This window comes from Aquarana catesbeiana, linkage group LG07 (assembly GCF_042186555.1).
Source record: "Aquarana catesbeiana isolate 2022-GZ linkage group LG07, ASM4218655v1, whole genome shotgun sequence".
In the NCBI taxonomy this organism is placed as follows: Eukaryota; Metazoa; Chordata; class Amphibia; order Anura; family Ranidae; genus Aquarana; species Aquarana catesbeiana.
The window spans coordinates 94,816,988-94,889,076 of NC_133330.1; the positions used below are offsets into that span (position 1 = coordinate 94,816,988).

The following is a 72,089-nucleotide window of genomic DNA, read 5'->3' on the forward strand; positions in this document are numbered from 1 at the left end:
GTAAGGACTAGTGAATATCCAAAAAGTCTACTACTAGCTTATTGACACAATTTTGTAGGTTTCATTGTTTATTCCCCCTGGTATCTCACTGTGGTTTTGATTCTGAGGAAATGACCATGTGGATTCACCTTCTGGGAACATTGGCTCCTGATGGTTTAAACAAATAAATTCATTTTAAAGTGTTCTTAAGATTTGTCTTCTGTAATTTGTCTCCTTAGCGATTATATGCCTGCCTGGCCTAGCTAATTGTTAAAGTTATACGTTTCGCATTTTAAAAACATTTGTGAGTTGCAGCTGATAGAAACATATAAAGGCCTTATGCACACTAAGCATTAAAAATGCTGCTTTTAGGGGCATCTGTTTTTTTTTTTCCCTGTCTCTAAACACCCCTTCATGTTAATGTGTCAATGCACACATAGGCATTTAGACAGAAAAAACAAAACAAAAAAACACTGCCAGCGCGTCCAGCAGCAGCAACTTTTTGGCAGAAAAAATGTTTGATGCCTGTAAACGCTAGGCGTGCGTAGCGCTTGAGCATTAATTTATTTCAATAGGCAGAATACATTATTATTCTGCCCAATGAAATTAAATAACGTCTACACGTGTCAAGATGCGTGTCAAGTGTTTTTTCTGCCAAAACACTGCTGCCAGGAAGAAAGGTGTTTAGGAGAACTGGGCAAATGTCCTGTGTGCATGGGGCCAAACAGTTGTGTTTTAGGTATAGCCCTTGAAGATTAGGGTAGGAAAGGCTTAGGCTATACTATCCACTTGCCGACCGCCACACGCCGATGTACATCCAAAGTTTGCCAGTGTATATCGTTGTTATGGCAGCAGCTAGCTGCCATAACCCCAGTATCAAAGTTTTCGTGCGGCGGCCGGCTTTCAGATAAAAGTGGTCTCTGCGGCGGATTCGCCGCGAGATCGCTTTTATCGGTGGCGGGAGAGGGGGCCCCCTCCCGCTGCGATCCGGTGCCCTCCGCCGCTTACCGGAGCCGTCGGTAGCGGCGGAGGCGATCGCGTCTGTCTCCTTGCTTTGCCTGGAGACGAGTGAGGCTAAGATGGCGCCCACTCGTCTCCATGACACTGCAGGGCGGAAGCGACGTCAAAACGTCACTTCCGCCCATACGTCGTAAAGGCACATTTTTTTCATGTCATTTTTTAAAATTACTTTTTTTTATTGCATTTTAGTGTAAATATGAGATCTGATGTCTTTTTGACCCCAGATCTCATATTTAAGAGGTCCTGTCATGCTTTTTTCTATTACAAGGGATGTTTACATTCCTTGTAATAGGAATAAAAGTGACACAATTTTTTTTTTTAAACAGTGTAAAAATAAATAAAATCATGTAAAATAAAAAAAAAAAAAAAAAAAAAAATTTAACCCCCCCCCCCCCCCCCCCCGTCCCGACGAGTTAGCACGCAGAAGCGAACGCATATGTGAATAGCGCCTGCATATGAAAACGGTGGTCAAACCACACATGTGAGGTATTGCCGCAATCGTTAGAGTGAGGGCAATAATTCTAGCCCTAGACCTCCTCTGTAATGCAAAACATGCAGGTAAAAGTTTGATGCCATTCCACGAGCAAACACAATTTTGAAGCGTGACATGTTGGGTATCAATTTACTCTGCGTAACATTATCTTTCACATTATAAAAAAATTGGTTTTTCTTTTCTGTTTTTTTTTTTTTTTATTCAAAAAAATTTTTTTTTTTTCCGAAAAAAGCTCGCTTGTAAGACCGCTGCGCAAATACGGTGTGAAAAAAAGTATTGCAATGACCACCATTTTATTCTCTAGGGTGTTAGAAAAAAAAACAATATATAATGTTTGGGGTTCTAAGTAATTTTCTAGCAAAAAAACATGTACATACCTAATTTCAAAACGAGGCTGGTCCTTAAGTGGCTCTAGTATGAGAATGTGTTCTTTTTTTGTGTGACTCAGGGCTAGAACACATGGGCTTCAGTTTGTGTGAGAGAAGCGTGAACAGCAAGCTTTCAGCAAGGGTTTGCAATGCACTTGTGAAGTTTTCAGCACGTTTTGTTAAAGCTTTTAAAGCACCAATCAGCTCCAGTTTGTGAATGTTAAACAAGTAGCGTGTCCGTACAGCTGCTGCTGCAATATACATAAATAGAACTGCCTGCACATGGGCAAACATGGCCCTATGCACAGATGCTACGCTTAGATATGCCCATGTGAAGGAGGCCTAATCGTGAACTATGGTATTGTTACGAGAACATTTCAGGGGATATGTGTGTGTATGTATAACATATATATTACACACACTTGTAATCTTGTAGCCCTGATAAGCCAAATGTGTTGCATTGTTTTGGAACATTTAACATATGTTGATGGCATAAAGTCCTTGAAATATTTAAAAGTCTATGACCGTATGATTTACATTTACAAATACATGCAAAAATTGGGTTAAAGTTGTTTTTCAGAACTGTGCCAAGAGTTCCCCAGTGTATTCTCTAAAGCATTTTATTTTGGTATTATGTAATTATGCAGAGCATGCTGAGCAGAAATTGGCTGGCCTGAGAAATATTCCACCTGAGGTTTCCCACATATCCAAGCCTGCTTCTCCAGCTGTGTATTCCCATCTACATTCCATCCAATGATCACATGGTCCCCTAAGAGACCTTTTTTTCCCTTGGAACTGATTGGAATGTCTGTTAGGCTAGAAAACACATTTGAAATAAATAGCTATATATGGTCTTGATCATTGGAATAAATAAAATGTTTAGGACCCTAAACCAAAACAAAAGTCATATAAAAGTAACATTAAAAACATTTGGGATGTCTGAAAACAGGAAATTAAAAAATTAACTGCAGAACAAGTGATCATACTAATTTTACTATCATCTTGACAAATGAAAATCAATTACATAATCAAACCTGGATCAGGAATCGTAGAGAGATGCCAGGGAGATGGTCCTGTAGAAGTTTATGGGACTTGTAAGGAGTTGGGACCGTGGCCATGGAATGAAGCATGCAATCTGGGATGGGTGTGCTACTTTACATTGGCAGAGGGCAAAAAACATAGAGATACCGTGAAAGTGTACTTGTTCTTTAGGTCTATTGTAAAATGATGTTGCTGTTTCACACTGAAATATATTGTGGGTACCAATCTGTATAGGAATATTAAGGTAGGGCATAAAAAGGACATAGATGTTATATCAACTTATATATTGAAAACTAAAAAGAAAAATGGTTTGACATTTGTAAAGATAGAGCGATGCCATACTTTCACAACAAACCAAAAATGTATTTATTGTCATATGTATAAAAACCCACTTAGAAAGTAAACACACATTAATGAATGCATTTAATTGGGCAAGTACATTTTATATAAAGTGTATTTCCATGTTTGCAGCCAGATTGGGATAACACTTACTTTATATTTGTTAAATGTTCCCATTCACATAGTATAACATAAAAATACAAAAAAGTTGCAGTTTACCTTTTTTTTGGTCTGAGGATTCCAGCACTGAAGTATCATACTTGGTTTTCTTTTGTTTATGAAAAAGCTGGGGAGCGGTACTTGCCATCATTAACACTGTCTGTACTCTGCAGGCCTATCTCATTATAATTTGTAAGCTGAATTTGAACACTGTCTGTCTTTCTTTACTGTATGTTACCTAAAGCCCCATAGACATGATCAAAATAGCGTACAAAATTTCGCTTTCGAATCGATCGTACGATAATCTGATCGTTAGTACACATTCGTTTGAAATTTTCCGAAGGGACAAACACAAAATTTTTTCTCGTTCGACACCAAATCGTATGCTTATCGTTTAATCTGTACAGTTTTTGTCCAAAAATATAATCCAAATACATTACATCAATTTCAAATTTTTATTCTGTCGTATGAGAATTTTTGTATTTTAGCAACCTATTCATTTTCAATATAGAGACTAGAATGCAAAAAAACTAACAAGAAACAAAACAAAAAACTGACGATTATTTGTCCGATTAATCTTATCGTGTGTACTAGGCTTAAGCTTTTCTTTTGGCACAGTCTCATTCCAAACTTCAGAAATGCTTGTACTCTGACACCTTCTCATTAGAAACCTCTAAATCAGGGATTTGCAATTAGCGGACCTTCAGCTGTTGCAGAACTACAAGTCCCATGAGGCATAGCAAAACTCTGACAGCCACAAGCATGACACCCAGAGGCAGAGGCATGATGGGACTGGTAGTTTTGCAACAGCTGGAGGTCCGCTAATTGCATATTCCTGCTCTAAATAGTAAGAAACAATTTTTTTTTTTTTTTAAAGGTATGTTGTGTGTATGAGAACACACAAATATATAGTGGGGTATTCTCAAATTTGACTGCAAAAGTGGAAATACACTTTAAATTCTTGCAATAATGAACAGTGAGCTAAAGTCTGGATATGGATTTCCAAGCTTGTAGCTGTGACCTAACCAAAAACCAATAAGGACTTCACTAATCACTATGAATTCTGTTGAACATTGGCATGAGCGATTGCTTGGTAAATTTACCTTAACCTCCACTTTTCATCACTAAATCACTAACCTGAGACTTTATCTATAATCCTGCATCTATAGTACTGCAAATTTAAAAAAAAATAAATAAAAATTATTGGCATTTCCCTACCTAAATTCATGGTTATAGGTCAACAACTTCTCCCCATGCTCTAAATGAGTAATGACTGGTACCATATCAAACTATGCGGTGCAAAATGCATTTTAAACAAAAAGTAGAAAATATTATTTTAAGACTCGATAAATGTCCATTTCAATTTCAAGAAGCTTTTCATTTATTTAATGTCCATCAGCCAAATACGCTCTTCGCTGGTCCTTCTTTTTGAGGCTTGTCGAAGGCGGTTTCATCTCCTGTCCTAACTTGACTAAACACAGATGGAGCTGCACATCCAGCTTGCTCTGGAAATAAGAGATGCTATTAGAAAACATATTTGCTCTTCGCTTTTTGCTGCTGTTTTTAGCCAACCGTTTAAAAAATATATATAAGTAAATGACAGCTTTAGCAAAGTATCCCAACTTCTAAGAATTGTGATTCTAGAAATCCACATGACCACCTCGATAAAGATTGTGCAAGGTAAAACAAGAATAATCTGCGCCAGGGTTGCCAACCGCCAGTAAATTTACTGAAAGTTTGTAAAAAACAGTGATTTTTTTTTACAACTGCCAGTAAATATCAGGGGTTGATAATCTGATGATGTGTTGACTTTTTAAGTATAAATCAAGCAAATTACTTTGTTATAGGTTTCGTCAGTGTTTCCATATCATGTTTATACTGTTCAAATATTCACTGTGTTAGTTTTCAATAGGAATCCTGTAATTTCTCAGGTTGCCAGTAAAAAAATGTGCTCCGCCAGTAAATTTCCCATGTTTTGTCAGTAAAAAATGCTGCAGGAGGTTGGAAACCCTGATCCGCGCTACTCCCACACCAAAATAACCCAAATGATGAAATTAAATACCTTGCATATTAAAAATGCCGTAAAGAAGTGCTGCAACCTAAAAAAAAAAACCCTGAATATAAGGTTTATCAAATAGGGCAAAAAGGATTAAGTGCGCTACTTCAAAAATCGTGTGAAAAAATGGACCCAAATCTTATCTGCGAACCTACAGGTGATGTCACATGAATGAAAAATAAATGAAAAATAAATGGAAAAAATAATAAACACAATAAAAATTGATAAAATCAACAAAAGTCCATATGTGATTAAACAAAGGTGAAGTGAGTTCAATAAATGTGAAACCAAAGGAGAGCCTATTCCTGAGGTTAGATAGAAGGACACTATCTAACCTCAGGAATAGGCTCTCCTTTGGTTTCACATTTATTGAACTCACTCCACCTTTGTTTAATCACATATTGACTTTTGTTGATTTTATCAATTTTTATTGTGTTTATTATTTTTTCTATTTATTTTTCATTCATGTTTCATCACCTGTAGCTTCACAGATAAGATTTGGGTCCGTTTTTTCACACGTTTTTTAAAGATTCGTCTATCTATCTATCCATCTACACATTTCTTTGTAAGTGGCAAACTTATAAAATATGCAGGGGTTCAAATAGTTATTTTCCCCACTATACAGTGGGGCAAAAAAGTATTTAGTCAGCCACCAATTGTGCAAGTTCTCCCACTTAAACAGATGAGAGAGGCCTGTAGTTGTCATCATAGGTATAACTCAACTATGAGAGACAAAATATGGAAACAAATCCAGACAATCACATTGTCTGATTTTTGAAAGAATTTATTTGTAAATTATGGTGGAAAATGAGTCTTTGGTCACCTACAAACAAGCAAGATTTCTGGCTCTCACAGACCTGTATCTTCTTCTTTAAGAGGCTCCTATGTCCTCCACTCATTACCTGTATTAATGGCACCTGTTTGAATTTGTTATCAGTATAAAAGACACCTGTCCACAACTTCAAACAGTCACACTCCAAACTGCACTATGGTAAAGACCAAAGAGCTGTCGAAGGACACCAGAAACAAAATTGTAGACCTGCACCAGGCTGGGAAGACTGAATCTGCAATAGGCAAGCAGCTTGGTGTGAAGAAATCAACTGTGGGAGCAATAATTAGAAAATGGAAGACATACAAGACCAGTGATAATCTCCCTCGATCTGGGGCTCCAAGCAAGATCTCACCCTGTGGGGGCAAAATGATCACAAGAACGGTGAGCAAAAATCCCAGAACCACACAGGGGGACCTAGTGAATGACCTGCAGAGAGCTGGGACCAACGTAACAAAGGCTACCATCAGTAACACACTACGCCACCAGTGACTCAGATCTTGCAGTGCCAGACGTGTCCCCCTGCTTAAGCTAGTACATGTCCGGGCCCGTCTGAGGTTTGCTAGAGAGCATTTGGATGATCCAGAAGAGGATTGGGAGAATGTCATATGGTCACCTTGTCGTGTTTGGAGGAGAGAGAACGCTGAGTTGCAACCAAAGAACATCATACCTACTGTGAAGCATGGGGGTGGCAACATCATGCTTTGGGGCTGTTTCTCTGCAAAGGGAACAGGACGACTGATCCGTGTTCATGAAAGAATGAATGGGGCCATGTATCATGAGATTTTGAATGCAAACCTCCTCCCATCAGCAAGGGCATTGAAGATGAAACCTGGCTGGGTCTTTCAGCATGACAATGATCCCAAACACACTGCCCGGGCAACGAAGGAGTGGCTTCATAAGAAGCATTTCAAGGTCCTGGAGTGGCCTAGCCAGTCTCCAAATCTCAACCCCAAAAAAAAACCTTTGGAGGGATTTGTAAGTCCATATTGCCCAGCGACAGCCCCAAAACACTGCTCTAGAGGAGATCTGCATGGAGGAATGGGCCAACATACCAGCAACAGTGTGTGACAACCTTGTGAAGACTTACAGAAAACGTTTGACCTCTGTCATTGCCAACAAAGGGTATATAACAAAGTATTGAGATGAACTTTTGATATTGACCAAATACTTATTTTCCAACCATAATTTGTAAATAAATTCTTTCAAAAATCAGACAATGTGATTGTCTGGATTTGTTTCCATATTTTGTCTCTCATAGTTGAAGTATACCTATGATGACAATTACAGGCCTCCCTCATCTTTTTGAGTGGGAGAACTTGCACAATTGGTAGCTGACTAAATACTTTTTTGCCCCACTGTATATATAGTGGGGAAAATAACTATTTGATCCCCTGCATTTTTTGTACATTTGCCACTTACAAAGAAATGAAGGGTCTATCATTTTTACCATATGTTTACTTTAAATGATAGAGACAGAATATAAACCAAAATTCCAGAAAAAGCACGGTACCAATGTTAGAAATTAAGTTGCAGTTTATTGAGAAAAATAAGTATTTGATCCCCATGCAAAATATGACTTAGTACTTGGTGGAGAAACCCTTGTTGGCAAGCACAGAGGTAAGACGCTTCTTGTAGTTGGTGACCAGGCTTGCACACATCTCAGGAGGGATTTTGGTCTACTCTTTTTTACAGATCTTCTCTAAATCCTTAAGGTTTCTTGGCTGTCGCTTGGCAACTTGAAGTTTCAGCTCCCGCCATAAATTTTCTATAGAATTAAGGTCTGGAGACTGGCTAGGCCACTCCATGATCTTAATGTACTGCTTCTTGAGCCACTCCTTTGTTGCCTTAGTGGTATGTTTTGGTTCATTGTCATGCTGAAAGACCCATCCATGATCCATCTTCAGTGTTCTGCCTGAGGGAAAAAGGTTCTCATCCAAGATTTTACAATACATGGCCCTATCCATTGGCCCCTCAATGCGGCAAAGTCGGCTTGTACCTTTAGCAGAGAAACAGCCCAAAAGCATATTGTTTCTCTGTGCTTGACTGTAGGGATGCTGTTCTTAGGGTCATAGTCAGCATTTTTCCTCCTCCAAACACGGCGAGTCCCCCTCCTCAAAAAGGCACATGTACAGTCATGTCAATGAACATCTAAGTGATTCAGAGAAGGATTGGGGGAAAGTGCTGTGGTCAGATGAGGCCAAAATTGAGCTCTTTGGCATTAACTCTCCAGACCCTACTTCTATAAAAAAAAATTATAAAGAGAACTGAAACTTCGGGTTTTTTCGTTTTGGACAGAGTGGAGATGGATTAGAATACCTGCCAGGTTTTTATTGCTCAAGATAGTGTAAAAACGTTATAGTGCTAATACAGGAAAATAATTTCACGTCTATTCTACCATTATTAATATAAGGAAAGATGGGTCTGGTGTTTTTTAAAATTTAAATTGGATCTCAAATTTCTAATTCTTAATGATAATTGTATGTCTCAAATGCTCATCCTTATTTAAGTTTAAAATTGTAAGGTATAGGTTCCATTTGTTTAGTATCATTCACAGGATGGTTACGAGCATGCACACACTACACATATGTGTCTGTGCATATGTGTGTGTATGTATATGTTCACACTTTTTTTTTATATATATGTTTATTCTTATATACATATACCGTATTTATCGGCGTATAACACGCACAGGCGTATAACACGCACATTCATTTTAAGAGGGAAGTTTCAGGAAAAAAACTTAAATTTTAAATAAGGAACTTTGAAGCAAAATAAGGGTCAGTGCCCATCTGCAGCCTCACCATTGCCATCAATGCAGCCTGATCAATGCCCATCTGCAGCCTCACAAGTGCCATCAATGCAGCAGCCTCACCATTGCCATCAATGCAGCAGCCTCACCATTACCTTCAGTGCAGACTGATCGATGCCCATCTGCAGCCTAAAGGGGACAGGGAGGGGGGCGGGACGAGCGCCGACAGATTATATACAGTGAGAATCTCCTATGATAGACAGAACAGTAGTCCAATGGCGGCCCAGGAGATGGGACTTAATACAGAGGCGCCAAGTAAACAGAGGATTCTCACTGTATGTAACCTGACGGCGCTCATCCCACCCCCTCCCTGTCCCCTTCGAGGCAGCTAAAATTGAAGTATTGGCATATAACACGCACACGCAATTTGCACCCGATTTTCATGGTGAAAAAGTGAGTGTTATACGCCAATAAATACAGTATATCTCTCTTTCAGGATGCACACGTATATATGTGTGTATATATGTGCATTTGCATACATGTGTATACCCCTATGGTTAATTTTAATCTAATTTAATATTTATTTTTTTTATTGTTTAAGAAGAATCTAACCATTTTAAATTATATATATATATAGATATATATATATATATAGATATATATATATATCTATATATATATATATATATCTATATATATATATATATATATATCTTTTTATCTTGATTTTAATCCTTTTACTACAGATTTAAATTAATGCACGATAGCATTGTCCGTTTGCACATGGTCTTGTCTTGATATCATACAATTACCTGAGCTTGTGCACCTTTCTGTGTATATGTATATATGTATATATATATATATATATATATATATATATATATATATATATATATATATATATATATATATGTATATATGGACAACCTTTGCGATTCTCTTGCACATGCTCTTATACATGTGTACACTAGTCATTAAAATTTTTAAAATGTATTATATAGCATAGAATAATAGTTATAATAATTATATTAACACTCCTTTAGATACTCTATGCCAATTTATTTCTGCTATTACATATGTGTGTACATACTCTGAGCATATGTGCATATATGGGAGTTTAGGATTACTGTCTTAGCGGTATAATATATCGCTATTCTCGATCACAAAGACATGTGTAAATATATGGATGTGCGTGTGTCCACACACACATCTATTTTATATAATTGGTTATTTTTATTTTTACAATTTACTATGACTCTGTATAGTCACTTCTGGTTTACTAAATCTGGCCGTTTGATATCCTCTTTAGTGCCAGACTTGATGTCTGAATGGAGAGGCGATTGCACTGGCGCACCTGTCCATGTTAGCCCTCTATATTCCATCTCCAACAATATGGCGGTTAGTGTTTACCATCGTAAACACATCAGTCCCGTGCGACAGCGGACGCATGGGAAGTGACGTCAGAACTGCACTTCTGCCCTGTGGACCGCAACAGGAAGGAGACAGTGTGGCGTGCGTTTCAACCGCCGCTACACCGCACCTCAGCCTGTATTCCTATAGAGGTTATGCCTGTGATAGACACCGGGACCTATACAGCAACAAGATAGAAGACAACTTCACCCCCGGACTAATGGTAGCCCCCATCACAATGGATGTCCCTGATAGAGGTAAAGTTGTCATTACTGTAATGCCCTGTACACACGATCGGACATTCCGACAACAAAATCCATGGATTTTTTCCGACGGATGTTGGCTCGAACTTGTCTTGCATACATACGGTCACACGAAGTTGTCGGAAAATCCGATCGTTCTGAACGTGGTGACGTAAAACGCATACATCGGGACTATAAACGGGGCAGTAGCCAATAGCTTTCGTTTCTTAATTTATTCTGAGCATGTGTGGCACTTTGTGTGTCGGATTTGTGTACACACGATCAGAATTTCCGACAACGGATTTTGTTGTCGGAAAATTTTATAGCAAGCTCTCAAACTTTGTGTGTCGGAAATGCCTATGGAAAATGTGTGATGGAGCCTACACAGGGTCGGAACTTCCGACAACAAGGTCCTATCACACATTTTCCATCGGAAAATCCTATCGTGTGTACAGGGCAATAAAGTCACTATTACCATGTTTGCCCTATGCATAGCCCTCTGAGCTTTCCCATCCGCAGCTTGTGATTAGAGACACACGCAGCTGTATGATGCAGGCTTATTCCCAGTGCGGTGTATGCACTGCCCATGTACACACACGCATATGTATGTGTGTGTGTGCATGTGTGCCTATGTGTATATGCATGTGTGTGGATGCTTGGGGGTGTATGTATATACATATGTATATCTAAACTTAATCCATATTGAAATTTAATCACAGACTATAGTCCGCCTCCCTTCTAGGACCATCCATCTTTTTTGGGGGAGCAGTTTTGAGGTAGACCTGGGATGTGCCTTCCAGAAGTACACATGTAAAAGTAGCTGTGAGAGAGCAACATTGCTAGGCTCTGATGAAGAAGGAATCCCTTCGAAACGCGTCAGCCAGCAGCGGTTCATATGTCCACTCCCCAGGACCCTGAGACTGCAATTAGTAGACAGACTGCCATATGTCAAAGACCTTTCTAAGCGTTAATGTCTCCCACTTTTGTAAGTAGTTTTCTTTATGTTTTCTGAATAAATGTACCTTAAGATAATGCACTAGGCTGGTGCGCCTCTTTTCTTTGTGTTTTTGTCTACTACTAGGATATCCCTATCCTGGAGGGCAGCAAGGCCAAAAGCTAATATCCAATTTGATCGTTTGATCATCTAGCCAACACACCTGTGCGCAGGAGTATTTGTTTCTTTTGTAGGTTGTTTTTGCTGTCTGTTTCCCTGTTGGGGAGATTCACCCTCTCAATTTCTCCTGTTTACCATGGTTATTGAAAGTACAAGAAAATCACAAACTTTGGGTTGTCCCCAGAAAAGTAATAGAGGGGAAATCTTCCAGTGGGTAAACTGATTCTGCTGACCAGGGGATCCCCAAGGGATTCCTTTAATTTGGAGAGATTTCCTCTCACTTCCTGTATTGGCTATGGGACAGGAAGTGAAGGTATATCTCCCCAATGGGACACAGATGGGAATAAAATTGACAAGGGATATAATCCTCCCCTCTATCCAAAATGAAAAAAAAAAAAAAAGTTTTGCTTGTAAATTTACTTTAAAGTACTGTATATTTAAATACATTTTTTTTCTTGATTTTGCATAACGTTTTTGTTTTTGCTGTGTCTGTCTCATTAGGATGATTTACTTTCACTTCTTCACTTCCTGTTTTGTAGACTCGTCAGGAATTGGGAGGCTATCTTTCCAGTGTAAGGGATATCCCCTCTTAGGAAGTTGTTATAGAAACAAATGTCTCCACTGGATGATTTCTCCTATATTTCTATTCTGGTGGCAGCTCATTCTCATTTCAAGTGACATTGGTGATCGAACAATTAGAGAGAGCAAATTGTCCTAACCGGTACACAGAGCTATAAGAACCTGACACCGGATCTAAAGTCTCACCACTTTATCCCAATCTAAAAAAGTTTGGCCTTTAATTTAAAGTGCAGCTAAAGCAAAACTTTTTTTTATTAATTTTAAATAGAGTAGGGGTGGTTGTAACCCTTGTTGAGTTTTATTTTTGCTGTGTTCACTTTGGAGAAATTTTTCTTTACTTTCTATTCTAAACACACTACAGGAAGTGAAAGGAAAAATTTCCAAAATGAAGGGAAATGTCCTTTTGAAGTTGTCACCAGAACAGGTGTCCCTGATCCTTACTGGGATATTTTCCCTCAGTTCAACCATAAAATTTAGCTTTTTCCATTACTTTTGGATAACTCTTCCCCACCATATCTAAACCCAAAAAAATAGGATTTTTACAACAGCTTATCTGTAGAATTATTTTCTTTGAAGTACATCACGGGACATAGACCCATAGTAGTTACTATGTGGGTCAGGTGATGGACACTGGCACGCCCTAAGACAAAAAGTGCACTCCCTATATAACCCCTCCCACTACTGGGAGTACCTCAGTTTTGTAGCAAAGCAATACAAGTGTATACCAAGAAGGGAGGGACCTCTGTGTCCCGTAATGTACTTCAAAGAAAAGGATTTTACAGGTAAGCTGTTATAAAAATCCTATTTTCTTATCGTACATCACAGGACACAGAGCCATAGTAGTTACTATGTGGGATGTCCCATAGCAATGCCAACTGAAGGGAGGGAGGCACAACAAAAGTAGGGCACCAAGAGACTAGAGGACTGCAGCCTGCAGTACACTACGCCCAAAGGCGATATCCTCATGACCTTTTACAATCTGGTAAATGTATGGACTGAAGACCAAGTTGCGGCCTTGCAGATCTGAGCCATGGAGGCTTGGTGATGCACTGCCCAAGAAGCACTAACAGCCCAGGTGGAGTGCGCTATAATATGAAAAGGAGGAATATTCCCTTTTAAACCATAAGCTTGAACAATCACTTGACAAATCCATTTAGAAATAGTAGATTTTGACGCTGCCTGTCCTCTTTTAGGACCATCTGGCAATACAAACAAAACATCTGTTTTACGAATCTGAGCAGTTATTTTCAAATAGACCTTGACCGTTCTCACCACATCAAGAGAATGTAGTGACTTTTCTTCCACAGAACGAGGTTCTGGAAAAAATGAAGGCAGAACAATATCCTGGTTTAAATGAAAACCTGACACCACCTTCGGTAAGAAATTAGGATGAGGCCACAATACAACCTTATCCTTATGAATAATAAAAAATATAGCTCTTTACAAGAAAGAGTAGCTAACTCTGATACTCTTCTTGCAGAAGATATGGCAACCAAGAAAATTATTTATCTCGTCAAGAGGACCAAGGGAATATCTCGAATTGGCTCAAAAGGCTGTTTTTGTAACGCCGACAGGACTAAATTTAAGTCCCAAGGGTTCAGGGGTGATTTAACTGGGGGATTAATCCACGTTACCCCCTGAATAAAGTTATGAACCAGAGAGTGTGAAGCAAGTGGTCATTGAAACAATACCGATAAGGCTGACACCTGGCCCTTGATAGTACTCAAGGCCAGCTTCATTTCTAATCCCATCTGTAGGAATTCAAGGATCCTACCTATGACATACTTTCTGAGGTGCCAACCCCTGGATTCACACCAGGAGACATATGCCTTCCAGACTCTATAGTATATGACTTTGGAGGCCGGCTTCCTAGCATTAACCAAAGTAGAAACTACTGAAGCTGGCAGCCCATGGTCTTTTAGAATGTGGGTCTCAATTGCCAAACTATTAAATTTTGTGTTTGTAAGGTAGGATGGAATAGCGGACCTTGCGAGAGAAGGTATGGCCACAGTGGTAGGGTCAAAAGGTCCCCTACCGCCATCTTTATGATCTCGGCAAACCAAGATCTCCTGGGCCACGCTGGGACCACCAGAATCACCTCCTTCCCTTCTTGCTTGATCCTGCGAAGAAGACGCGGAAGCAACAGAACAGGAGGGAACGCATAGATCAGTGAAAAGTGATCCCACGGAAGGACCAAGGCATCTGTTCCATATGCCATCGGATCCCTTGTCCTTGACACAAAGTTGTCAATCTTGTTGTTGAACCTGGACGCAAACAGATCCACGTCCGGAACTCCCCATTTCTGACATATTGAGAGAAATATGTAGGTATGAAGGGACCATCCTCCCGGGAACAATTGTTGGAGACTTAAGTAGTCCGCCTGCCAATTCTCTACCCCTGAAATGAAGATTGATGATAGGCAAGGAATGTCGTTTTCTGCCCAAGAAAGAATATGATTCACCTCTTTCTGGGCAGCACAACTCCTCGTGCCCCCTTGGTGATTGATATAGGCCACCGCTGTGGCATTGTCGGATTGGATTCTGACAGGACAATTCCATAGTCTGGACGTCCAGGCCTCCAGGGCCAGGTGCACTGTCCGAATCTCTAGAATATTAATGGGCAAGGTCATCTCTGATTTGGACCATTTCCCTTGGACAGACTTCTTCCAGGACTGCTCCCCAGGACAGAAGGCTGGCATCTGTTGTCACCACCTTCCAGGTAACCGGTATAAAGGATTTTCCTTTTTGAAGATTCTTGGATATCAACCACCAATTGAGGCTCTGACGCACATTTGGGGATAAACGCATTGGGAAGTCCAGAGCTTGGACCTTCTTGTTCCAAGTTGACAGGATACTGTTTTGCAGCAGTCTTGAATGAAAGTGCGCATAAGGATTGGCCTCGAAAGAAGCCACCATCTTTCCCAACAATTTCATGCAAAGTCGAATAGAAGAATTCTTGTTTGTCTTGACCAACTGAATCAGTTGCTTTATGGAATTAATCCTTTCCTGAGGCAAGAACACCCTCTTCTGAGCTGTATCTATGATCAGCCCCAAGTACAGCAATCTCCTTGAAGGTTTTAAGGAGGATTTCTCTAGGTTGAGAATCCAACCTAGGTCTTCCAGGTAGCTGACTGCGGTAACCAAAGTTTGGTATAGACGGGCTACCGATTGATCTATCAAGAGTAGATCGTCTAAGTAGGCTAGTATTGTTATACCCTGAGACCTTAGCCTGGCTAAAGGAGGAGCCGGGACCTTTGTAAATACTCGAGGTGCAGTAGCTAGACCAAAAGGCAGAGCTACAAACTGGAAATGAAGATCTTCTACCTCGAAGCGTAGAAATTTCTGGTGAGTGGGGAAAATCGGCACATGGAGATAAGCATCCTTTATGTCGATTTACGCCAGAAGTTCTCCCCCTTGTAGGTGTCCGGGCTGGCTCAGCCCTTCCTTCTCTGAGCTGGCCGCTCAGCTGTCGGCTAAGTACCAGCTCTCATCTCTCTCCACAGTTAACCAGCTGTTGTGGATCTGCTCGTCAGTCCCGCCTACTTAAAGATCTCCAGCTCACTTCATTCCTGCCTTCGCCTTGGTCACATCACAAGAAACCATCTCCTGCGTTCCTGTTTAAAGACTGGCTTTGCTGACATCCCTTCTGGTTCCTTATCCTGCTTGCTGTTTCTCTACTTGGATCCCTGACTACTGGCCTGGCTGATTACCCGATCTGGTTACTGAACTCTGGCTTAGCTGATTACCCGATCTGGTTACTGAACTCTGGCTTGGCTGACTACCCGATCCGGTTACTGGACTCTGGCTATGCTTTGACTACGCTTACTCTATTTACCTTATTATTTTTATCAATAATCAAGTGTGATTTTACTGTACTTCTGTCTTGGTCTTGTTCATGGTTTTTGACAGTAGCATGGAGACTACTGATCGGATTGACTCCATGAGAAAAGAACGGATATTCAAAAACCGGTTTAGATCTTTGAGATCCAAAATGGGTCTGACATCCCCGCTTGGTTTTGGAACCGTGAACAGGTTTGAATAAAACCCCAAACCTTGCTCTTCCAGTGGGACCACCGATTTTACTCTTTGAGACAAGAGATGATCCAAGGCTAGAAAGAGAGACTTCTTTTTTACTGGATCTCTGGGAACGCTTGATCTAACATTGTTTCTGCCAGCTCTTTGAAAACTGTAGAAGCCTTCCCCTCACTCAAGCGAGCGGGAGCGCACCTTCATAAGGAGGCTTTAGTATTCTGTTTTGTGGGTTTCTTCTCCCAGGTCCTTTTTTGGTCCCGGGACTGACCCTGAGGTTTACCTCTTGAACCTGACGGTGGAGCCCGTCTAGACTATCTGGAGGCTGATGCCCCTGGCACTGGAGAAGAAGCACGTTTAAAAGAAAAATGCTTAAACTTCTTTTTAACCAGTAAAAGGGAACTTTTCCCGTTAGAAACTTTTTGGATATACTTATCCAGATCTTCTCCAAACAACCATTCACAATGAAAAGGGAAACTGGCCAACAGCTTTTTGCATGGCGCTTCGGCTGACCAATTTTTCAAACATAGGATTCTACGCACATGTACCAGCCCTAGCATGAGCCGTGAGGCCTGGAGAATAGAATTTTTCATAGTGTCTACTGTGAAACACAACGCTTCTGATATCCTGGACAACTTCTGGGCCTGCTGATCAGGAATAACTTTGAGTACCTCTATAAACTGGTCCTTTAAGGACTGAGATACTCCAATCGCTGCCAGTGCAGGTTGAACGACTGAACCTGCCAGCGCAATATAGTTTTTAGAAAGGAACTCCAACTTTTTATCCATTGGATCCTTTAGCATATGAGCATTGTCTATTGGACAAGTCAGATTTTTATTTACAGGTGATATAGCAGCATCAATTGCTGGAATTCCCCATTTCTTATAAAACTCTTCCTCCATAGGATAAAGTACTGAAAACTTTTTCGGGGGAAAAAACTGTCTATCTGGGTGCTCCCACTCAGAATACATTAGCTTCCCTAGCCATGAATGGATAGGAAAAGAATGAACAGATTGGGGAGGCTTTAGTGAGCCCAAACCAGAAGTGGGCTCATCGACTGACTGCGTTATTGGCAGTAAAAATGTGGAGCGGACCAATTCAGTGAGAGACTGTACCAACAATCTTTCCTGCGAACCTGACACTTCCGTAGCAGGTTCTTCAGAAGAGGAGACTTCAGCCTCTTCCTGGTCCTTTAAAAGGAATTCATCAACTCTTGCTCCTTGTTCCTCAGCAAGAGGGTCCTGAGCAATGGACAGGGACCTGCTGAACTTAGTCCCACTTTGGGAAGCAATTAAAGCATCAATTTCTTGCTCCAAGCTTAAAATGGTTGAAGAAAAAAACCTCCTTAGTAATATACATAGGGGCTGCAGTGTTAAGAGCAGCTGCAACACTTGCCCCTCCTGATGGCTCACTCTGACCAGCCATATTACTCTCAGGGGAGGATGCCATCTTTTTTGTGATGGTTCTAGGCTTCCGTGTGACTGTAGTAGCCCTTTTAGAGCCCTTTTTTAGGTTTTTTTTTTGCACCCCCCCTTCCGACCATAGCCCGATGCACAAAGCAGAAGTACTACCAGAAGGAATGCATCTACTGCTTGAGCAATAGTCCAGCCCTGTCACCGCTATTAATACTCAGCCTGATGCAGTAGTAAATGTGTCAAAAGGAATGCCTGTCACCAAACCTCTTATATGCCACCTTTGCTCTTGTTTCCCTCCTGCAGCATGTAACAGCACAAATGGTGCCTTTTAAAACATACCTTCCCGCGCAGGACGTTGAAGGACGCCAACGCTGCGCTAAGCCCGCCCCCCATCACTTACGACCCTTCCCCTCTTTTATTAAAAGAGCTCTTTCCCGTGTGGGCTCCTGATCCTATGGGATCCACAGTGAGAAAGGAGGAATGGCGAGGGGGGGTCTGGAAGCTGCCGGCGTGCCGTGCCGTGTTTTGTTTTTTTTTTAAAAACTTGTGGCGCTCTTTCCCCGAGCAGAGGGGAAGAAAAAACGTCATGGGGGATGTCTGGTGAGGAGAGGGAACCCCCCAGACTTATCGGAGGTCTGCTGCTTGGCTGGAGGAAGAAGACTGCTGCTTCCTAGACACAACGTGGGCTGAGAAGCATGAGACGTTAAGTGCTCAATACAGCCCCCAGTGGTGACAAATAGGCATGACAACACTTACTAAATTTAAAGGAGACATTTCATAAGAAAAATTTTAAAAATGTCTTAGAAGACTCCACTTACCTTTACCTTTTCTGTGGTAAACCAACAGACCCAATTCTTACCCTTCACGGTGGGTTCTGTTACACCTTCAGGAGCTGGGAATCCTCGAGGAACCCACAATCCTGGACCTGTAATAGCACCACTGCCAGTAAAAACTTTATGGCCTTAATATCAAAAAGTACTGGATCCCAGAGTCCAGCTCTCTAAAAAGAGAAGCGTTACAGGCAAGACCTCGTTTCTTTGGATACGGGGCCCGGGTACCATTCAATTCGGCCAAAAGACACTGAATGGATCCGGCTGCATGGCTGGCCCCAGCAAGGATTGCTCCAGAGGAGCTCAGCACAGCACAGCACATCTTTACTTGTGACCAACATCTTAGACACTGGCGAAAAAACTGAGGTACTCCCAGTAGTGGGAGGGGTTATATAGGGAGTGCACTTTTTGTCTTAGGGCGTGCCAGTGTCCATCACCTGAAGGTGGCCTATAACCCACATAGTAACTACTATGGGTCTGTGTCCCGTGATGTACGATAAGAAAACACAAGTTTTAGGTTTACATATACTAAAATCGCCTTAGAAGATTTTGCTATGCCACAGAAAGAAGCAAATTCGTCCCATGGTTAGAGCAGAAACACACTGGTATTACTCATTCTACCCAAATGTAATGAATTTGTTTTTACTTCTGTAGCTCAATAACTGAAGACCCATGAGCACGATGGTCTCTACCATTCTAATTTCAGCACACGAGTACATTAGTAATGTGCTGGTGCCTTTTTAAAGCAACTCTGTTTTAAGCATAAAACATGCAATTTTGGCCACTAGATGGAGCTGATGGTCATAGGAACTAATTCTTTTTTGCCACTAATTGTCCCCCAGGTCAAATTTTGCCCTCAATTGACCTGTAGAACAATATATAGGTGCAGGGGAGTAATGGACCCACCCCCTGTGGGCATCACATGGCACCCTGCATTCTTAAGCAGTCAATCGAAAAATGAAAATGGCGCATACTGTTGTGCCATCATTTGTTTCATTTTTCGAAACAAAATCCAGCATGTTGGATCAGGCACTTTCGATTGCAACACGAAAATCACATGTCGCAGCTGGCACACTATTGATGCGAAAAATGAACGACCTTTAACTCGTCTTTGGCCAGCACTTTTTTTTTTTACATTTTTTTTTATATCTTTCCTCTTTGATTTTGTACATTGCTATTCTGTCTGAATAGTAAACACTCATATGGGCTTAGACTCACCACATTGTTTCATAACTTGGTATGTTTTGGACTTGATAGGAGTTTGTTGGCTAAGCTTATTCCTCGCCCCTTTCAGATCTTCTTCCTTCACTGCAGGCCTCTTCTTTTTAACAGGCTCATTCTTGGAGAAAACAGAATACAAAATCATTATTCGACTAGTGACACGGGTATGCTAATCCATACCTAAACATAGCACATAGTCTGGTTGACAAAAAAGACACAAGTCCATCCATTTCAAAAATAGAAGGGGAAAAAAAATGTACACAATCCTATACCCCCAGTTGATCCAGAGGAAGGCAAAAAACCCCAGCAAAGCATGATCCAATTTGCTCCAGCAGGGGAAAAATGTCCTTCCTGATCCCCAAGAGGTAATCGGAATATTCCCTGGATGAACTTTACCTATAAATATTGGTATTTAATTATATTATGTTATTGGTGGTTGTAAAGTGTTTTATGTGTAATTGTGTTGTAAAAAAAAAAAAAGGAAACATAATGTCTGATAAAAGAGTATTAGAAAAAAAATAAATTTGTATCCAGTTATATTATGTGCATCTAGAAAATAATCTAGGCCTTTTTTAGTAGCCTACTGTATAAACAGCTTACATCTTCTTACTGTCCATTTATAAATAATATAAATATGTATAAACTATGGCAGAAGAGTCTAGAAGCAAATGACTCCAGAATGCCCTAGGCTGGGTTCACAATGATGCAATACATCGTACCACATTCCTGTGCAAATCACATGTGATTCTGTACAGTGAGATTTGAGTCCACCATTTTGTATGGCTCAAATCCCACTGCATCCACACGTAAAAGATGCAGGCACCTTTTTTTTTTGCTGCACTGGGATCGGATCGCATGGAACAACTGCACTTACAAAGTACGCAGTGTATTTGCTTTTAGTAAATCAACCCCAAAGTCCACACCTGCGTGGTGTTAGGAATGCAGGAAAATTGAATGAATGAATGAATGATTTGTAAAGTGCTGCAAATGCGAACTGAATCGCCTCAAGGCGCTAGATTCGTTCTGTGTTGTCAGCTTCTTAGAAGAGATAGGTCTTGAGTTTTTTCCTTAAGGCCTGATGGTTTTCTTCCATGTGGATGTAAGTCGGAAGAGCATTCCATAGCCCTGGTCCTTGGACTGCGAATCTTCGTTCTCCCTTTGATTTGTAGCGGTATTTGGGAATGAGGAGGAGGTTTTGGTTAGATGATCGAAGACTGCGATTGGGTGTGTAGTGCTTTATTTTCTCTTGAAGGTATTGAGGAGCGTTTCCTTGTATGCATTTGTGGGTGAGGCAGAGGGTCTTGAATGTGATCCAAAAATTGATTTAACCACTTCCCTGCCACCGTCAAATGACGGCGGAGTGGCGCGGCTCTCGTTCTGGGATGACGTCATATGACAGTGGCCGTACCGTGTTCCTAGGACACAGCGTGAACCCGAACTTGGTAAAGAGCCGATGCCAAACGTCTTTACCCATGTGATCGGCTGTGTCCAATCACAGCCAGTGACATGTAAACAAGGAAGAGCTGTTTACCAGCACTCCTTGCCTCACACTGACGGAGTGTGTGGCAAGGATAGCCAATCAGAAGCATCTCCTCACAGGGGAGACTGTACAGGTAATCGGGACTGATGATCAGTGTCCTGATTACAGTAAAGCTCCAGCAGTGCCCATCAGTGACACCAATCAGTGCCCATTAGTGATGCCAGTCAGTGCTGCCTATCAGTGCTGCCTATCTGTGCCGCCTATCAGTGCCCATCAGTGCGGCATATTAGTGCCTCCTCATCAGTGCCACCTAATCAGTGCCGACTCATCAGCGAAGGATAAAAATTGCTCATTTACAAAATTTACTGACAGAAACTAAGAAAAACTTATTTTTTTCAAAATGTTCAGACTTTTTTTTTTTTTTTTTTTACACAAAAAAAAAAACAGCGGTGATTAAATGCCACCAAAAGGAAGCTCTTTTTGTGTAAAAAAAAAAGTGATAAAAAATTAATTTGTACAGTTTTGCATGACCGCACAATTGTCATTCAAAGTGTGAGAGCCGAAAGCTGAAAATTGGCCTGGGCAGGAAGGGAGTGAAAGTGCCCCGTAGGCAAGTGGTTAACATGGTTTCCTATGGGTCCCATCTATGCACATACATCTATGCAGTTTCCTGCCGTTCATTTTTGAAAGAGATGCAGGGATTTTTTTCATGCAGGAAGGCGCATTTTTGGGTCCATAGACCTTAATAGAAGCACACCAAAAATGCATGACAAACATGTATATGCACTTTTGTTGTGTTTTTTGCCAGGATTTTGTGTCCAATATCCAGTCTCCTCCTACAAAAAAAAAATGCATGAAGCAGAAAGATGCATCAAAAACGCATTGCAAAAAAAAAAAAAAAACACACACACAACCTTACAGCAGTGCTTATTACAGAATTAAAATACACCATGCTTTAAATAATACCCAAATGACAGAAATGACAGCGTTTACTTATGGAAAATGCAAAATGTTTCCTGACTGGTACCCATGTCGTGCGGGCAACCTTCTGTATTCAGAATGCAGCAGGGCAGATGCTCAGCATGGGACATAGAAACTAGTGGCGATCACTGTAATAGCGGTGCCTACTATAGTGATTTCCAGCTTCCATGTTCAAGCTTTAGGGCATAAAGAACCAACTCCAGATATGGTATATACATACTTACATTGGTCCAAGCTAGAACATTACCATACCTAAACATCAGCTTTGATGTCTTTATAAATGGAATAGGTTTTGTAGTTTTTGTATGTGGTCTTTTTATTTAAAATAAATCTGCTGTGTTTACCCATATGGTGCCACACTCTTTTTCACAACATTTGGGGTTTAATTTGGAATAATGTTTTATTTAGTAACCTGCCTGTTTTTATCATAAGCAAATTAACCCAAATGTTTTTAAAATGCACTTTTAGCTTGTTTTTTTTTAAAGATTTTTATTTTCCAGGCAATAAAAGGTAACATCCAGTGTCAAATCCAAAACAAAAAATGTGCCCATAATATTTCAGTACACAAGGGTGGGAATACAGAAAGTCTTCAAGAGAAAAAAAAACAAAAAACAAAACATTGCATATACAACCGAAATGTACAACCTTTGTACATAGTACAAGCCACCTGTAAGCTTCACAACCTGGCATTAACGTTTTAAGTTTTTTCCCTTTCCCTGAATGGATAAAGGTAATGTCACTAAAACAAAACAACAAAAAAGACCCCCCTACATATTAGAGTTGCCACCTCATCCCTTTAAACCTGAACACCTCTGAATTACACAGATTCTGAGGCTAATTAAATGCAGATAAGGCACCTTAATCATACTCCGAACATGTGTAATTAATATGTGTTTGGGTTTAAAGGGATAAGGTGGCAACCATACTACATATCCCCCACAAAACGAAAACAATAGGTACCTGAAACGTGTATGACAACTCATGCAATCACAAGATTATAGTTCCCTCCCTTTCTTATGTAATCAAATAGTTACCCCCCCTCAAAAGTGTCAGGAGAATCAATCCAGCGGAAGCAAACCTTTCTAAATTTTTGGGGGGATCCCCAAGCCTCGTATGTCATTCGATATAGCAGTATATCCGCATTAACTAACCTTCTCCACATCCCCAAAGTGAGTTTCAGGAAGTATCAACCTCCTTGCTATAAGCTTGCGGACATAGAAAAAAAGAAAAGCCTAAGAAACAGTTTTGTGGCCGCATCCATCTCAATAACTCAGATGAGACATAACAGGGGATTACACGTTTGGGAAACGAAAGGTATCAGTAATGAATTTCGTTACCAAGGACCACAAGGACCGTGCCTTCGGGCACTCCCATGCCATATGAATAAATGTATCCTCACTCACTTTTAGTTTGTTTAATGAATACCAAAGATGTTCACTAAAATATATTCACCTACTTATCCTGGTTACAAGGAGTCTGCATCTGGATAAGGTTTGATATAGAGGATACTGGTATATGGTTAAAAAGGAGTGTGTACATGGCTCTCATGCCATGTGCTAAGTTCAATGGCTTTACTTTTCTGAGCATTGAAAAAAATCTATAGAGAAGATGTAGGACCTTTGTTAGCTTATAATAGTAATTGTAAGAGCTGTGTTCCCAATCCGTGTTCTCTCACACTGAGCGCAGTGTTACTGAAAACAGAACATGTGAAACAGTAGCAAACGTTCCTTGTTTGTCTTTCAATGTTTTTTAATTAGACAATTGTCTGTTTGAACAATTTCAAGTAGAACTGAAGGCAAAACCTTCTCTTTAATTTAAGATAGAGTAGGGGAGGGTCATAACCCTTGTCAGTTTGTATTGCCATCTGTGTCCCATTGCAGAGATTTCCTTTCACTTAATGGACCTATAGGCACAACAGGAAGTGAGAGAAATCCTTGGTGGAATCGTGTCACCATTAGAAAATTTCCCCTCTATTGCTTTTCTGGTGACTGGTCAAAATGTGGGGTGTTCTTTCACTGATAGTGGTCAGCAGGACAAATAGAAAGGGTAAATCTCCTTCACGGAGACACAGACAGCAATAAAAACCTGCCAGGTGTTCTAAGGGAGAAATATTAGGGGCTATACAGTAACAGGTTAGTATGATCAAAGCATTGGGTTTTCAAAACCTGATTAATGTACAATGATACAAATAGGTGAATAATCTAAGTGTACAGGCATGAGTACTGTATATAGGTACTTACCCATTGAAAATCAGAGCAATTATTACCAAACCAATTGCTACAACAAAAATTATCTCAAAGTGATCACATAAATACAGTAAACATATCGCGTGCTGCCAGCTAAAACACTAATTTTCATAGCTTTATAATAAAATAGTGTAGCACAACACCTATTTGCCAATTATTGCACTCAATTCATTAGGAACAATAACAATATATTAACAAAAAGAATCCAACAAATGCCAGTCCAAATAATATAGAATAAAAAAAGTCCAGTTACCATATTTTCCGGTTTATAAGATGACCTTTTACACCTAAATTACACAGCCAAAAAGCGGGGGTCATCTTATACGCGGGTATGAAGCGGCCGTGATGGATTTCAGCCCGCCGTGTGCTCGGTAATACTGTATACATACGGTCTGCACCGCTCAGCCAATCCCGGCGGGCAGGGCCAGACTGGCCTACCGGGATACCGGGAAATATCCCGGTAGGCTGGCTGCACTGTAGTACCGCTGGGGCCACTCACTGCCTGTGTCAGCATCAGCACTCTAAAGAGCAGCAGCGGCAGCCGACGCTGCTGCACTATGCCAGCTGTGTGTCACTCTCACTCACTCTCTGTGTGTGTCTCCGGGGCCGCTCACTGCCTGTGTCCTGACCTAAAGATCAGCAGCGGTGGCCGCCGCTGCTGCACTATGCCATGGCTGCCTGTGTCTGTCACTCACTGTCTCCTCCGTTCGGCCGGCGCGCCGCCCACCACACTCATCACCATGCCTCGCTCTCTGTGTGCCTGAGGGGGAGGAGCAGGAGAACGCCGTGCTGCTCCATTTTGCCTCGTCCCGTGCGGCGCCAGCCAGCACCGCCCACTAACTGCACGAGGAGAGAATATCAGTGAATGGCCGGCAGTGCAGCTGCTACAGCACAAGAATCAAGGCATTTATTCTCTCTCTCTCTCTCTTATGTTTTGTTCAAGTGCCAGATAACTTTGAAAACTGTGCCCATAGATTGCCAACACTGTGCCCTGCCCATCAAACGCAGCCACTGTACCCATCAATTGCCACCACTGTGCCCATTAAACGCAGCCACTGTACCATCAAACGCAGCCACTGTACCCATCAATTGCCACCACTGTGCCCATTAAACACAGCCACTGTTCCCATCAAACACAGCCACTGTACCCATAAATTGCCACCACTGTGCCCATTAAACGCTGCCACTGTACCATCAAACGCAGCCACTGTACCATCAAACGCAGCCACTGTACCCATAAATTGCCACCACTGTGCCCATTAAACACAGCCACTGTGCCCATCAAACGCAGCCACTGTGCCCATCAAACGCAGCCACTGTGCCCATAAATTGCCACCACTGTGCCCATTAAACGCTGCCACTGTGCCCATCAAATGCAGCCACTGTACCATCAAACGCAGCCACTGTACCCATAAATTGCCACCACTGTGCCCATTAAACACAGCCACTGTGCCCATCAAACGCAGCCACTGTACCCATAAATTGCCGCCACTGTGCTTATTAAGCGCTACCACTGTGCCCATCAAACGAAGCCACTGTACCCATAAATTGCCACCACTGTGCTCATTAAGCGCTACCACTGTGCCCATCAAACGCAGCCACTGTGCCCATCAAACGCAGCCACTGTGCCCATAAATTGCCACCACTGTGCCCATTAAACGCTGCCACTGTGCCCATCAAATGCAGCCACTATACTATCAATCACAGCCACTGTTCCCATAAATTGCCACCACTGTGCCCATTAAACGCAGCCACTGTACCATCAAACGCAGCCACTGTACCATCAAACGCAGCCACTGTACCAAACGCAGCCACTGTACCCATCAATTGCAGCCACTGTGCCATCAAACACAGCCACTGTACCCATAAATTGCCACCACTGTGCCCATTAAACACAGCCACTGTGCCCATCAAACGCAGCCACTGTGCCCATCAAACGCAGCCACTGTGCCCATCAAACGCAGCCACTGTGCCCATTAAACGCTGCCACTGTGCCCATCAAATGCAGCCACTGTACCATCAAACGCAGCCACTGTACCCATAAATTGCCACCACTGTGCCCATTAAACACAGCCACTGTGCCCATCAAACGCAGCCACTGTACCCATAAATTACCGCCACTGTGCTTATTAAGCGCTACCACTGTGCCCATCAAACGAAGCCACTGTACCCATAAATTGCCACCACTGTGCTCATTAAGCGCTACCACTGTGCCCATCAAACGCAGCCACTGTGCCCATAAATTGCCACCACTGTGCCCATTAAACGCTGCCACTGTGCCCATCAAATGCAGCCACTATACTATCAATCACAGCCACTGTTCCCATAAATTGCCACCACTGTGCCCATTAAACGCAGCCACTGTACCATCAAACGCAGCCACTGTACCATCAAACGCAGCCACTGTACCAAACGCAGCCACTGTACCCATCAATTGCAGCCACTGTGCCATCAAACACAGCCACTGTACCCATAAATTGCCACCACTGTGCCCATTAAACGCTGCCACTGTACCATCAAACGCAGCCACTGTACCCATCAATTGCAGCCACTGTACCCATCAATTGCAGCCACTGTGCCCATCAAACGCAGCCACTGTACCATCAAACCCAGCCACTGTACCCATAAATTGCCACCACTGTGCCCATCAAACACAGCCACTGTGCCCATCAAACACAGCCATTGTACCCATAAATTGCCACCACTGTGCCCATTAAATGCTGCCACTGTACCATCAAACACAGCCACTGTACCATCAAACGCAGCCACTGTACCCATAAATTGCCACCACTGTGCCCATTAAACGCAGCCACTGTGCCCATAAATTGCCACCACTGTGCCCATTAAACGCTGCCACTGTGCCATCAAACGCAGCCACTGTACCCATAAATTGCCACCACTGTGCCCATTAAACACAGCCACTGTGCCCATCAAACGCAGCCACTGTACCCATAAATTGCCGCCACTGTGCTTATTAAGTGCTACCACTGTGCCCATCAAACGAAGCCACTGTACCCATAAATTGCCACCACTGTGCTCATTAAGCGCTACCACTGTGCTCATCAAACGCAGCCACTGTGCCCATCAAACGCAGCCACTGTACCCATAAATTGCCACCACTGTGCCCATTAAACGCAGCCACTGTGCCCATCAAATGCAGCCACTGTACCATCAAACGCAGCCACTGTACCCATAAATTGCCACCACTGTGCCCATTAAACACAGCCACTGTGCCCATCAAACGCAGCCACTGTGCCCATAAATTGCCACCACTGTGCCCATTAAACGCTGCCACTGTGCCCATCAAATGCAGCCACTGTACCATCAAACACAGCCACTGTACCCATAAATTGCCACCACTGTGCCTATTAAACACAGCCACTGTGCCCATCAAACGCAGCCACTGTACCCATAAATTGCCGCCTCTGTGCTCATCAAACGCAGCCACTGTACTCATAAATTGCCACCACTGTGCTCATTAATCACTACCACTGTGCCCATCAAACGCAGCCACTGTGCCCATCAAACGCAGCCACTGTACCATCAAACGCAGCCACTGTACCCATAAATTGCCACCACTGTGTCTTATCTATATATAATGCACTCTTTAAATGTGCTTTAAAATGCATGGTTTTCCATTGTATGAACAAGAAAATAATGACATTATGCTGTTGGGCTGGTATAATAATGCTATGGGGCTGGTATGACATTTTTTCCAGGGCTAGTTTTCATTCCCAGTCTGGCCCTGCCGGCGGGCAATGCACTCTGTTGATGAATACAGAGCCTGCTAAGCCTGCTCGGATTGGAGCAACAACCTCTGCCAATTCGAGCAGGATACATTACAATGAGTCAGAGCGGCGCGGGCTGATAATGTCACAGCCTCTGCCAATCTGTCAATCCGAGCAGGCTTTGTATCCATCAACAGATTAGTAAAATACATTGCCTGCCGTGATTGGCTCAGCGTATTCTGCAGTGTACCTGGGGCTACTGTACTAACACAGCATCATATACGGTGTGTAACTGGCGCTCCGCATATTAACAAAGCATCCTGTACTGCACATCCAGCTCCAGATCTCCCCTAAAATACAGGTATGATTTATGGTGCTTTGGAGGAGAGGATTCATTGTTGTTGCCTACCAATTGTGGGATTTCTGGGACTTGTAGTTCACCAGTTTCTTTTTTCTGATGTTAAGTCTGATGGGTTTTTTTTTAAGTTTCTGATGGTTTTTTTCTAAATGGCGTTGCCTCGGAAGAGGGGGTAGTCTTATACGGCGAGTATAGCCCAAAAGTCTTCACTGGAAAAATAGGGGTCGTCTTATATGCCGGCAAATACGGTAGTAAAGTGTTGAAAAACAACAACACCCAAGTGTCTTCACTATTTCTTCACACTTCTTTGCACATCCATAACCAGGTGAAAAACCTGCTCACCTTAATTAGATGAGAAACACACATGCTGTATGCCCTGTATTCTCCAGTCCAGTGAACCCTTCAGAGAAAACCTCCTTAATCCTCCTCAGTATACTTGGGATGGCCGTCTCCTCTTGTCTCCAGTATGCCCAAACATCCCACACACATGGTTCATATAAAACACAAGGCATGAACATAGTGTACTCCATTTCACAAGTTTTATTAATCACCTGCAAACAAATACACTTACTAAAAACACGGTATCAGAGCGCTAAATGTTAGACCTCTTTCACACTGGTGTACATATTCGCCAGCACACCATGGATCCAACGTCCAAAGTTTTCTTTTATTGTAGAGAAGATCACAGAGAAAAGTGCAACGTTTCACACTGGGGCAGTGCGGACATCAGCGGTAAAGCAGCGCTAGTTTTAGCAGCACTTTTCGGCCGCTAGCGGGGTGCTTTTAACCCCTGATAGCGGCCAAAGAAAGGGTTAATAGCGCCTGTGTTGCGGCTCTGCCGAAGCACATTCATTTCAATGGGCAGGGGCAGTGTAGGTGCGGTGTATACGCCGCTCCCGCACCACCCCAAAGATGCTGCTTGCAGGACTTTTTTTTTTCCCATCCTGCAAGCGCACCGCCCCAGTGTGAAAGCACTCTGGCTTTCACACTGGGGTGGCTTGAGAGGCGCTTTACAGGCGCTATTTTTAGTGCTAAAATGCCTGAAAATCTCCCCATTGTGAAAGGGGTCTTTCTGTCATCAGCCCACTCACCAACTCAGCAGGAGAGTGGCGTAATGTCTCCCTCCTAGACGCGTTGTGCCCCGTGATTCCCCTGTAGACCTAGAGTGTCTGTAGGAACATTCCATTTTTCAAAGTAATCCCTATGATTGGCCAATTGTCTCACTCTCAATGGGCCACCCAGTTGGCAGTTTTATTTCCCGACACAATTCCCTAACCAGGAGGCCATTCATTTTCTACAGTTCAGGTCAGAGGGGGCTAAATAGAAAACTCCCAGTCTTACTATTTATAAATAGTAGTAGGCAGATTGCAAAATATTGGGGCCTTTCATGGAGCTCTGGACCACAATTTGGAGTTTAACAATTCTTAAAGTGAATGTAAACCCGATTCATGAAATTTGAGCTGGGCACATATATCTGCACTGTTTTGTTAGCTCTCTTCAAAGCAGTTAGTCTAGTAGCTCTGTCCTGCTCCATTCCTCTGTTATCCGCCTGATAACTTTTGACAAGCTCTCCAAGGCTCGGAGATAGAAGTGTGTGTCGGAGGAGGTTACTATAAATAGATTAGCAGCCAGCTAAACTATACACAGGCAACCTCTGCATGTGTGGGGAGGGGGGTGTGTGCCTTTCCTCCAATCAGCTTTCTCACAGTCTTTCACAGTGTCTAGCAATGATCTCCTCCTACAGAGGAATTAGGAAGTGAAAATTCTAACAGAACGAGCATTTTCTAAACAGTGTATCAGGGTGAAAACAGAAGATATACATGTAAAACTTATATAGGGAGATTTGTTTCATCTCTGTGTATCATCTGGGGCTGTTCACTTCATTGGGTACAGAAGAGGGTTTACATCCACTTTAAGCTGGCCATAGATGGAGCAATTTTCGGCCCTTCCTGGCCCTGGTTCAGAAAATAAGACTGCCAGCCCCCTCCCACACACCGCCCCCCCCCGCCGCGTCACCCCCAATGCCTGTACCTGTAAACAAGAGCCTAAGCAATGCCGCTCGTTTTGGCCGCTCTCCTCCTCCCGCTCCGTCTCCTCCTCGATTGTAGATTTTAATTGGAGGAGGCGGCTTCTGTGTGCCTCAATTGAGCTCTCTCGTGGACGCGGTCATGTGACTCTCCTCTGCTCATTGATGGTCACATGACCGCTCTCCTCCCGCTCCGCCTCCTCCTCGATTGTAGCTTTTGATTGGAGGAGGAAAGCGGTCATGTGACCATCAATGAAACAGAAGTTGAGAGTCACATGACCGGCTCCACGAGAGAGCGGCGTTAATTGAGGCACACAGAAGCCCCGATCCACAATGAGCGTGACACAGGAGGAGCTTCTCAACCCCTAAAGGTATGCTGGCAGCGCTGTCCCAGGAGGCTTATACTGTGCAGGGATGCTGTGTGCTGTGCAGGGGGTCCATGTGCTGTGCAAAGTTTTTTTTCCTGAAACTTCCCTCTTAAAATCAGGGTGCGTGTTATACGCCGGTGCGTGTTATACGCAGATAAATACGGTAGCTTGGATTCCCCCATCAACACAATTATTGTTGATGGAGGAATCCCTCCCGTGGAGCCATTGTGTTCTCTCCGTAGAGAACACAGTCCTTGGTGAACCAGCTGAGATTTTAACCGCCTATGCTTTAGTAAAGAGGAAAGCAAACATGACAAAAGTTTTCTTTTAATTTGCCATTACTGGTGCAGATATCTATTAACCATGATAATAGCAAAATGCTAGCATCTGGTCATGACATTGAACAGTACAATTATTTAAAAACACCTAACATTAGGGCTAAAGCTGCAAAGGCAATTCTAATCGCTTACCACTAAGACTACTGGCAGTTGCCCTATAAGCCTAGACATAGGCATACAGGATCTTTTGGTAGATCAGTCACAGTACTAAAGTTGGTAGTGATTGATCTTTAGTAACAGCAATACATCACTAAATATATGGATCAATTAGCTCTGTATTGAGCAAGTTACACAAATACTATGTAGTAGCATTTTATAGTGATCAATTGCACATGACTGGAGCATTGTTTTAACACGGAGGATAGATCACCATTTCACGTTTCACACTGTAATTGAGGTATATCTAAAGCCAAAACGTTTTTTTCAGTTTTGGATAGAGTAGGTTGGTACCATTCTTCCAAGTAGGAACACAAACAGCAATAATCCGACAGGGGTTCCAATCCCTCAACACTTTGCCTAAAACAAAAAAAATTGTTTGGGCTTTACATGTACTTTAAGAAAAGAATGATTGTAATTTGGGTGGAAGTTGGAAGAAGAATTTAAGAATTCTATACTAAACCATTCTGTGCTCCATCTCTGGCCATGTGGGCTTCATCTGTATTTGCTTCTTTATTGACACTGTCACTGTCTAAAGAAAATCCTTGTTAATGTCTAACAAGGATTTCTTTAAAAGAACAGTAGAGCAGTAGAGTCAGGCTGTTTGACTAGTCAAATATACACAAAAAAAAAAAAAAATAGCGACATGGCATAATATTCATCTGTGGACTCTTCACACACTTATATTTGCAGGGGAATAGTAAAAAAGCAACAACTTAAACCAAAACAACCTTCACAGCAGAAGTATAAGTGCTAGAAATAATTAAAAAAAGACTGTGCAGACGTGTAAATGATGGATAGCATGCATTTCAAATTACACAATGAGTTTATGCAGCATGAGTGACTACTTTATAAACACAGGCATAGAAATGTGCAAGTGCTCAGATAACAGACTCCCTTTACATAGGCATTATGGCATGCTGCAGTCATTCAGAAGGGGAGGGGAGGTCAAAGCTTAATCCTGGAGCTGGCACAATACTGGTCATGAACCTGCCAGCAGCTCTTGCATATAAAGATCAACATTTTGTTGTCATATAACTGAAGAGCAGGAGTGACAAAGATGACAGTGCCTTCTAATTTAGACTTGGTGAGTCACAAAGTCACCTTGAGCGAGTCTGCACCAACTCAGAATCTGTATGTGACCAGTGCCTTGGAATACCAAGGACTAAGCTTTGTGGATCAGAAGGGATTTACAATAGGCTTCTCAATGAAATTCCTAGAACTGGGCAATATACTTTCTTTTGTTTTAATGGATTACCAGGATCTGAGAAGTTAGACTTATGTGGCATAGAAGAGTCCCAGAAATTCAATCCGGCAAACTCAGCATTCAAAATTTAAAAAGTGCGCAACCTCATCAAAGTTATCAAAAAAGCTGCCCATCGCATAATTGCTCTAACTGAACCGATGTTGCTGTTATTTTCACTGGAATTTAAAATCTCACAGTTTCTTATATCACACTCCTGTGATCTCCATATGTAGTTGTGGTGCCATTTATGGACAAAGTGGTACTCTCCCTGGTGGACTTGGAGCATACAGTAAACAGTAGAACTAACCATAGGCTGGTGGCAGATCTCACCCCTGGAGAATCCAGCGGAAGATTTAGCCTACTAAACTTGGCTTGTAATTAAAATCAGTTTGTACTGGCCCTTTAAGGAATATGTATTGCTTGTCATAACTTATTCACTAGGACTTGGCACAATTCAGCACCTTATAGTACATAAGTTAACAGTTAGTACCAAAATATTTTAAACAAATATTATTGTGAACAAATATATAGCCAATGGCAAAGCAGACTTACAAGGCCATACAAATGTATCTATATATGAAATCAGTTGGAAGTTTAGGTATATAGTAGATTTATAAAAAGAAAATAGTATGTAAATTTCTAGATTGTAAGCTCTAATGAGCAGGGCCTTCTGATCCCTCCTGTTTTGATTTGTATTGTAAGTGTACTGTCTTCCCTCATGTTGTAAAGCGCTGCGCAAACTGTTGGTGCTATATAAATCCTGTAGAATAATAATAATAATAATAATAATAAATGAAAAAAAAACATGTTACAAAACTGTTATAGTGGAGGAGAGAGAAAAAAAGTAATTACTATTGTTTGCATATAATAAAAAGAACATTTGTACAAAAGTAATGAGATTTAAAACAAACACCTAAAATACTGGACAAAAAAGTAAATATGAAAAGCTTACCTGTGGCTGGGACATCGTTGCTTGTTATCTTCCTAACACACAGACAGACGTGCTTTCTGTTCCCAGCCTGGACAAATGTGTCTATATATAAGAAGGGGCTGACGTGTGGGGTGGGTGTCACATTCGTATACACATACAGCCTTTTCCAGAGAAGCTAGACACAGGATTTTAATCTGAAAGATGACTCCAGTTCAAAGAATTTAAGCAACTGTTTCTTTACTTTGGGTACAAGCTAGAGCAGTAACTACATTTATAAATATATATACATCACTGTTTTCTGTATATTATACAGACAAGGCGCCTGGAGGCATTAAGGCATTTAGAAGCCTTATTTTTATATCAGGATAAAAGATGTTTATACCAGGGCTCCTCATACTTGTTAAACAAACGGCCAGTTCACTGACCATCTGGCTGTCTGTGGGCTGGACTGTTGCCAGTACTAGTAATAAAATGCCACCTCATCAGTGGTCAGTAAAATTAATAAATGTCCCTGCGTCAGTGGGAGTAATAAAATGCTCCCACATCAGTGGTCAGTAGAAGTAATAAATGCAGCCGCATCAGTGGTCAGTAGGAATAAAATGCCCCTGCATCAGTGGTCAGTAGGAATAAAATGCCCCTGCATCAGTGGTCAGTAGGTGTAATCAATGCCCCTCCATTGGTGGTCAGTGGGAGTAAAAAATGCCTTGGTGTCAGTGGTCATTAGGAGTATGGGAATGGCAATGGCAATAGGGATACCAAAATGCCCCAGCACCAGTGGTCAGTAAAAATACCACTCTTACATTGTGGACAATAAAAGTAATGCCTCTGCATCAGTTGAAGTATTTTATCCCCCTGCTTTAATGGTCAGGAAGAGTAATAAATGCACTTGTGTCAGTGGTAGTAATTTATGCAGATATAAGAATGGCGCAAGAAGTATGATATATGCAGTGCAATACATAGGATATATAGATTTAAAACGAGAGTGTATAAAAGTCCATTAAAGTACACCAAGAGTTAACTTTGTTCCAGCTATTACATTAGCTGTAGCTTCTCAAGAGAGTGAAAGAATCTTTAAATCAATATATAAAAGGAACCCCAGAGGGCACAATTGAAATTTTGTATACAATTGTATTTATTTGTTATGATCCTGTGAGTTTCCATTTGTCTGTAAAAAGGGCAGGTCATAAACCCTCTGAGCCGGCACTGCTGTCATCTCCAAAGTCTCTGTGTGGATTGCCTGGCAACAGGGGATGACGTCACACGCTGGGAGGCATAAAGGCTACGCGTTTCAAAGCATGGGACTGCAAGGCTCAGCATTACTAAGTAGTTATAGGCATCATAGAAATAATAAAAACAAGCTGAAAAATATATATAGGTGTGATATAGATGTAGTATACGGATAATAAAACGTATAAAAATAATAATATAATAAAATGTATAAGAACATATGAAATATAAATAATGGTACCTTATGAAATTCATTACATTAAAACATATGAAACCATTAAAATAAAAAATGATAATAAATATGAAAAAAAGAATTATGACATACATTTTATATATACAGTTGTGCTCATAAGTTTACATACCCTGGCAGAATTTATGATGTCTTGGCCATTTTTCAGAGAATATGAATGATAACACAAACATTTCTTTCACTCATGGTTGGTGTTTGGCTGAAGCCATTTATTATCAATCAACTGTGTTTACTCTTTTTAAATCATAATGGCAACAGAAACTATCCAAATGACCGCGATCAAAAGTTTACATACCCTGGTGATTTTGGCCTGATAACATGCACACAAGTTGACACAAAGGGGTTTGAATGGCTATTAAAGGTAACCATCCTCACCTGTGATCTGTTTGCCTGTAATTAGTGTGTGTGTGTGTGCATATATAAAAGGTCAAAGCATTTCTGGACTCCTGACAGACCCTTGCATCTTTCATCAAGTGCTGCACTGACGTTTCTGGATTCTGAGTCATGGGGAAAGCAAAAGAATTGTCAAAGGATCTGCGGGAAAAGGTAGTTGAACTGTATAAAACCGGAAAGGGATATAAAAAGATATCCAAGAAATTGAGAATGACAATCAGCAGTCTTCAAACTCTAATTAAGAAGTGGAAAATGAGGGATTTTGTTGAAACCAAACCACGGTCAGGTAGACCAACTAAAATTTCAGCCACAATTGCCAGGAAAATTGTTCAGAATGCAAAAAAAAAAAAACACAAATACCTTCAGGTGAAATACAGGACTCTCTGAAAACATGTGGTGTGGCTGTTTCAAGATGCACGATAAAGAGGCACTTGAAGAAAGATGGGCTGCATGGGTCGAGTCACCAGAAGAAAGCCATTACTACGCAAATGCCACAAAGTATCCCGCTTACAATATGCCAAACAGCACAGAGACAAGCCTCAAACCTTCTGGCACAAAGTCATTTAGAGTGATGAGACCAAAATTGAGCTTTTTAGCCACAACCATAAATGCTACATTTGGAGAGGAGTCAACAAGGCCTATGATGAAAGGTACAGAGGAGGATCGCTGATGTTTTGGGGATGTGTGAGTTACAAAGGCACAGGAAATTTGGTCAAAATTGTTGGGAAGATGAATGCAGTATGTTATCAAAAAATACTGGAGGAACATTTGCAGCTTTACCATCTGAGAAGATAAAGAGCCTCATCTACAAATATCACAAAAGACTTCAAGCTGTCATTGATGTAAAAGGGGGCAACACAGGTATTAAGAACTGGGGTATGTAAACTTTAGATCCGGGTCATTTGGGTAGTTTCTGTTGCCATTATGATTTAAAAAGAGTAAACACGGTTGATTGATAATAAATGGCTTCAGCCAAACACTAACCATGAGTGAAAGAAATGTTTTTGTATGATCATTCATATTCTCTGAAAAATGGCCAAGAAATTAAATTCTGCCAGGGTATGTAAATTTATGAGCATAACTATATAAAAAAAAAAAAATTATATATATATATATATATATATATATATATATATATATATATATATATATATATATATATATATATATATATACCAAATGGGTGGCGCCTTACAATTGAACTTCCTCTTTATCGGCTCGTAATACGTCATTACGTTTGTGTTTGTTGGCCGACAATTGTATGCCATTTGTATTCAAGACAAGTTTTTGGCCAATGCCCTTCGGACAAAAGACTGAGGCTTTGTCTGTGGAAAATCCGATTGTGTGTACAAGGCTTTAGTCCGTAGGGTTCAATATTGAGTTGGCCCACCCTTTGCAGCTATAATAGCTTCAACTCTTCTGAGAAGGCTGTCCATGAGGTTTAGGAGGGTGTCTACAGGAACGTTTGACCATTCTTCCAGAAGCTCATTTGTGAGGTCAGGCACTGATGTTGGCGAGAAGACCTGGCACGCAGTCTCCACTCTAATTGATCTTAAAGGTGTTCCATCGGGTTGAGGTCAGGACTCAATGATGTGCAGGCCAGTCAAGTTCATCCACCCCAAACTCACTCTTTCATGTCTTTATGGACATTGCTTTGTGCACTGGTCCAAATCATTTGGTGGAGGGGGGATTATGATGTGGGGTTGTTTTTCAGGGGTTGGGCTTGGCCCCTTAGTTCCAGTGAAGGAAACTCTTAAGGCATCAGCATACCAAGACATTTTGGACCATTTCATAATCCCAACTTTGTGGGAACAGTTTGGGGATGGGCCCTTCCTGTTCCAACGTGACTGCGCAGCAGTGCACAAAGCAAGATCCATAAAGACATGGATGAGTGAGTTTGGGGTGGAGGAACATGACTGGCCTGCACAGAGTCCTGACCTCAACCCGATAGAATACCTTTGGGATGAATTAGAGGGGAGACTGCGAGCCAGGCCTTCTCGTCCAACATCAGTGCCTGACCTCACAAATGCGCTTCTGGAAGAATGGTCAAACATTCCCATAGAATGATGATATGTCCTTGTCAAACATGATAGGGGTAGGCAGTAATGTTTACCACTAGATATGGAAAGGTGGTAGAGTGAGGGTCAGGAATCTAGAGGTTGGGTAGGAGGGATAGGTTCCCCAAGTGGTTCTGGGAAATAGAAGAAGAGAGGGAGAGAGATACAAAAGGTAGTGCTCACTAAAACGCAAAAGTGGAATTGAAAGTAAAAAAAGGGGGGGGGGGGGGGTCAAAAAAAAGACACACACAGAAAACTAGGGGAATGAAGTAGCTACTAGAGGTAAAATGGTAAAACTCCTCAAACAGTCCTGTGGGTTGGGAAGAACCACAGGAATGTGGTAGTAATGGTGGAGATGGATGGGTCCAAAGGCTAAGGTCATGAAGTAGATGAACCACTTAAGCCCCGGAAGGATTTGCCCCCTAATGACCAGGTCATTTTTTGCAATACGACACTGCGTCGCTTTAACTGACAATTGCGCGGTCGTGTGACGTTGTACCCAAACAAAATGGACATCCTTTTTTTTTTTTTTTTTTACACAAATAGAGCTTTCTTTTGGTGGAATTTGAGTAAAATTAAGGGAAGGGTTTCCGCGCTCACGGACCTGAAGGCCTGCAGCCTCCCCTTGCACTTACCCCCGAAGGAGTGAGTTAAATAATAAAGAGAAAATTAATTAGGGATAGATGGCGCTACCTTATCCGGGTACCTTGATTTATAATTTAATAAGCCTCAAAGAAATCAGGGAAAGAAATATAATAAATGCACCCCTTTATCCCTCATTAGATACTGGATTTAAATGTCCAGCGTTACCTGAATGGACTGTACTAGCAGGTCAGTCTCATACCTACATGCAGGTGTACACCGTGTGGCTAATCCTCATAAATTAATTACGTGACAACTTATACAAATCAATAGTGACAATCCGATCAAAAGATAAAATTAATTGAGGTAAATAAAGTTGAATAAAACACCACGGGAAAAAACTTATATTGATCCCCAAATGTGTCCAAATGTGCTTATAAGCATAAAGGTGAATTGAATAGTCCCAACATTAAACATATAGTCCAGGACTGCACATTAGATAATATAAAACTGGTGAAAAATTAATGAAAAACTTAGTGGAAAAAATTAATAAGAAAGATATATATAATAGTGTAAAAATTAGTGTATCAAAGTCCAATAGCAGGAAGTGAAAACGTCTGTGATAGGTGACTTTCGTGAACACAGCTGATCAAATCCAGTGACTTGCGGTGCTCCCCCTCAAAGATCCCCACTCACCAGCTCCCCACACCCCTGCAGGGGTAATAGGCATGTAGTAATAGGCAGCAATAAGATGTGTATGGGTCCTCAGGGTCCACCGCTCCAGCTGTAAGGTATCCTTCAGTATATCCTCATATAGAAGAAACAGGGCTCCATAGTGTGATACATTTTAAATAGTTTATTTATCTATCACAACAGCACAAAAAATAAGCCAAATAAAATAAATAAAAGTTTAAAAACCGGGCAGACTAGTCACACAGCGTGTAAGCTGTTTCGTATGGAGAGTGCAGGGCGTTTAGAACCATCAGCTGCGCGGCGTGCGCCTCAGCTGCGTTCCACACTCTCCTACTTCCGCGTGTGACGTCAGTGCGTAGCTCCGCCTTATGCGTTTCGTCATCGACGTTATCAAAGGTGCAGCTAACGTACCTCGTCCTATGCTATTTAAAGACAAGCAGTGTATGTATTCCTCCCACTCTCCTCCCCTGGGTGTACTCGTAATCTCATGTCACCTCCCAGGACAAATCATTGCAGGCCGGAGAGGATAATCCAATTACCATATAAGGGAGCCTGAACTTATATCTCCGCTTGTCGTTAAAAAAGCAGACTTAACATAATGTGATCCTTAACAGCATAGGTAGTAATGTTATACATAACATTAGTGCTCAATTGACCTCTCAAACTGACTGAACGATACCAACTCCTGCTCCAAGCTGTTTCTATGCAGGGATAGGAGGGGGGATAGGATGAACCATACGGTGAGTGAGCCTGGTGGTAGCTCAATGTATTACTACTCTACCCATAATGTTAATATCATGATGCCCCCTAGCCTTGCGGGATTTTCATGCGAATGAGATGTCAAACTCCTAGATTAGAGAGTGTTCTTGACCCCCGCTTCTAACCCCCTATGGGGTTATATTCATCCATTTTTTCTGCATAGGCCGGATTAAGGAATTGGTATCAGCATAATAGAAACAAAACATGTACATATATAAAAGTAGTAGTTTTAAAATAAAAGATAATTACAAATTAATTAATAAAAATATATATATAAACAATAAGAAAGATTTTTAAAAAATTTTTTAAAACGTATCAAGGAGATTTTTTAAAAAGAAGCAGTATTAAACATAGTGGACCCCTATATTCATATATGTAATGGGACAGTATGCATACACATATATAATGATGTTCTATACTATAGCAAAAAACCATCAATAGCCCATCAAGTGTGTGTACACCTCATCATGTCCCCTCTCGGGGTCGATACCACATATGGGGGCTCCGCATGTACACCCCTGACCATAGGTACCCATGTCAGAAAAGATACCTTGAGGGCCTGTATACCTCTACGCTGTATGGTATAGGGAAAAGCCCCACATGAAAGGTCATATGGTATACCCTGCATGAAGAGGGGGGCATGGTGGGGCACCTAGGGAGTGCCACTACTAGGATGAATATTAATTGATCCCCCCCCAGGGGGCTTGCATATAGTAATAATAATTAGACAGATCTATAGCTAGGGGTTAGCTATAAAACAGTTCAAATCTGTGTCCAGATTTAACCCCCTCGGGGCCAGGGATTGTAAGCGGTAGATCCATTCGGTTTCATTTTGGGAGATCAGAGTGAGTTTGTTGTTTCCTCTCCAATGATCTTCCACATGATCTATACCATAGAACACAAGCCCTGTGGGGTCTCTCTGATGTACCTCATCAAAATGTCTAGACAGGTGGTGTTTAGGGAACCCCTTCTTTATATTATTAATATGTTCCCTAATTCTGACTGCCAGGGGGCGGGTGGTTCTACCCACGTACTGAAGGTGGCAGGGGCATTCTATAATGTACGTAACGTAAGTACTCTGGCATGTGATTAGTTTTCTAATTTTGTATTGTTTGTGGTCGACTGTAGATTTGAATGTTTCTCTCTTCCTGGGTTGTGGTTTGCTGACCCTACATGCTAGGCACCTACGGCATTTTTAGAACCCTTTTAGGCCTGTACTGATTTTTACTTGCTTCGGGGGGTCTACAGTATTATGTACTAAAAAGTTACGGAGGTTGGGTGCTCTTCTGTAGACAAATTTAGGTTTTCTAGGAAGAATTTTTGATAGAACTCTGTCCTCTTGTAAGATAGGCCAATATCTGTGGATAATCCGTTCAACGTCCTTATATTGATTATTATACCCTGTGATGAACAGAATCTCTCCTTGTTCGTTTTTTCTCTTCCTCGTACTTTTAAACAGGGTCTTTCTGTCCATCTTCATGATATCCGATTTCAACTTTGCTAGGGTATTTGCTGCATATCCTTTTTCTTGGAACCTCTGGATAAGCACATCTGCTTGTTTATCAAAATCCGCAATTAAATCACAATTCCTGCGGAGCCGCATTAGTTGGCCCTTTGGGATATTTCCCTTCCACCTCGGGTGGTGGCAGCTGGAATTGGGTATATACCCATTGCGGTCCGTTTCTTTAAAAAAGGTGCGGGTGCATAAAGATGTACCTATCTTGAAGATTTCTAAATCAAGGTACTCAATCTTCTCAAGGTTCCACTTTCCTGTAAAGGTGATTCCATATTTATTATTATTCAGTTGTCGAAGGAATTCCTCAAATGTTTCCGGTGTTCCGTCCCATAGGATGATCAAGTCATCAATGTAGCGCCTGTACAGCTTGATTTGGGGGACTTTCTGGTTGTAAATGTACTCCTCCTCCCACATATCCAAAAAGAGGTTTGCTACACTGGGGGCATAACGTGCCCCCATGGCTACACCTTTAGTTTGTACATAGTAGTTGTTACTGTACCAAAAGTAGTTACATTCCATGGCCATCTTCAGCCCCTCCAGGATGTAGTTAATCTGCTGCTGCTTCATCCCTGTTTTTTCATGCAGCGCCTTCTCTACTCCAGCCAGCCCGTCTTTTTGTACAATGCTGGTGTACAGTGAATTAACATCTATGGTTGCTAGGATCCAATTCCCCCCAACTTGAATTTCCTGCAGTTCCTGAATGAGCTGTTGGCTGTCCCTTAGGTAGAATTTCCCTTTTTGGACTATTGGTTTAAGGTATGTGTCCAGGTATTCCCCTAGCCTCGAGAATATGGAATTGATTCCACTTATTATAGGCCTGCCTGGTGGCTTATGCAATCTTTTATGTATTTTTGGTGTGTAGTACATGACTGGAGTCTTAGTGGACTTTGAGAACAGATATTCAGCCTCTTTTAAATTTAATATCCCTAGTTTCTTCCCCTTGTCAATGAAGGTCTTCAATTTCCTTTGATACTTTTTCTTGGGATTGCTCCTTAATCTCTGGTAGGTATTCTCTACCTTTAGTAAATTTTCCATCTCTTCCTGGTAATCCTTCTTGTCCAGGATGACCAGTCCTCCCCCCTTATCCGCTGGTCTTATAATCACCTCATGTCTTTCCCCTAATTTTTTGATGGCGTCCCATATATGTTTCCCTTTTCTGTCTTTCCTCCTTAGATTTCTTAGATCTTCTTCAACCATCTTCTTGAATGCATTCATGCATTGGCTACCTGGTGTCTTTGGGTTGTAGATGGAATTGTTTTTAAGATTAGTTTGTACATACTCAGGGGATTCCCGTATACCATCCCCTTGATTTAGAGCAAAGTGTTTTTTGAGGTTGAGTTTCCTCATAAATTTCTGAAGGTCAATGTAGGCTTCGAATTTATCTAGCGTTTTCTCAGGAGCGAACTTGAGTCCTAAATCCAGTATCTTGAGTTCTTCGTCAGAGAAAGTAGAGGAGCTCAGGTTAAATATTCCTTTTCCTAGTATACTCTCCTTCTTTTTCTTCCTACCTCCTCTCCTTCCTCTTGTCTGCCTCTTCTTTCCGGATAGCCTGGCATTGTGCCCCTGATTCTTTCCTGGTTGTATTCCCTCCCGTTGTTGGGATGAGTAAGGAGAGGAGGTAGGAAGAAAAAGAAGGAGAGTATACTAGGAAAAGGAATATTTAACCTGAGCTCCTCTACTTTCTCTGACGAAGAACTCAAGATACTGGATTTAGGACTCAAGTTCGCTCCTGAGAAAACGCTAGATAAATTCGAAGCCTACATTGACCTTCAGAAATTTATAAGGAAACTCAACCTCAAAAAACACTTTGCTCTAAATCAAGGGGATGGTATACGGGAATCCCCTGAGTATGTACAAACTAATCTTAAAAACAATTCCGTCTACAACCCAAAGACACCAGGTAGCCAATGCATGAATGCATTCAAGAAGATGGTTGAAGAAGATCTAAGAAATCTAAGGAGGAAAGACAGAAAAGGGAAACATATATGGGACGCCATCAAAAAATTAGGGGAAAGACATGAGGTGATTATAAGACCAGCGGATAAGGGGGGAGGACTGGTCATCCTGGACAAGAAGGATTACCAGGAAGAGATGGAAAATTTACTAAAGGTAGAGAATACCTACCAGAGATTAAGGAGCAATCCCAAGAAAAAGTATCAAAGGAAATTGAAGACCTTCATTGACAAGGGGGAGAAACTAGGGATATTAAATTTAAAAGAGGCTGAATATCTGTTCTCAAAGTCCACTAAGACTCCAGTCATGTACTACACACCAAAAATACATAAAAGATTGCATAAGCCACCAGGCAGGCCTATAATAAGTGGGATCAATTCCATATTCTCGAGGCTAGGGGAATACCTGGACACATACCTTAAACCAATAGTCCAAAAAGGGAAATCCTACCTAAGGGACAGCCAACAGCTCATTCAGGAACTGCAGGAAATTCAAGTTGGGGGGAATTGGATCCTAGCAACCATAGATGTTAATTCACTGTACACCAGCATTGTACAAAAAGACGGGCTGGCTGGAGTAGAGAAGGCGCTGCATGAAAAAACAGGGATGAAGCAGCAGCAGATTAACTACATCCTGGAGGGGCTGAAGATGGCCATGGAATGTAACTACTTTTGGTATAGTAACAACTACTATGTACAAACTAAAGGTGTAGCCATGGGGGCACGTTATGCCCCCAGTGTAGCAAACCTCTTTTTGGATATGTGGGAGGAGGAGTACATTTACAACCAGAAAGTCCCCCAAATCAAGCTGTACAGGCGCTACATTGATGACTTGATCATCCTATGGGACGGAACACCGGAAACATTTGAGGAATTCCTTCGACAACTGAATAATAATAAATATGGAATCACCTTTACAGGAAAGTGGAACCTTGAGAAGATTGAGTACCTTGATTTAGAAATCTTCAAGATAGGTACATCTTTATGCACCCGCACCTTTTTTAAAGAAACGGACCGCAATGGGTATATACCCAATTCCAGCTGCCACCACCCGAGGTGGAAGGGAAATATCCCAAAGGGCCAACTAATGCGGCTCTGCAGAAATTGTGATTTAATTGCGGATTTTGATAAACAAGCAGATGTGCTTATCCAGAGGTTCCAAGAAAAAGGATATGCAGCAAATACCCTAGCAAAGTTGAAATCGGATATCATGAAGATGGACAGAAAGACCCTGTTTAAAAGTACGAGGAAGAGAAAAAACGAACAAGGAGAGATTCTGTTCATCACAGGGTATAATAATCAATATAAGGACGTTGAACGGATTATCCACAGATATTGGCCTATCTTACAAGAGGACAGAGTTCTATCAAAAATTCTTCTTAGAAAACCTAAATTTGTCTACAGAAGAGCACCCAACCTCCGTAAATTTTTAGTACATAATACTGTAGACCCCCCGAAGCAAGTAAAAATCAGTACAGGCCTAAAAGGGTTCTAAAAATGCCGTAGGTGCCTAGCATGTAGGGTCAGCAAACCACAACCCAGGAAGAGAGAAACATTCAAATCTACAGTCGACCACAAACAATACAAAATTAGAAAACTAATCACATGCCAGAGTACTTACGTTACGTACATTATAGAATGCCCCTGCCACCTTCAGTACGTGGTGTAATGTTTGGGGGACCAGCTAGATCGCAGGACACAGGCTTTTCACTCAAAAGGAGATTTATTGAACTTAAATAGCTTTACAGCAGCAAAACAAAAGAAAAAGGTTTTAGTCTCACCGACTTGCAAAGTCCAGAACTGCTATCGCAGTTAAACAGTCCTTAATTTCTGTTGCAGCTAGCTTCCCCTGGCAGGAGACTTCCAGGCAGGACACTGCTATTCACTTTTGTTGCTGCACAACAAACACCATCCACCATCCACATTCTCCTTTACACTCCTCCACACCCTCTCCAACTTCCTGTCTTGTTTTAAACCCACTTCCTCTGACAGGTGAGTTAACCCTTTTTGTTCCCTTAAAGGGACCACAGTCCAAACAGAGGGGAAACATAGCGTCCTTCCAGGACCCAGCCACGGCGTCCTGTACATATCCCCCCCCTGTGCCCCAATGCCATGGAGGTGGAGGCAACAGTGGAGCTCAAACAATGGACTCGGGAGAGGGCATCTGCATTTTGATGCAGTCTCCCGGGCCTATGCTCCACTACAAATTTAAATTCCTGGAGTGCCAGGAACCACCGAGTAACCCTGGCATTATTCCCTTTACCCTGTCTCAACCATGTTAAAGGGGCATGGTCAGAAATCAGCCTAAACTTCCTCCCCAAAAGGTAATATCTGAGGGATTCCAGAGCCCACTTAATGGCCAGACACTCTCGTTCAATTATAGCGTAGTTTTTTTCCGCTGGTGTTAACTTCCTACTGAGGAAGACTACCGGGTGCTCCTCTCCATTAATAACCTGTGACAACTCCGCTCCCAATCCTACATCAGAAGCATCAGTTTGGACAACAAACTCTTTTGAAAAATTGGGTGCTACCAGGACAGGGTGTTGGCACAGTGCCGACTTGAGCTCCAAAAAGGCCTTCTCAGCGTCTGCATTCCACTCCACCATGACCGATTTCCGACCCTTAGTCAGATCGGTCAATGGAGCCGCCAACGTGGCAAAGTTGGGTACAAACCTCCTGTAGTATCCCACCATGCCCAAGAATGCACGTACCTGCTTTTTTGTGAGGGGACGGGGCCAACTCTGTATAGCCTCTACCTTGCTGACCTGAGGTTTCACCACCCCTCTACCCACGATATAGCCCAGGTATTTCACCTCCTCCATTCCCAAAGCACATTTTTCAGGGTTTATTGTAAACCCCTCCTTCCAAAGAGAGTCCAGCACTGCCTGGACTTTGGGCAAGTGTGATTCCCAGTCTCTGCTAAAAATGACTATGTCGTCCAAGTACACTGAGGCATATTTCTGGTGAGGTCGTAAAATCCTATCCATTGCTCGCTGGAATGTGGCTGGAGCAGTTTGCAATCCAAAAGGCATCCTTTTGTACTGAAAACTCCCCTCTGGGGTAGAAAAAGCAGTTTTCTCTCTAGCAGCCTTAGTCAACGGGATTTGCCAATATCCCTTGGTAAGGTCTAATGTAGTGATATACCTGGCTGGACCTAGTCTCTCAATAAGCTCATCTACCCGGGGCATGGGGTAGGCATCAAACCGTGAAACTTCATTAAGTTTCCGAAAATCATTGCAGAATCGCAGAGTCCCGTTGGGCTTCGGTACCAACACAATCGGGCTCGACCACTCACTCTGCGATTCCTCAATAATCTCCAGGTCTAACATCTTCTTCACTTCCTCTGAAACAGCCTTCCTTTGGGCCTCTGGGATGCGGTAGGGCCGGACAAAAACTTTGACTCCTGGTTCCGTGATGATATCATGCTCTATGGTACTCGTGAGCCCTGGCAAGTCTGAAAATTTTTCTTTATTTCTCTGCAAGAACTCCTTTGCCTGCTGGCTTTGGGTTTTAGACAGGGTATTTGCTACTTGGACACTCTCCACCCCAACCCGAGGCTCCAATCTTGCACTAGCCAGGGAGGTCACTGGTTCCCTCTCTGTCCAGGGCTTTAACAAGTTTACATGATATATTTGATAGGGTTTCCTCTTACCCGGTTGGTGGATTTTATAATTCACCTCTCCCACTTTTTCTACAACTTCAAAGGGGCCTTGCCACCTGGCTAAGAATTTACTTTCCACAGTGGGAATCAACACCGCTACTCGATCCCCCACTTGGAAATTCCTTATTTTAGCAGCCCTATTATAGACTCGTCGTTGAGCCTCCTGAGCTTTTTGTAAATGTTCCTTGACTAGTGGCAACACAGTTCGGATCCTCTCCTGCATTTGGGAAACATATTCAAGAACACTCTTATGCTGACTAGGTTCACTTTCCCATTCCTCCTTAACAAAATCCAGTAGTCCGCGAGGTCTCCGCCCATATACCAACTCGAAGGGCGAAAACCCAGTGGAGGCCTGGGGCACTTCCCGGATAGCAAACAGGAGAGCTGGTAACAGACAGTCCCAGTCTTTCCCATCCCTTTGTACAACTCTCTTAAGCATAGATTTAAGGGTCTTATTAAAGCGTTCCACTAACCCATCCGTTTGGGGATGGTAGACCGATGTGCGCAGCTGTTTAATCCGGAAGAGCTTACACACGTCGGCCATAACTCTCGACATAAACGGGGTGCCCTGGTCCGTTAGTATTTCCTTGGGAAAACCAGTCCGTGTAAACAACTGGAATAATTCCCGGGCAATAGCCTTAGAGGAGGTATTTCGCAGGGGTAGCGCCTCAGGATATCGGGTGGCATAGTCGAGAATCACCAGTATGTAGGAGTGACCTCGAGCCGACTTCACCAAGGGACCTACTATATCCATGGCTATCCTTTCAAATGGGGACTCAATTATGGGCAGAGGGACCAAAGGATTCCGGAAGTGGGTCACCGGAGCGGTCAACTGACAGGTGGGACAAGAGGTACAGTATCTCCTTACCTCTGCTTTCAGACCTGGCCAGTAAAACCGGTCGGTGATCCGTGCCTCCGTCTTTTCAACTCCCAGGTGTCCCCCTAAAACATCATCATGGGCCAGGTCCAGGACCTTGCGTCTATACTGTTGGGGTACCAATAATTGCTCTACCACATTTTCTCTCACTTTGGTAACCCGATAAAGCAATTCATTACATATTGCAAAGTGTGGCCACCGCTCATTCGCACCTGGCTCTTGGGGAACCCCATTTAATACTACCACCTGTTCCCGTGCATGGGCCAAAGTGGGGTCCTGCATCTGGGGAGTACCAAATGCCCCCTGCGGAACACCCAAATCCGGCAGGGCAGGGGTAACGGCCACTTCCTCATCCTCTTCCCCCAGCATTACCTGAAGTGGGAAAGGTTCCCCCCCCTCTTCAGTGTTCAGGTAGGTCTGTGAACCACACATCTTGACACCCTTAATAACATCAGCACTACTTTCATCACCATTAACCAAATCATTAGCATTTTCAAGAACATTCGGCATTTCAGGGTTATTTCTCTCAACCGCAGGAACAGAGGGACTAGTTTCTCCCCAGTCTCTGGACCGTTCAGGTAGTTCTCCTTGTCCCCACAGTTTTGCAAATAACGGACAGTCTCGTCCTATGATCACATCATGTACCAAGTTTTTTACCACCCCCACCTCTTGAGTACCAGTGCCACATGCTGCGGAGATGGTCACCGAGATGAGAGGGTACTCTCTAGTGTCCCCGTGAATGCACACCACCCGTAAAGTTTTTCTTACCGGACCGATCTTCCCAATCACTCTAGGATGGATCAGGGTTACCATGCTTCCGGAGTCCAGCAAAGCCCGGGCAGGGAGGTGGTTCACTTGGACTTCACACTCGAATTTCTCTTCTCCAAGATCGATATGTGTTGTACATGCTTTATGGGCATAAAAAGACCCCCTCCGAAGAACCCCGCATTCCATGGGCTCCTCTTGCAGTGGGCAGTGGGCCCGGGTATGGCCCCAGGAATGACATCGCCAACATTGTACATCCCCTCCTCTCCGAACAGGAACAGGTCGCTGAGAAGGTATCGGGAGTGACTCTTGACCTTCTGGGGTGTTGGTTCCAGGGCTCCGGGGAACGTCCTTTCGAAGGGCAGCAGTCGAACGAATAGGCCGTGGCAGACTGGGTCCTTGGCGCTTGGTAGGGCCAAGCAGATCCTCCACCACTGTGTATCGTTCTACCATCTCGACAAGGAGGTTCACTGTTTTGGGGTCTCCGTGGCTGACCCACCGTTGAAGGTCGTCTGGCAGTGACCTTAGGTAGCGGTCCAGCACGACCCGCTCCACGATTTGGAGGCCAGACAACATTTCGGGCTGCAGCCATTTTTTTACCAGTTGCACCAGGTCATGCATTTGAGACCGTGGTGGACGATCTGGACGATACTTCCATTGGTGCACTCGTTGGGCCCGAACAGCTGTAGTTACCCCCAAACGAGCCAATATTTCTGCCTTTAATTTTTGATAGTCTTTAGCGTGATCTGGTGGCAGGTCGAAGTAGGCTTTTTGCGGATCTCCGGTTAGGAAAGGAGCAATTAGGCCGGCCCACTGGTCCTGGGGCCACCCTTCTCTCTCTGCCGTACTCTCAAATGTAGCAAGAAATGCCTCTACATCATCACTCAGGGACAATTTCTGCAAAAAATGGCTTGCCCTCACGATCACCTGGTTGCCAGGGGCAACAGCCGCTTGCTCACGGCCCTGAGAAAGCTGCTGCACTACTTCTTTTAAGGCAGTCACTTGAGCCTGCATAACCTCTTGCTGGGTCGCTTGCTGGGCTGCCAACTGGGCCACCAACAGGCGAGTGTTTTCTTGCTGTACCTCATGGCGAGTCTGCGCTTGTATATTAGCCAAGGACAGCTGTTTAATTAGCTCCTCCATTGCTTCAGCTTTCAGGGTTTGTGCGGCTTTAACCCAGGACATAAATCCACTGTACTGTCCCTTTAAATGTCAGTTTTAAGTCCAATACACAAAAAAAAAAAAAACAGCAAGAAAAATGCCTGTTACTCTGTCCTGCCCGCATTCTCCACCACTTGTAATGTTTGGGGGACCAGCTAGATCGCAGGACACAGGCTTTTCACTCAAAAGGAGATTTATTGAACTTAAATAGCTTTACAGCAGCAAAACAAAAGAAAAAGGTTTTAGTCTCACCGACTTGCAAAGTCCAGAACTGCTATCGCAGTTAAACAGTCCTTAATTTCTGTTGCAGCTAGCTTCCCCTGGCAGGAGACTTCCAGGCAGGACACTGCTATTCACTTTTGTTGCTGCACAACAAACACCATCCACCATCCACATTCTCCTTTACACTCCTCCACACCCTCTCCAACTTCCTGTCTTGTTTTAAACCCACTTCCTCTGACAGGTGAGTTAACCCTTTTTGTTCCCTTAAAGGGACCACAGTCCAAACAGAGGGGAAACATAGCGTCCTTCCAGGACCCAGCCACGGCGTCCTGTACAGTGGGTAGAACCACCCGCCCCCTGGCAGTCAGAATTAGGGAACATATTAATAATATAAAGAAGGGGTTCCCTAAACACCACCTGTCTAGACATTTTGATGAGGTACATCAGGGAGACCCCACAGGGCTTGTGTTCTATGGTATAGATCATGTGGAAGATCATTGGAGAGGAAACAACAAACTCACTCTGATCTCCCAAAATGAAACCGAATGGATCTACCGCTTACAATCCCTGGCCCCCGAGGGGGTTAAATCTGGACATAGATTTGAACGGTTTTATAGCTAACCCCTAGCTATAGATCTGTCTAATTATTATTACTATATGCAAGCCCCCTGGGGGGGGATCAATTAATATTCATCCTAGTAGTGGCACTCCCTAGGTGCCCCACTATGCCCCCCTCTTCATGCAGGGTATACCATATGACCTTTCATGTGGGGCTTTTCCCTATACCATACAGCGTAGGGGTATACAGGCCCTCAAGGTATCTTTTCTGACATGGGTACCTATGGTCAGGGGTGTACATGCGGAGCCCCCATATGTGGTATCGACCCCGAGAGGGGACATGATGAGGTGTACACACACTTGATGGGCTATTGATGGTTTTTTGCTATAGTATAGAACATCATTATATATGTGTATGCATACTATCCCATTACATATATGAATATAGGGGTCCACTATGTTTAATACTGCTTCTTTTTAAAAAATCTCCTTGATACGTTTTAAAAACATTTTTAAAAATCTTTCTTATTGTTTATATATATATTTTTATTAATTAATTTGTAATTATCTTTTATTTTAAAACTACTACTTTTATATATGTACATGTTTTGTTTCTATTATGCCGATACCAATTCCTTAATCCAGCCTATGCAGAAAAAATGGATGAATATAACCCCATAGGGGGTTAGAAGCGGGGGTCAAGAACACTCTCTAATCTAGGAGTTTGACATCTCATTCGCATGAAAATCCCGCAAGGCTAGGGGGCATCATGATATTAACATTATGGGTAGAGTAGTAATACATTGAGCTACCACCAGGCTCACTCACCGTATGGTTCATCCTATCCCCCCTCCTATCCCTGCATAGAAACAGCTTGGAGCAGGAGTTGGTATCGTTCAGTCAGTTTGAGAGGTCAATTGAGCACTAATGTTATGTATAACATTACTACCTATGCTGTTAAGGATCACATTATGTTAAGTCTGCTTTTTTAAAGACAAGCGGAGATATAAGTTCAGGCTCCCTTATATGGTAATTGGATTATCCTCTCTGGCCTGCAATGATTTGTCCTGGGAGGTGACATGAGATTACGAGTACACCCAGGGGAGGAGAGTGGGAGGAATACATACACTGCTTGTCTTTAAATAGCATAGGACGAGGTACGTTAGCTGCGCCTTTGATAACGTCGATGACGAAACGCGTAAGGCGGAGCTACGCACTGACGTCACACGCGGAAGTAGGAGGGTGTGGAACGCAGCTGAGGCGCACGCCGCGCAGCTGATGGTTCTAAACGCCCTGCACTCTCCATACGAAACAGCTTACACGCTGTGTGACTAGTCTGCCCGGTTTTTAAACTTTTATTTATTTTATTTGGCTTATTTTTTGTGCTGTTGTGATAGATAAATAAACTATTTAAAATGTATCACACTATGGAGCCCTGTTTCTTCTATATGAGGATATACTGAAGGATACCTTACAGCTGGAGCGGAGGACCCTGAGGACCCATACACATCTTATTGCTGCCTATTACTACATGCCTATTACCCCTGCAGGGGTGTGGGGAGCTGGTGAGTGGGGATCTTTGAGGGGGAGCACCGCAAGTCACTGGATTTGATCAGCTGTGTTCACGAATTACCTCAATTAATTTTATCTTTTGATCGGATTGTCACTATTGATTTGTATAAGTTGTCACTTAATTAATTTATGAGGATTAGCCACACGGTGTACACCTGCATGTAGGTATGAGACTGACCTGCTAGTACAGTCCATTCAGGTAACGCTGGACATTTAAATCCAGTATCTAATGAGGGATAAAGGGGTGCATTTATTATATTTCTTTCCCTGATTTCTTTGAGGCTTATTAAATTATAAATCAAGGTACCCGGATAAGGTAGCGGCATCTATCCCTAATTAATTTTCTCTTTATTATTTTGGTGGAATTTGATCACCTCTACGGTTTTTATTTTTTGCACTATAATAAATATACCCCCATAAAAATTTCTTCCTCAGTTTAGGCCGATATGCATTCTTCTACATATTTTTGGTAAAAAAAAAAAAAAAAAATCGCAATAAACGTATATTGATTGGTTTGCGCAAAAGTTATAGCGTCTACAAAATAGGGGATATATTTAAGGCATTTTTATTTTTATTTTTTTTTTTTACTAGTAATGGTGGTGATCTGCGATTTTTAGCGGGACTGCAACATTGCAGCAGACAGATCGGTCACTTTTGACTCTTTTTTGGGACCACTGACATTTATACAGCAATCATAGCTAAAAAATAGCCACTGATTACTGTATAAATGTCATTGGCAGGGAATGGGTACACGGCAGGTGCCGGCAGGGGCCAGCACAGAGGCGGGTGGAGACAAAGAGGTGCAGGCACTAGCAAAGAGTAGATGGGTGACAGTCAGGAGGGGTAGAGGGGGAAGTGCCAGGGAGGCCGATCCAGGACTGGAGCATCCCAATAAGTACGCTCCATTGAGTGACATTGGTGTAACCAGTCAGGGACCAGCACTGCTGGAGATGAGGGACTCTCCTAGCTGCCAGGGGAAGAACTCCTCCAGTGAGAGTGGGGGGGCAGCAAAGGGAAAGGAAAGACAGATTCTGGTGGTAGGGGACTCAATTCTTAGAAGGACAGAGAGGGCAATCTGTAACCAAGACCTGAAGCGCCGAACAGTATGTTGTCTACCGGGCGCTCGGGTTCGGCACATCTCGGATCTTGTGGACAGATTACTGGGAGGGGCTGGGGAAGACCCGGCTGTCATGGTGCACGTTGGCACCAATGACAAAGTCAGAGGCAGATGGAGTGTCCTAAAGAACAATTTTAGGGACTTAGGAGCTCAATTGAGGAAAAGGACCTCCAAGGTAGTGTTCTCAGGAATACTACCGGTACATCGAGCCACACCAGAGAGGCAGAGGGAGATTAGGGAAGTAAACAAGTGGCTGAAGAGCTGGTGTAGTAAGGAGGGGTTTGGGTTCCTGGAGGACTGGGCCGACTTCTCAGTCGGTAACCGGTACTATAGAAGGGACGGACTGCACCTAAATGAGGAGGGTGCAGATCTGCTGGGAATGAAGATGGCCAAAAAGTTAGAGGGGTTTTTAAACTAGGCGATGGGGGGGAGGGTCCAGAGACAGTGATAGCCAGCGCGGAAGATATTCCAGAGGGTAGTATTGGGGGCATTAGTGGTAGGTTAACCAAAGCACAAAAACACAAGGTGAGTATAGTAGCAAGTCCAAGTTGCAATCTTGAAACACCCAATACGAGGACAATATGCGACCGGTCTAAACTATGTGGCATGTTCACCAATGCCAGGAGCCTGGCGGACAAGATGGGTGAACTAGAGATACTGTTGTACAAGGAGGATTTGGATTTTGTGGGAATTTCAGAGACCTGGTTCAACAGCTCTCATGATTGGCTGGCAAACATTCAAGGGTATACCCTATACCGCAAGGACAGAGAGGGTAAAAAAGGGGGAGGGGTATGCCTATATATCAAGAATAATGTACAAGTGAATGTGAGAGATGACATCACTGAGGGGGCTAGGGAGGAGGTGGAATCTTTATGGGTAGAGCTCCAAAGGGATGAAGCTAAGGGGAAAATAATACTGGGAGTATGCTATAGGCCCCCTAACCTGAGGGAGGAAGTGGAGACGGATCTCCTATCACAAATTGGATTAGCAGCAAGGATGGGAAGTGTTATCATAATGGGGGATTTTAATTATCCAGACATAAACTGGGCGGAGGGAACCGCGCATTCATTTAAGGCTCGCCAGTTCCTTAGTGTCTTGCAGGACAATTTTATGGGTCAGATGGTAGACGCACCAACTAGAAATAAAACATTACTAGATCTACTGATTACCAACAATACAGACCTGATAACAGATGTGGAAATACGGGGCAATTTAGGTAACAGCGATCACAGGTCAATTAGTTTCAGTATAAATCACACAAATAGGAGACATGAAGGGAACACAAAGACACTGAATTTCAAAAGAGCCAACTTCCCTAAACTACAGGGCCGGTCCCAGGCGGGTGCACGGGGTGCAGTGCACCCAGGCGCCAGAGAGGTGGGGGCGCTGAAGCGCCAGAGTGCTCCCCTCCCTCCTCCGTGTCCAGAAGTAGCTCTGTCCGCAGCAGCTCACCGCCTTGGAGCGGCCGCGCCGGCGCCGCTGTGCTTTACATTGCTAGAGCGAGCCTGTCCCCCCTCCCTCCTCCTCCTGTCAGAGGAGAGCAGCCGCCGGAGATCGGAGCGGCTGGTCTCTGTGTTGAGAGAGACCAGCCGCGCAGTGACTTCGCTGGGGGGAGGGGGGGCGGCCCGTGCCTGCAGCCTGACACAGGTTCTCTCTCTCCTCCGCTGTCTCTCACTCCCGCTCGATCTGTTCTTCACCCGGGCGGCGCGGCTGCACACTGTCCTCTCTAGCTGCTGCCCGGGTGTCAATGTGTCTGTCTGATAGAGGGAGGTTTGTCCCTGGGGCGGTCTGTACTAATGGGGGGGTTGTCCTGGGGGGGCGGTCTGTACTAATGGGGGGGTTGTCCTGGGGGGGCGGTCTGTACTAATGGGGGGGTTGTCCTGGGGGGCGGTCTGTACTAATGGGGGGGTTGTCCTGGGGGGGGCGGTCTGTACTAATGGGGGGGTTGTCCTGGGGGGGCGGTCTGTACTAATGGGGGGGTTGTCCTGGGGGGGCGGTCTGTACTAATGGGGGGTTGTCCTGGGGGTCTGTACTAATGGGGGGGTTGTCCTGGGGGGTCTGTACTAATGGGGGGGTTGTCCTGGGGGGTCTGTACTAATGGGGGGGTTGTCCTGGGGGGTCTGTACTAATGGGGGGGTTGTCCTGGGGGGTCTGTACTAATGGGGGGGGTTGTCCTGGGGGGTCTGTACTAATGGGGGGGTTGTCCTGGGGGGTCTGTACTAATGGGGGGGTTGTCCTGGGGGGTCTGTACTAATGGGGGGGTTGTCCTGGGGGGTCTGTACTAATGGGGGGGTTGTCCTGGGGGTCTGTACTAATGGGGGGGTTGTCCTGGGGGGTCTGTACTAATGGAGGGGGAGTTGTCTTGGGGGGGTCTGTACTAATGGAGGGGGGATTTGTCCTGGGGGGTCTGTACTAATGGAGGGATTTGTCCTGGGGGTCTGTACTAATGGAGGGGGGTTGTTCTAGGGGGTCTGTACTAATGGAGGGGGGGTGTTTGTCCGGGGGGTCTGTACTAATGGAGGGGGGGTCCTGGGGGGGGTCTGTACTAATGGAGGGGGGTTTGTCCTGGTGGGGGGTCTGTACTAATGGAGGGGGGTTTGTCCTGGTGGGGGGTCTGTACTAATGAAGGGGGGATTTGTCCTGTGGGGGTCTGTACTAGTGGAGGGGGGGTTCTCCTGGGGGGTCTGTAGTAATGGAGGGGGTTTGTCCTGGGGGGTCTGTACTAATGGAGGGGGGGTTTGTCCTGGGGGGGTCTGTACTAATGGAGGGAGGGTTTGTCCTGGGGGGGTCTGTACTAATGAAGGGGGGATTTGTCCTGTAGGGGTCTGTACTAGTGGAGGGGGGTTCTCCTAGGGGGTCTGTACTAATGGAGGGGGTTTGTCCTGGGGGTCTGTACTAATAGAGGGGGGGTTTGTCCTGGGGGTCTGTACTAATGGAGGGGGGTTGTCCTGGGGGGGTCTGTACTAATGAAGGGGGGCTTTGTCCTGGGGGGGATCTGTACTAATGGAGGGGGGGTTGTCCTGGTGGGGGTCTACTAATGGAGGGGGGGTGGTTTGTCCTGGGGGGGTCTATACTGATGAAGGGGGGTCTGTACTGAGAGAGGGGTTTATACTTAGTGGGGGTCTATACTTAGTGGAGGGAGGTCTGTACTGAGGGGCGACTAAAGTTGGTGGAAGGAGGGTGACACCATGTTATACCGCACTTGGTGACACCAACCCTATCGACGTCACTGCAGCTGCAGGCTCTTCTTTCGCCCCTTCCCCTCCCTCTCCCTCTCCTCCGCACGTGCACTGCTATACTAGTGAGCGGCGCTGACCAGCACAGCCTCCCACTATGTTTCTTCCCCCGCCTTCATATCAGCCAGGGAAAAATAGAATAGAAAAAGGAGAAGAGGATTGTGGGACATGTAGTCCCGAGGACTGGCAGCCCCACTGTAACACGGAAACTGCAGTCCACACAGCATGCTCAGCTAAATGGGAGAGAGAGAGAGATACAGGAGCCTGGGAAAGCTTTCAGGGAAGTACACCCAGGACTCCAGAGGGAGAGGGCAGTGCTCAGGGAACACCATCAGAGAGGAAACCCCGCTGCCCTGCGCCACCAGAGGGAAAGCCACACAGCCTGGTGCCATCCCTGGTGGAGAAAGGAATGGAGTCATTGCCAGAATACAGATCTGGGTGCTACCCAGCGGAGTCACCACGGGCAATTCAGAGTGAGCTTACTCCTGATCAGAGGAACCATCGCTGGGTCAGGTGAGAGGGCCAATCGGCCATTATCTACTAATGTCCATAGGAACTGCAGTCTCTGACCATCTCCTGTATCATGTCTGCAGTCTCTGATCATCTCCTGTACTATGTCTGCAGTCTCTGACCTTCTCTTGTATCATGTCTGCAGTCTCTGACCATCTCCTGTATCATGTCTGCAGTCTCTGATCATCTCCTGTACTATGTCTGCAGTCTCTGATCATCTCCTGTACTATGTCTGCAGTCTCTGACCATCTCCTGTATTATATCTGCAGTCTCTGACCTTCTCTTGTACCATGTCTGCAGTCTCTGACCTTCTCTTGTATCATATCTGCAGTCTCTGATCATCTCCTGTACCATGTCTGCAGTCTCTGACCATCTCCTGTACTATGTCTGCAGTCTCTGACTGTCTCTTGTATCATGTCTACAGTCTCTGACCATGTCCTCTACTATGTCTGCAGTCTCTGATCATCTCCTGTACCATGTCTGCAGTCTCTGATCATCTCCTGTACTATGTCTACAGTCTCTGATCATCCCCTGTACCATGTCTGCAGTCTCTGATCATCTCCTGTACCATGTCTGCAGTCTCTGATCATCTCCTGTACCATGTCTACAGTCTCTGATCATCTCCTGTACCATGTCTGCAGTCTCTGACCATCTCCTGTACTATGTCTGCAGTCTCTGATCATCTCCTGTACCATGTCTGCAGTCTCTGACCGTCTCCTGTACTATGTCTGCAGTCTCTGATCATCTCCTGTACCATGTCTGCAGTCTCTGATCGTCTCCTGTACCATGTCTGCAGTCTCTGATCATCTCCTGTACCATGTCTGCAGTCTCTGATCGTCTCCTGTACTATGTCTGCAGTCTCTGATCATCTCCTGTACTATGTCTGCAGTCTCTGATCGTCTCCTGTACTATGTCTGCAGTCTCTGATCGTCTCCTGTACCACGTCTGCAGTCACTGATCGTCTCCTGTACCACGTCTGCAGTCTCTGATCGTCTCCTGTACCACGTCTGCAGTCTCTGATCGTCTCCTGTACCACGTCTGCAGTCTCTAATCATCTCCTGTACCACGTCTGCAGTCTCTGATCGTCTCCTGTACCACGTCTGCAGTCTCTGATCGTCTCATGTACTATGTCTACAGTCTCTGATCATCTCCTTTATTATGTCTGCAGTCTCTGATCATCTCCTGTATTATGTCTGCAGTCTCTGATCATCTCCTGTACCATGTCTGCAGTCTCTGATCATCTCCTGTACCATGTCTGCAGTCTCTGATCATCTCCTGTACCATGTCTGCAGTCTCTGATCATCTCCTGTACCATGTCTGCAGCCTCTGATCATCTCCTGTACCATGTCTGCAGCCTCTGATCATCTCCTGTACCATGTCTGCAGTCTCTGATCATCTCCTGTACCATGTCTGCAGTCTCTGACCATCTCCTGTACTATGTCTGCAGTCTCTGATCATCTCCTGTACTATGTCTGCAGTCTCTGATCATCTCCTGTACCATGTCTGCAGTCTCTGATCATCTCCTGTACTATGTCTGCAGTCTCTGACCATCTCCTGTACTATGTCTGCAGTCTCTGACCATCTCCTGTACTATGTCTGCAGTCTCTGACCATCTCCTGTACTATGTCTGCAGTCTCTGTCCAGCTCTTGTACCATGTCTGCAGTCTCTGATCATCTCCTGTACTATGTCTGCAGTCTCTGATCATCTCCTGTACCATGTCTGCAGTCTCTGATCGTCTCCTGTACTATGTCTACAGTCTCTGATCATCTCCTGTACCACGTCTGCAGTCTCTGATCATCTCCTTTATTATGTCTGCAGTCTCTGATCATCTCCTGTATTATGTCTGCAGTCTCTGATCATCTCCTGTACCATGTCTGCAGTCTCTGATCATCTCCTGTACCATGTCTGCAGTCTGATCATCTCCTGTACCATGTCTGCAGTCTCTGATCATCTCCTGTACCATGTCTGCAGTCTCTGATCATCTCCTGTACTATGTCTGCAGTCTCTGATCATCTCCTGTATCATGTCTGCAGTCTCTGACCATCTCCTGTACTATGTCTGCAGTCTCTGATCATCTCCTGTACTATGTCTGCAGTCTCTGATCATCTCCTGTACTATGTCTGCAGTCTCTGATCATCTCCTGTACTATGTCTGCAGTCTCTGATCATCTCCTGTACTATGTCTGCAGTCTCTGTCCAGCTCTTGTATCATGTCTGCAGTCTTTGACCATATCCTGTATTATGTCTGGGGACTCTTTCTAACAGAAGCCCTCTCTGTGTGCATCAGAGAGGTTCCCCTCCAGGTCTCATTAGTGTTCTCTCTTCCTGTATTTTCTTTATTGTTAAGAGATCATGGGAGGATTTCAGGGTAACAAAGACTTCTTAGGGGAGCAGCTCTGTATTTGAGTCGTTGCCATAGAATCATTTGTAAAGGGGTGGAGTTGGTAAGATGACCACGCCCATGTGGGGGCGCCAGAAATATTTCTGCACCCAGGCGCCGGTGACCCTAGGATCGGCCCTGCTAAACTACAAACCTTGCTAAAAGGCATAAATTGGGATAAAATATTAGGAACAAAGAATACGGAGGAGAGATGGGTTTGCTTTAAGAGCATATTAAATAAGGGCATTAGCCAATGTATCCCATTGGGTAATAAATTTAAAAGAGCGAACAAACATCCTGGATGGCTTAACTCCAATGTAAAAATGCATATAAAAGCAAAGGAGAAGGCCTTCAAAAAATACAAGGTTGAGGGATCATCCACAGCATTCAGAATTTATAAAGAATGCAATAAGAATTGTAAGGGTGCAATTAGGTTGGCTAAGATAGAACATGAAAGACACATAGCGGAGGAGAGCAAAAAAAATCCCAAGAAATTCTTTAAGTATGTAAACAGTAAAAAAGGGAGGACAGACCATATTGGCCCCATAAAGAATGAGGAAGGACATCTGGTTACAAAGGATGGGGAGATGGCAAAGGTATTGAATTTATTCTTCTCCTCAGTCTTCACGAGTGAATCGGGGGACTTCAGTAACCAAAACTGCAGTGTTTATCCTCATGACACAACACAGGAAGCACCTACATGGTTAACAGAGGACAGAATTAAAATTAGACTTGAGAAACTTAACATTAATAAATCACCGGGACCAGATGGCTTGCATCCGAGGGTACTTAGGGAACTCAGTCAGGTGATTGCCAGACTGTTGTTCCTAATTTTTACAGACAGTCTATTGACTGGAATGGTACCAGCTGATTGGAGAAAAGCCAATGTAGCACAAATATTTAAAAAGGGCCCAAAAAACATCCCTGGGAATTACAGACCAGTTAGCCTAACATCAATAGTATGTAAACTCTTGGAGGGGATGATAAGGGACTATATACAAGATTTTAGTAATAAGAATGATATCATTAGCAGTAATCAGCATGGATTCATGAAGAATCGTTCTTGCCAAACCAATCTATTAACCTTCTATGAGGAGGTGAGTTGCCATCTAGATAAAGGAAGGCCCGTAGACGTGGTGTATCTGGATCTTGCAAAAGCATTTGACACAGTTCCCCATAAACGTTTACTGTACAAAATAAGGTGCGTTGGCATGGACCATAGGGTGAGTACATGGATTGAAAATTGGCTACAAGGGCGTGTTCAGAGGGTGGTGATAAATGGGGAGTACTCAGAATGGTCAGGGGTGGGTAGTGGGGTTCCCCAGGGTTCTGTGCTGGGACCAATCCTATTTAATTTGTTCATAAACGACCTGGAGGATGGGATAAACAGTTCAATCTCTGTATTTGCAGACGATACTAAGCTAAGCAGGGCAATAACTTCTCCGCAGGATGTGGAAATCTTGCAAAAAGACCTGAACAAATTAATGGGGTGGGCGACTACATGGCAAATGAGGTTCAATGTAGAAAAATGTAAAATAATGCATTTGGGTGGCAAAAATATGAATGCAATCTATACACTGGGGGGAGAACCTCTGGGGGAATCTAGGATGGAAAAGGACCTGGGGGTCCTAGTGGATGATAGGCTCAGCAATGACATGCAATGCCAAGCTGCTGCTAATAAAGCAAACAGAATATTGGCATGGATTAAAAGGGGGATCAACTGCAGAGATAATTCTCCCGCTCTACAAGACTCTGGTCCGCCCGCACCTGGAGTATGCTGTCCAGTTCTGGGCACCAGTCCTCGGGAGGGACGTACTGGAAATGGAGCGAGTACAAAGAAGGGCAACAAAGCTAATAAAGGGTCTGGAGGATCTTAGTTATGAGGAAAGGTTGCGAGCACTGAACTTATTCTCTCTGGAGAAGAGACGCTTGAGAGGGGATATGATTTCAATTTACAAATACTGTACTGGTGACCCCACAATAGGGATAAAACTTTTTCGCAGAAGAGAGTTTAATAAGACTCGTGGCCACTCATTACAATTAGAAGAAAAGAGGTTTAACCTTAAACTACGTAGAGGGTTCTTTACTGTAAGAGCGGCAAGGATGTGGAATTCCCTTCCACAGGCGGTGGTCTCAGCGGTGGTCTCAGCCTACCAGGCCCTCTAGGTAAAGTAGAGTATAAAGCATAGATACAAGCATAGACCCCCAATTGAACGAAGATCTACATATGTGGATCAGCCCATATAGGTATGAGAATTATATGACCATGACTGCAATTGAGAGTGAAGATACAGACTCAAACAGTATTTGCTCACTAGTATGGTTGTAGCGGATGATACAGGTGGACCTTCAAGATGGGTGTCAGGAGTCAGGTAGATTTCTTTCAAGCTCAATAAATATGAGGAGATCCAGTTGTAAAAAGGTAGAGGGTCAAGGGTAGAACCAGCTGATATGCTAATGTAAGGTATCCAAAGTCTGAGACAGTGATAGGGTATGCTGTGGTGGCTCCTTGGGTATATAAACACATGTGCAGGGAATAGAACAAGTCACAATTCATATTGAAGTGGATGTATTAGAGATTGGCGTGATCTGTAGTTTCTTTTGGATGGTCTTCTGTTGGGTCTGGCAGAAGGAGTAGGACTGGTGTCAGGCATAACCAGTCATGCACTTGTACGTCACACGACAAAACATGTATGTTTTGTCATGGGACGTCGCCTTCTGACAACGTCACACGACAAAACGTACATCGAGGCATATCCGGTCACGCATACCTTTTCGGCCACTTCCAGTTTTGACTGACTAGGCAGACGAATGCACGCTGTTCGCAACAAGCGGAAGCAAGCAATTCGGCTGTCCACACTCCACCTAACATTGCAGAGCCTGTCACCTCCAGTGCCGAGGAAAGGCACTTACAAAGTAAGCGGCCACTTGGCCCATTGTTTTTAAATATTTTTTAATAAAACGGAATTACGCAATGGTATTGTTCTTTTAATTTTTTCCCGATATCCACTCTGGTGGAGCCATTGCTGGATCACCCACCTCTAACTAGTTAAGACCCAAGATCGTGGTCCTAACAAAGTTCCACCTGACCTTTCTTTTTAATTAAAGAGGTCATGGTCATCTGGTAAGTAGGAGACTTACCTATATCCACTGGGTGTTGCACTTACCAAAATCAACTATCGTTATTGGTGATGGTGTGAAAAAGATACAAATACTTCGCTCAATATATGGACACATATTTCTATATGCATTTGTTTGCTTGTTCATTATGCACTTAGCACTTTGTGAATTTTGTGTTCTAATACACATGATGTTCTAGCAGTCCAGAGCATTCCACACACCTGTGGTGACCTAGTTTGATTTGTTCACAATCAGGTGTATGATTAGTCTGCAGAGAGCACTATTTACTTGCTGGCTGTTTTACTAATGCACACTTTGTTCTCACAGTATTCATTTGTTATGTTAATTATGATGGTATGTTCATAGTAATATTCACTTATACTATGCGGTATAGAGCACATGCACTTAGTGGTTACATTTATATTTCTAGGGCCCCCTTATCATTATACACCCCCATTAGTTCAAAGTTAGCTTACTAAGCACTTTGAGGGGAGCAGCTCATATACACTTTTTTTTACTTACTTTTTTTTACCTAGCACAGAGTTCTTTTTCCTTTATCTTTCTGCATTTAATCACTTTTTTTTTTTAACTTGAAAAGTTTAAGGCTGGGTTCACACCATCGCCGGATCCGTCAGACAGCAGGGGTCCGATGCGTGCTGGTTCACCGTTTCAGGTCCGATTTCAAACCAAAATTCGTGCCTGAAACAGACCAAAAAAGGCACACATTTTTCCAGCAAATCGCACCGGACCTGCTGCAGAGATATGTGAACCGGCTCCATAGAGAGCCAGTCACATTCTCCTGCTATGCAAATTGGATGTGGGTAAACCTGCATCCAATTCACATAGGTGTGAACCCAGCCTAAAGGGTGAGTGACTCCAAAATGTTTTGCTTCTTTCTTTTTTGGGGAGTGTTTTGCTAATCAGTGATGTTTCTTTGCATTTCTCCACATTTTCAACTACTTTTTTGACCAACTTGAAAAATCTATAGGGGTAGTAAACCATAACTATTTTTCTTTTTATTATCTTTGGGGGTGTAGTTCAATGATACATTTCCTTGCACTTTCCTGCATTTCTAATCACTTTTTTAACCAACTTCCAAGCTCCGATTTCCAAAGTCCCAGGTTCAAATTCAAAGTTCTGGTTTCCAAATTCAGAATTCTGAATTAAAAATAGGGAATTATAATTTCCCTATTTTGATTTCCTATTTCTGAATTCCAAACTACAAATTTTGAGTTCTGCATTCCAAATTCAGAAATTAAAGTTCCAAATTCTGAATTACAAGTTCCCAGTTTAAAATTCCCAATTTACCCGATCAGAGGAGTTTTCTATTGCCAATCGTACCCGGCAGGGTTGCCCCCCTTCATCCCTATTGTTCGCCATTGTCATAGAACATCTGGCCCATGCCATTAGGTCTAATTCCTCCATTCATGGCATACAAACGTCATCGACACATTGCAAATTATCCCTATATGCGGATGACCTTCTCCTATATGTTACCCAACCACAAATCAGCATCCCCTCCGTACTGGCCGAAATTTGGTTTACTTAGCAATTTTAAGCTTAATCGCTCTAAAATGGAAGCTTTAAACATTTCCCTGCCGCATACTACTCTCTCCATTCTCCAATCCAATTTTCAGTTTCATTGGCAACCCAGAGCAATGGCATAAATGGGTACTGCCATCCCGGCTCACATACCAGACCTATATGCTCTTAATTATATTTCACCCCTCACGAAAATCAGACGGTTGACTTAAGCACGGCATGACATTCAAACCTCTTGGTTTTTAATATCTTAAAAATGGATCTACTGAGTTGCTATACTTATTTCAGGCTTTACCCATAGCACTTCCTTCCGCCTTTTTTTGCACTCTCCGTTCTTTGCCGATCCAGGTTTGTTTGGCATGGTGGCCATTCCAGACTGAAACACAAGCTCCTCTGTTATCCCAAATCCGAGGATGGAACAGGACTCCCAGATTTTGAGATATATCACACCTCTGCAGTGGTCTTTCACCTTCTGGAGTGGTTTCCCCACCCTGTGAATAAAGCCTCTACCTTGGTGGAGCAGGACATGTCTCCTGTAGATCTCTGAGCTCTACTATGGGGTTATGAGTCCACATAAATCCATGACTACGCTTCCCCCTCTAACAGTGGCAGCTCTTCAAGACCCATGCCCATAAACTCTGTTATTCGATAATATAGCCCTCCCTGAGGGTAAAGGGTTGTCGACTTTCGGGTCTTATGACAGATCCACCTGGCCCGTTTATTTGTACATGAGTCTCTTGGATCTTACATAGCCCACCCTGCAGCTACCTCCTCTACAATAAACTGGCTAAAGAAATTTCACTTATCCAATTATTGTAAAACATTATTTGCCTCAAATCAGATTTATAGGCCCTATTTAGGTTTTGAAAGTCTATATCTCTTACCTGAGGTCCCCCGTCACACTCTACAGCGATATACAAATTCTACTGGCTCACACTCACAATACACCTCCCACTTTCACTAAACTTTGGTCCAGGGAGCTGGGATGTGAGGTTACCGCTGTAGATTGGCACAAGGCATTCCTCTTTACCCACAAATCCTTTATTTCAGATTATACTCAAGAGAAAAATTACAAACTAATATCTAGATGGTATAGGGATCCGGTCACTATCAACCGGATCTTTCCATCAGCCATGGACACATGTTGGCGATGTCATATGGAGAGAGGAACGTATCTCCATATATGGTGGGATAGTAACACTATGCGCCCTTACTGGTCGCAGATCTTCCAGATCTACCCGGAGGTTTACGATAAGCCTCTCACCCCCTCCCCCTCTATAGCTTTATTGTCTATTCTCCCAGGCACGATTAAATCCCAAGTGTCCAGCTTATTAAAATTCTTCCTTTCTGCAGCTAGACAATTTATCTCCAAGTATTGGAACAATGCTATTGCTCCACCCCCATCTTCCTGGGTGAACAAAATTAATAATATTATGCTGATGGAAGAAATGTGAGCTAAGGAGCTCGATAAGTGGAAATGTAAAAATACTTGGTTTATATGGATGCATTAGTCCTCTTCAGATAAACTGAGGAATAGAGTCAGTCAATAGATCTCTTTCTCTCCCTCTTGTACTTTCATTAGTTCTACTCTCAAAGTGAACTTGTTTCCTATATCCTATATTCTTTTCTTTTCCTCTTCTTCTACGGTCTTTCTTTCTCCCTCTTTCTGTTTGCTATACTTTCCGCCTTTTTTGACTGCTGATTCATGCCATGAATAATATGATTCACACAATGATTAAAGGTCATAAAACATTGCTTTTTGGTGTACATCTACTGTAAATTTGTTTTGAGAGAAATATCTTTTTCCATCTTTTTATATGTCTATCTTTATACATGGCATGGAGGTTTCCTCAACTTATGTGTTTTGTACCATTGCACTCATTATTATGAGTGACTGTTTGTCATTTTCTAATTTTGTTAAAAAAATGAATAAAATGTATATTCAACCTTAAAATTACAAATTTTAAGTTCCAAATTCTGAGTTCCAAATACAGAGTTCTGATTTCCAAGTTCTATTTTTTGCAGGGTGTTCATTGGTTTTCAACTAGGAGGAAAAAACCCTTTTCGGGGTTCAAGGCCGGAACACTAGGACATAGGAACAGTGGCAGCATTTGATGGGCACAGTGGCAGCGTTTGATGGGCACAGTGGCAGCGTTTGAGGGCACAGTGGCAGCGCTTGATGGCACAGTGGCAGCGTTTGATGGGCACAGTGGCAGCGTTTGATGGGCACAGTGGCAGCGTTTGATGGGCACAGTGGAAGCGTTTGATGGGCACAGTGGCATTTGAGGGCACAGTGGCAACGTATGATGGGCACAGTGGCAGCTTTTGAGGGCACAGTGGCTGCAATTGATTTTTTTTTCAAAAATTTTTTGCACCCCCCCAAAAATTTTGAGCGCCAGCTGAGTGAGGCTGTGGCTGTATTTTTTATTACAGAGCACACAGCATTACAGCACATAGATAGCATTAGTGTATTTAACTGCTCGATGGGCTTATTTTGGGCCTGGCTGGTTCACATGTATGTGTTTTGGCGGCCCACATTTGCGCAGGCACAGCAACCTAGTCATTTGAATGGGCTGCCATGCCTGCGTTTCCTGCAAAGAAAATGTGCATGCATCATGTAATAAGCTGCGCACACCTATGCCCATCAAGCAGTGAAATACAGCACTGTCTGTCCATTCTTTTTTATTTTTATTTATTTTTTGATTATTATTTTTTTTTTTTATCATTTAAATCTTTATTCATTTCATCACAGTATACAAATTTACAAAATGCCAAGTTTTAAATATACCACAAATATAAGAACATACATAATAAAGAGGAAAAGCATGGAGAGGAGACAGAAAAAAGAAAAAAAAAGAAAGAAAAACCCTTTTCCTCTATTTTCCCCCTTTTCCCTACCCCACCCCCTCCTACCTTATACCCTCCCCCCCACCTTATCCAAGTTCCTTACATCTCCACCCCATATTAACTTCTACGATCATAAGGTCACTTCCCTTATCATCTCCTTACATTGGGTATCCCATTTCTTCTAACCAAGGTCTCCAGAGTTTTTTAAATTCCCTCAGGTTCCTTCTCCTTGTATATACTACCTTTTCCTTCCACATTGTTTCAGATACAGTTTTAATCCAATCATCCTTCGAGGGGGGAGTCCTTGCCTGCCATCTCTGTGCTATTAACTTCCTTGCTTGGAAGAGACATCTCCGTACTATTTTAATTTTGAAATTACCTCTGCCTATATTCTCCCCTACTCCCAGGATACATAATTTCAAGTCTATTTTAAGTTCTAAAGAGAGGATCTTATTTAGAGTTTCCAGTATCTCAAACCAGTAACGGAATAATTTTGGGCACTTCTATATCATATGCATCAAATCTCCAATACTCTGGCATCTAGGGCATTTAGCATCTGTCCTCCGTCCAAATTCAAATAACCTTTTAGGGGTATAATATGTCCTATGTAATAACATTAAATGTGAGACTTTCTGAGCAGGTGAGACCGATACCTGATGTCCCCCCACCAGTATTTTCCTCCACTGTTCATCCGACACTGTACCAAGGTCCCCTTCCCATCTGCTTCTACATTTAAGTTTTTCCGGGGTCTCTATAATACTTTTACATATATATGGGTAAAATTCAGCTATAGACCCACTGTAGCCACCCGGGTCACCTAATCTTTGAAGTATGGGGGAATTATTCCAAGACGGTCCCTGACCCCCAAACTGTATGTTTAAAGCATGTTTAATTTGTAAAAAATTATAGGACGAATGGTCCGGTATATCAAATTCCTCCTTCAGTGAGAGAAATGTTTTTAAGGTATTCTGATTATATAACTGAGCTAGACTGTTTATTCCTTTTATTTCCCACGCTTTTATTTTCCCTATTGTTTTTAATACTTGTAGATTCTTATTATTCCACAAGGGGGCGCACTTAATCATACCACCCATTCCCTTCATGGCCTTAATAGAGTTCCAGACTTTTATTATTAATTTAACCGTAGGGGTTCTATGAACAAAAGAGTTCGCTTCCAGTGCCTCTATCACTGTCCTATGGGGTGCTCCCATAATCAGCAGTCCCTCGCTGTTATATCCCTTGAGGACAGAACTCCTCCCTAGATGCTGTAGTTGGGCTGCTAAAAAATAGCTTCGTGGGTGAGGTACTGCTAAACCCCCTTCTCGCGATGGAAGTTGTAAGGTTTGTAGGCTTATCCTGGGGGACCCCCCTTTCCATATAAGATCTCTTAATAATATGTCAATTTTTTTAAACCATTTCCGACTTATCCATATTGGTGAATTATGCATCACATACAGTAATTGGGGGAGCCACAGCATTTTAATCAAGTTACACCTCCCAGCCGTTGATAGTGGTAGGCCCTTCCATATATCAATCTTACTTTTAAATTTCATCAGCAAGGGGACTAAGTTATTATTTAAGTAATTATCTGGGTCCTTCGTTATTTTTATACCCAAGTATTTTGTTATCTCTACTATTTCCATCTGGATACTACTTAGAGGGGTGCTCTCACTGATGGGATCTATTGGTAGGACGACTGATTTCTCCCAGTTTATGGACAGACCCGAAAGTCTTCCAAAACTCGAGAAGATATCAATCACTTGTCTCAGGGATCCCTCTGTATCACCCAATAATATGAGGACATCGTCCGCATATAAATCGATCCGTTCTTCTCCATCTTTCCTCCGAAACCCTTCCATTATCCTATTTTGCCTTACTGTTATAGCTAGTGGCTCCATTGTTAAAGCAAAAATCAGGGGAGATAAAGGGCACCCCTGCCTTGAGCCTCTTTCTAATTGAAACCCGGCCGAATAGTCATTATTCTTACTTTTGCATTTGGGTCGTTATAAAGTATTTTAACCCAATTAATGAAGGAAGGGCCAAAACCAAACTCCTTTAGTACCCGCCAGATGTACTCTCACTCTACGCTGTCAAATGCTTTTACCACATCTAACAGCATAACTGCCCTGGAGCCCATATTCTCTGTGGGAATCTGCAAATTCAAAAAAAACTCTCCTGATATTCATACTGGTTGCTCTATGGGGGATAAATCCCGTCTGGTCCGGGTGAACTACTTTATGAATTACTTTCCTTAATCTGGCAGCTAGGACCTTTGCTAAAATCTGAGCAGAGTAAAGAAATAGGTCTATAAGACCCAGGTTCCAAAGGGTCTTTCCTCTGTTTGTGCAAAACAATAATTGTGGCTTCAGTCATTGATATAGGGAATTTCCCCTTTTCTTTCGCCCAGTTAAATACCTTAAGGAGTTCCGGGAGTAATACTTCCCCATAGTATTTATAAATCTCGACTGGGAGGCCATCGGGACCAGGGGATTTATGGTTGGCCATTTCTGTTACAGCCATTTTAATTTCCTCCAATGTAATTACCTCTATCTGAGATGAAATCTCACCTCTCGAGGTCCTGATAGCTGGGACCATGGAGGGCGGGGAGCTGGTCTTGACAATATGAGCCAGTATCTTCCCTACTTTTTCCCCTTCCCCATATATAATTTGTTTCTGGAACAGCCTTTTATTTTTTACCTTCCTAGTTATTATATCTTTATACTTTTGTTGTTTATTCTCCCACACTCTTTGTTTATCTAGGGAAGGTTCTTTCGTATACTCCCTTTCTGCTTCAATTAACTCATTCCTGATCTTATCCTCCCAATCCCGTGATGATTTTTTAATTTTGGACACTTTCTGAATGAGTAAACCCCTCAAATATGCCTTCAATGCATCCCACATCACCCCCCTTGTTGTAGTATCTGAGTTAAACTTTATAAATTCATTCAGCTCAGCTACTACCTCTTCCTGACCCTCTATTATTTCCAACCAGGCTGGGTTCATCTTCCAAACTCTGCATGATTTCTTATATCCTGGCTTTACCGAGATTGTCAGCAGAGAATGGTCTGAGACCCCTCTAGGTTGATAAACTATATAATTTATTACTTGAGATGCTAGCTCGTTGCCCAGTACAAGGTCTATCCTTGATAATGTAGAATAGGAACTCGAATAGCATGAATACTGTAATGCCCTCGGGTTCCGTATTCTCCATATGTCAGACAACCCAGCTTCTTGAAGAAATTGGCTCATCCGGGTTTCCTGTATCCCTTGACTTTGTTTCCCTGGGGGGGAGCCTATCTACTTTCTTATCTAAAACTACATTAAAATCCCCGACTACTATGACTGGTAACTCAGGTTTATCTATTATGAATTCCAATAGGCTATACATAGCATCCAGTTTAAAGGGAGGGGGGACATATATATTAGCCAGCACATATTCCTGATTCTCTATTGTACAATGCAGGAAAACATATCGACCTTCTTTATCCAGTTTACACTGTCTGCAAGAGAGCACTACCCCACTACCAATTAAAACCGATACCCCTCTGGAATAAGAGGTATGCATGGAGTGAAACTGATGCTGATATCTCCTATTCCTCACATGAATTTTAGTGTCTTTTGTTAGGTGCGTCTCCTGCAGACAAGCAATTCCAACTTTGAATGTATCCAAAACATCAAATACTGCTGCTCTTTTGGCAGGAGAACCCAACCCCCGGACATTCCATGACCCAATATTCAAAACCATTGATTAATCTGGTAGTTATGGTCAACAGAATAAGAAGGAGGATATTAAGATCTACTAGTGTCAAAAAAGAGAGATACAAAAAATAACTGGAATTTATTTAAACCCATTGATATAAAAAATACTATTTCCCCTCGTGCTTTAGTGTCCCAGAATACTAAAATGCTTATCCCTATTAATGAAAAGAGATTTCCCCATTTAACAAAATATTTTAAATTAGTGTCTTCAATCCCTTGGACTTTACTCATATTTCACACTACTAATATAATTATTATGACTATATTTTAAATTTACTTGTGCACCATGTGTTACCCTGCAAGGGGATGTGAAATATAATGTGCAAAACATCTCCTTACGATCCTGTGATTCATATATTCCCTTATTCTGTGTCCTCTTACTTCTATAGCCTTTAGCCCCCCCCCTCCCACCTCAAAACCCCCCCCCACCATTCTAGGTTCCCCTTGAAGGCTTTTTTAATGACCGTCTCATACCCCCCCACCATTACCAAACTTATTCCCCCTACTCCCATACCTTCATCCCCCCCCCCCCTCCACCCACCCCCCCCCTCCCTGCGTTCAGATACAAACCCATTCCTGGTTCAATCTAGCCATGTGAGTTCCCCACCCCACTCTACACAAAATAAATCAGTTTTATTTTACATTCATTCCCCATCTATATGTATCATCTCTAACTAGACCCCTATTTATTTAGATGACAACTGATCTCTCTTATCCTCTAACCATGCCCGCGCCCTCTCTGGAGAATCGAAAATCTGACTTCCTCCAAGTGCATTTACCCGGAGCCTGGCAGGGAAAAGGAGAGCATATGTAACGTCAAACATTTGGCGGCTACGCTTAAATCCTAAAAATTCTGCTCTGCGCTTCTGCAAATCGGGCGAGAAATCGGGATACATTGATATCCTCGCTCCATTAAAAGATAAATTCCCTCTCTCCCTGGTCCTACGAAGAAGGGTTACTTTATCCTTATAATTTTAAAATTTCAACAGCAAGACTCTTGGAGGGCTTCCTTGAGGGGGGGTCTGAACGGAACTCTATGTGCTCTTTCAGTAGAGAACTGCTGTGAGAATGTCTCTCTTCCAAAGGTTTCAATCAGCCATTTTTCCAAAAAACCTATTGGATCTGAGCCCTCACTCTTCTCGGGCAACCCCACTATCCTCACATTGTCTCTACGAAGTCTGTTCTCCATTTCGTCAAACTTTTCCGTGAGTCTATTTATCTGTTCTTTCCGGACCTTAGCCTCTTGTTTCATAGGGTGTAAGTCATCCTCTATCAAACTTATTCTCCCTTCCATTTCTGTCACTCTTTCTGCTGTTTTCTTAAGATCATGACGTACGAGGGATAATTCTTCTTTGATATCTTTCATTTGATCTGACATTTCACCCAGGGATTGTTTAGAAGCGTTAATTGCTGAAAGGATATCTTTAAGGGATGGCTCTCCTTCTGTTGTATGAATCTGAGTACCAACTGTTTCCATTATTTTTCACGCCACTCCTGCTCCTTTAGTCGGAAGGTTCTTTATTGTAGTAGTGTAGCGTATTGTGTAGCATACTTGAGTGTCCCTGGCTCTCCCTGTCTGTCGCTGTCTTACTTTGTACCT

At 43.1% G+C, this 72,089-nt stretch overlaps 1 protein-coding gene across 1 annotated transcript; it reads right to left on the reverse strand.

Annotated features, from left to right (window-relative positions):
• Positions 1–3,243: 3,243 nt before the first annotated feature.
• MUSTN1 (musculoskeletal, embryonic nuclear protein 1) lies at positions 3,244–33,904 on the reverse strand. Its single transcript, XM_073592506.1, has 3 exons — positions 33,755–33,904; positions 19,873–19,993; positions 3,244–4,904 (listed from the first exon to the last, which is right to left on the reverse strand). The coding sequence occupies exons 1-3, from the start codon at positions 33,767–33,769 to the stop codon at positions 4,795–4,797; spliced, it is 246 nt and encodes an 81-aa protein (XP_073448607.1). The 5' UTR covers positions 33,770–33,904; the 3' UTR covers positions 3,244–4,794.
• Positions 33,905–72,089: the final 38,185 nt, after the last annotated feature.

Excerpts from the sequence above, each read along its gene's own strand:
- MUSTN1 (XM_073592506.1), bottom strand. Across the intron at positions 4,905-19,872 it reads CCAAGTTATGAAACAATGTG|AGCAAGCTGGATGTGCAGCT; the intron begins GTGAGTCTAAGC and ends TCTTATTTCCAG.